This window comes from Lactuca saligna, chromosome 2 (assembly GCF_052625555.1).
Source record: "Lactuca saligna cultivar CGN05327 chromosome 2, ASM5262555v1, whole genome shotgun sequence".
Lineage (NCBI taxonomy): Eukaryota > Viridiplantae > Streptophyta > Magnoliopsida > Asterales > Asteraceae > Lactuca > Lactuca saligna.
Window position 1 is genome coordinate 66,662,208 of NC_136418.1, and position 72,089 is coordinate 66,734,296.

At 37.8% G+C, this 72,089-nt stretch overlaps 3 protein-coding genes across 4 annotated transcripts; 1 reads left to right on the forward strand and 2 right to left on the reverse strand.

Annotated features, from left to right (window-relative positions):
• Positions 1–2,482: 2,482 nt before the first annotated feature.
• On the reverse strand, positions 2,483–4,234 carry LOC145031056 (Ribosomal L18p/L5e family protein). The gene has a single exon (XM_078979515.1). It carries the CDS (start codon positions 3,736–3,738, stop codon positions 2,689–2,691), a length of 1,050 nt encoding a protein of 349 aa, XP_078835641.1. The 5' UTR covers positions 3,739–4,234; the 3' UTR covers positions 2,483–2,688.
• Positions 4,235–30,084: 25,850 nt separating this feature from the next.
• On the forward strand, positions 30,085–31,195 carry LOC145031058 (uncharacterized). The gene has a single exon (XM_078979518.1). It carries the CDS (start codon positions 30,265–30,267, stop codon positions 31,048–31,050), a length of 786 nt encoding a protein of 261 aa, XP_078835644.1. The 5' UTR covers positions 30,085–30,264; the 3' UTR covers positions 31,051–31,195.
• Positions 31,196–31,401: 206 nt separating this feature from the next.
• Positions 31,402–36,145, reverse strand: LOC145031057 (F-box protein At2g32560-like). 2 transcript variants are annotated; one of them, XM_078979517.1, is made up of 6 exons: positions 35,381–36,145; positions 34,449–34,960; positions 34,254–34,333; positions 33,974–34,152; positions 32,954–33,028; positions 31,402–31,716 (listed from the first exon to the last, which is right to left on the reverse strand). In XM_078979517.1, the coding sequence occupies exons 1-6, from the start codon at positions 35,448–35,450 to the stop codon at positions 31,529–31,531; spliced, it is 1,104 nt and encodes a 367-aa protein (XP_078835643.1). In that variant the 5' UTR covers positions 35,451–36,145; the 3' UTR covers positions 31,402–31,528. The 2 variants fall into 2 exon arrangements, with proteins under 2 accessions (XP_078835643.1, XP_078835642.1); XM_078979516.1 differs by having other exon boundaries at positions 34,449–36,144.
• Positions 36,146–72,089: the final 35,944 nt, after the last annotated feature.

A 72,089-nucleotide genomic window follows, 5' to 3' on the forward strand; every position in this document is an offset into this window, starting at 1 on the left:
CAAAAGCCATAAGGATGATTATATAGTGGCTAACCTCGGGAATTAGGGTTTCAAGAATCATTACATACGCCCCGTGTACTCCTCTGGAACCCCGATCAAGCCTTTGCATGAGTATGCTAAGCGCACCACTTGGTACCCCCTGCGTACACGCTTTACAACTTGTACGCTAAGCATATCTTGTGGTACACCCCGCGTACAACTCAAGAACTAAAATGGACAATTTAAATAACATAAGGGCAAAAGAGAAACTTATCAGGATTTAAGTGTTACAATTTCGGCTCTGGAGTTATCTTGTTCTTTAATTTCTTCAATGAATTCCTCCATTACTTCATCCTTCTCATCTCTAATCACGAAATTGGTTTCTTCAATATTTACTTCAGCAATTTCGTCTTCAACAACGAAATTAATTGCTTCCTCCTTGACTTCTTCTTCCACCTTGAGGCCGACAACATTAACTTGGTCATCTAGGGTTTGTGAAGTTCACGTACCAAAACCATGTCAACAGCCGAGGCTTCATACTCTTCCACTTCTTTTTCGATCACAGAAATCTTTGTCAATGTCTTTGCCCTTCTGTTCACATTAATAGTCTTAAAAGGTCATTGGCACATACTTCCCTCGGAGTTTTCGTTTCATAGATTCCCAAGAAGAAAGTTTCCCATTTTCCTCACGAGCTCTCTTTGCCTTCAACCCCTCATACCACAATTCAACTTCACCATGCAACCTTAGAATTGCATATTTGCAACTCCATTCATCGTCCACGCCTTTGAACTGAAAAATTCTTTCCATCTCTTTCTCCCAATCCAAGTATTTTTTATGTATTGCATCCTCCAACGAATTTAGGCAATTCGTTCATTTTCAACTTCTCAACAAACCTGTCTGCTCACGCCTAGGCTACCTTCGACTTGATTCTTCAGCTATATCCTTCATGGCTTCACGAAGAAACTTCAGATCATCCCAATCCATCTAGAATAATCCTTGGCAGGAACTTTTAGCTAGAACAACAATAGCATCAAATTTTTGCAAGAACTCAACAATACCTCGACAAGAACTTTTCGGCTCCCGATCGAACTTTACTTTGATACATGTAGCAATATTTTTTTTAAAAGAACAACAACTTCAACAACAACTGTAATCAACAAAAATCCGGTAAGAGGTTTTGAGCTTTGATACTACAACTTATGAGTATTTTGACCGCTCCAAGGGTCCACAACACGACTCGAATTCCCAACACAACAATTGATAAGAAATTTGGAGCTTCGGATCGAATTTGAAGCGAAATAACAATACAAACAAGAACAACGACAAGAAAAAAGAACAAATGATAAATGTGAAAAATAAGTTAGACCTATAACTTGAGATTTGGTGAAAACAAACCAAGAGATATTAGTTTGAGTTCGAGATCAGAATTAGGAGACGCGTAAAGACCAACTTTTGAATTGTAGCAACAACTCTGAAAAGATGAACACAAGTTCAAAGTTTTTATAAATTCGATAATTTGATCCCCTCTTACAAATGAACAACATGGTCTTTTATAGCCTTACAAAGATAACGGTAAAATAACTTAAAGACACTATTTAACTATGTCAGTTAATGGCTTATTAAGATGTTAATAAAAGACTTAATAAAATGTTATTAAATGTTGGTCTTGAAAAGTAACGTCTTCGAAGTAGTGGTATTGGTAAATGGTGTCTTGGAAGAAGTTGTCTTAGGAAATAGAAAATGCATCGCTTCAACTCCCAAGGCTTCCTAAAAAACGCCACGTGTAAAGTAACCTCGCATCCACCAAACCTCCTTCGCATCAAGGTCAATCGCAACCAAGTCATCATGCACGTCCATATGTCCCATTGGTATTGTGACAACCTTTGTATCCATTCACCCTCTCCCTCGCATCGAGCGACTAGCAAATGCGAACCGAACCTCACTGCTATAACCTGGATCGCAACGATCACCAAATACATATGATAGGTTGTGACCGCTCGCAATCAATCGCATTTGATCGTATCTAACCACCAATCACAATTGTTCGCATCTATCCAATACCCATTCGCATTCAAAGCCCTCCTCACATTCACATTCCAAAACATGGCATTGCGACTCATTGTGACGGTTCGCACCCGTTCGCAATTTAAGCTTATTTTAGGGCTGAAAACTTTACTTCTCATCGTGATCGACGTTATGACCTGATTGAGTTCAGATCAAAAATAGACATTTAGAGGACCGCCATCCAAATGAACATCAGCATGTTGTTTTGGTTAAAAAATATAAACATGTTTTTTTAGTTAAAAATAAAAGAATGTGTTTCAACGAATGGTGTTGTAGTTCTGACTGGTTTGGTTGCTCTACGAACATTATATGCAAGGAGAAAAATGCCAAAATACTTGAAGAGCATATGAAATCCAAAATATGAAAATTGTTGGATGAATACATATGAAATCAATTAAATAATCATACACACAAAATAGAGTTTTAATAGATAAACTCGTGAAAAAACAAAAAACAAAATAGTAAAAATGAGTTGAAAGAAAATTTCTTACATGGTTATGATTTTCCTCGTTAAATCCATTATGTACAAATAATTGACACTTTACTAAACATGGACAAGGGACAAGATAGTCATTTCATATCTGCCTCTATATCACCTCTCTCCTTAAGGATTCTATAAAAGAGAAAATCAAGGACTCCATATATCTAAAACTTATAATCTGCAGATTGAAATCCAGGTTTTCGAGCTTTCGTCTTCTTAACCTTCACCTTCACCCATACACCATTACTTATTAAAGACTGAAGTACACTTTGAAGCTTCCCTTCCAATTTGTCACCTTTTCTTGGTGTATAAATCACATTGTGAATATCATCAGCTAAAGCTCTTTGTGCTAATACTTTCCCAACAGCATCACAAGCAGCAACATTCTTAGTTGAATCCAGATCAAACTTCATGTCTTTAGAAATGGAATGAGCCACAACAACAACATTACTTGTTGCTCGATGAACAATGCATGCACGTACAGATGCTTTTGAGATGTAAATGTCCAAACAAAATGGCTCATGATAAGCTGCTGTTAACTGATTGAAAGTTGGAACCCTTTCCTTTTGCTTATGCTTATTTCCCATTAAAGATCCTTCCAGTTTATCCAATTTATGAAATTTGGAAAGTTGGTTTCCTTTCTTTTTGCTTTCTGTGATCTCATCTTGTCTGTTTGAAACATTTTCAAGTCTTGAAGAAGGGGTCTCTTTTGAAATTGAATCACCCTTCCTTTTAGAAGATTTCCTCCTGTGGAAATCAAAATTGTATTCTTCGTATTCTTTTGAAGATTTGTCAAGCTTATAAAACAGATTTCCACATATTCTCAAATCATCGATTTCATCAAAATCAGGGTCGTTTTGGTTTTGAGGTGCATGATTAACCATTTGAGCACGAGAGGAATTAGTTACCTGTGATGGGGAAGTAGCATCTTTCATGGCATCTGCGAAACCTGTTGAAATTTCCCAAGTCTCGTCATCTACGATGTCAAGTTTGTAATCGTGGGGTTGATCACAAACTTTTGAAAACAATGGTAAATGGTGAAGGTTGTGATTGTAATTTGAAGAACTGGATTCATTTTTCGAATCACGAGTTGCTTCAGTTCTATTATGGACAGAACGTAAGATACTTGAGGAAAGGCTGCGGTTTTTTGGATGAAAATGGTAATTCACTATTTCTCGAAAGATGATTGCCCTTCTAAGGAACATCCAGGTCATCTTGTTGGGTTGAACCAGTAGCAGTTGGCGGAGAATCTTCTAATGTTCAAACAAACGAAACATCAAACACCTGGTGTGCAAAACCAAAATGAGCAAACCTTCGTTTCAGTGGGTGGCAAGAGGCACGAAGAGAAGCTTAGAAAACGATTCAAAAGGAACGACCAAACACGCCAAAAGAAATCATCAAACACGGGTATCTAGAAAACTAAAGAAACAAGCAGAAAAATTGGAGAAATCGTAGTCACATCATGGGTCGAAACATAAGTTGAATAGAGGAAGAAGGAGACGCGTCTGGTGATCGATTGGAGGGAGAAGAAGAGGGATAAAGAACCTACGATCGATCTTGAGAGAAGGAGAAGCTGCGATTTTTTGAAATTTGATGGGTGTTAATAGATTTTGATAAGGGTTCGAGTTTTTTGCTGGGTCCGCTCTCGACTCTTGAGTGGCTTATTGGGGTAGCACTTTCTTTTGTGGGCTAGACTACAAATGCAGGCGACAACAATATCGCAAATATGGGGAAGGGAGGATTAAAAGAACCATGGTCGATCCCCACCAAAATATGGGGTAGTATAGCTAAAAAATTTTGAAGGATAACATGTTGGAAAAACACCGATTAATTTTTTATTTTGTTCATATTTAGATAATAATTTTTTTTGCATTGATCGAGATAATAAACTTATTGGGAATATTTAAATATGACCATTATGACCGGCTGTAGTAGGTTATATCTGGTCATAATGATCATACGAGAACACTTTCAACAAATTCGTTATCTAATTGTATATAAAAAGAATTACCCAAATATGAACAAAACGAAAAGGTAATTATCCTGATAAGTCAACTTGCATTTTTATTAAGGTAGTCGATCATAATGTTCGTAATATTAATAGATTCAATTAAATATGAAACATAGGGCTTCACCTTCAATTGATTATATAATTGTTGGAAGATCGAAACTTGGTGGTCAAGGACATGGAAGGGTTGTTGGTGGTCTTAAAACATCCTATGTGAATGTCGTTACGGGCAATAATGATAATAATGCAGCATCGAATGTGATGGGATCCAAGAAAAAATTATCTTAAAGGAAAAAGACGTGTTAAGATTACATGATTCTACCAAGATTTTGGTTGCTAAGGTTGGGGAGACTTCAACTTTACTTAATCTCTATCAAATTTGTTTGAATGAGGGATATGTGGAGCTTAAGATCAAGAATGTTTATGGCTTATTGGTTCCGAATGAATTTCAAAACTCGGAGGTGTGACAACCTGAAATTCCTTTCTTGTACAAGAGACCAATTGAATCCAAGTTAGACTCGTTTTGTTAGCTTTCAACCCTGTGTGGGGTCTATTGGAACGTTCTAAACGTAATACAAATGAGGTAGGAACCTAGAAACAGGATAATGCAATGCATATCAAGCAAAATCGGGCCAAGCACTCCAAAACATGGAGTGTGCGGCCACACACTTGAGTGTACGGCCACACACAGGTGTGTGCAGCCGCACACCCGTTTTCAGCCACACACTCACCTCTATATATAGGAAGGACCCCCTTCATTCATTCTTTCCTTCTTTGGCTGCACTCTACTTCTCTCTCTACTTTCTCTCTCTAAAAATCTCATTCAAAGAACACTCTAAGAGCCTCAAGAACGTGAATCACCCCATCAATCAGCTTGTTACTGGTAAAACATCTTAATCTAAGCTTAAAACTCATAGTGTTCTTAGTGTTCTTCACGTGTTCTTCATCCTTTGAAGGAGTGCGGCCGCACACCTTCGTATGGTGGCTACACACCTTCATATGGTGGCCGCACACCTTCATATGACTTAAGAACACCTCAAAAATCAACATTTGGGCACAAATTAGGAGTGTACGGCCGCACATTCCTGTGTACGGCCGCACACACTGTACGGCTGAACACTCATGTGTGCAACTGCACACACGCATTTGTTGTGCATTTTAACCATACACTCCCTTGTGTGGTCATATACCACTCATGTACAATCTTGTATGATTGTAACACTTCATAATAAGTGTTTACTAGTCCCCAAAGAGGTCCCAATATAATAAATAGTTATTTCAAAAACACTAATTATATATATATATATATATATATATATATATATATATATATATATATATATATATATATATATATATATATATATGTCATTATATGGTCAATAGGATCCGTTTGTGCTCAAGTCCGCAATTAACACTCAACCTCCTAAATCGATCCTACAGATGCATCACTCACTGCAGGTGAGTTCATACCCCTTAATCAACCTTTTAAATGTTTTTACACACTTTATGGGGGGAGGGGGGGGGGGGGAATACAAGTTGAACCAAACAAGTTATAGTATTAACCGTATGTGATTTATAACTTGTTATCAAAAGGATTTTCTATATTTTCAAATTTCCTTGCTAGTAAAGTTGTTTTAAATGTTTATCAAATTCATTTTCATGTTCAATTGTTCTAAAAACTATTTTCAACGCTTTCAAAATTATTTTATTTCCTACCCATATCTACATAAATATATTTATATAAGTAAGGATTGAAGGACTTAGAACTGATAACTCACCTTATTTCTTGTTCTTGTTTGATTGTGGACTTAGGGTATTAGGTTGTCTATTCGACTGTTGTTGAATTCTTAGTTATATATCATATATATTTGTGTTAGATATAAAAGTCTTCACTTCAGTTCAACACCTTTGCATACCAAAGGCATTCAACTAAACATCTATATTTAACTATAAAAGGTATAGTTAAGGATTACCACTCGTTACTATTGTTACTATGACACTCACTAAGATCAGTACGGTATGGTTTTATGCATGTTGAATACTATAAGAGGGGAACACCATACACTATAAAAAGAGAATACCAGATACTATACAAAAGAACACTCGATACACTACACCAAAAGTACATTATACTATAATACAAGAGAATATACTAAAACATAATGTGACACACTATTCCACGATACGGTACTTCACTATGCCATCACCGTGTAACCACAGTCTCCTGGAGGGAGAGTGGGCATTATGTGTATAGATCTATACAGGACAGACACTCCCACACCCTGACTGCTAGCTACAGTCCGAGTCGACTAGGCCCAGGGGTGACAAAATGTCACCACACTACGTGTGACCTGGAGGGTCGTCAGTTATTTGATCGTCAATCAACATGGTTACATACGAGTTCACATTCAGACCTTTAATTAACACATTAAGAATTAAAGGAAAAAAGACTCCCCAAGGTGTATTGTACATATAGTACCACATGGAGTTTGCATTTTTAATTCATTCATCCGGCAGTGAGATTGTTGGGGTAAACCATTATTATCCCATCTACTTTACATGAATGAGGTCTAAAACTATATTTTTATAAACTGATAATCTTTTTGGGAAAACTTTTACATTTTCAAATGATCAAACTTGCAATTAACCAAGTCTTAGTAGAAGACTACTTTTACTGGAAAATATAGGATTTTCTAGGGATCATACTATTTTCAAACCTTGATAACAATTATGGTATTACTTGGTTTAAACACTTCTATACAAGCAATGACACTAAATACTTATGAACTCACCAGCTTTATGCTGATACTCATTTTCAAAATAACTTGTATTCTCAGGTCATCAGTAGGCAGGTACAAATGAAGCTTTTGATAAGATGGAGTATATATCTACAAGACTCATCTTTTATTTTGATTATACTTTTGGTGTCTATCTGTACAGAACAAGTTTGTAGTACAAATATTATACTAATGAAATGGATGTTGTTGCTTGTCTTTACTATTATGCACTGTTATGATATTGTACATGACGTCCTCCACCCCAGAACGTATTTCGTCGTTCTCGGTTTTGGGGTGTGACAGATTGGTATGAGAGCATTGTTTATAGTGAATCAAGTATATCAACCCATAAAAGATATACAAACTGTAAACTCGTCGGGATTAAAACTCTCTGACCAAGAATGTATACTTTTGAATACTAAAATATTTAACTAAGTACATATATACATCAATAAATACAAAGGGTCAATATCATACTAGAACAGAACAAAAGTATTAAGATTGTTGGACATCACAATTAGGCTTAGAGATATATAGTCACATTTGGGTGGATGTAGCCTGATCAACTACATTTTCCTAGGAGTGACTAGCATGTGCCTAAGAGTGATTGTGATGATTGCAACAAGTCTAAAAACTTACCAACACTACCACAAGAACGTTAGAACGAGAATATTATAGGAGTATTCTACAATTCTGTGATTTACATATGTGAGAACTAAAAGGGTCGTTGCGTGTAGGACAATAGTTGCTAAGTGGATACCTTACAGTTACATGTGATTAAGACGCTATAGACTTAGAATCTATGATCTTTGCTTTATTTCATGTTCCTTGTTTGGTTGTGGATTTAGAGTTAGGATGACTTATTCGAAGGTTTATCATGTCTCGATTACATGTAATTAGTATGCATTATGCAAGTATTGGGTCAACTAACAACGATCATCTTATAAGTATCCTAGATTAGTACGCCTATTAACCATTCTTTCCCCATTCTCGCGTAGATAGCATGGCTGGTTTGCACCTTCCCGGCGATCCGTACTATCCGAACCAAGGCAATGGAGGATGGCTCGATGAGGAGTTAGAAGATGATCACCCGATTCCTTTGGATGGCCACCGTGCATAAGGCTTTTCGGATAGTTGTGACTCCGAACCAGAAGTCAACAACCTACCTCCTGTAGCTCCGGTCCCAAACCCTAACCCTCGTCAGGCCTTCCAAGGCCCTATGCCTGCATGGGTGGAATGCATAGAGACGTGGAGTGAAGAACAAAATCAACCCATGCCATTCAATGGAGACCGAAGCTTTTATGACACGAGTGAAGGAGGATCAACAGACAGAGTCTTGCCCATCCTATTCTGAAGAGTTTCCCGCAATGAAATCCAAGGCAGGACAGCCCTCCAGCGTATCGCAGAGGTTGATACAAATGGAGAACTTGACTCCCTTTGCACCAGTCGTCTAGAGCATGCTAGGGAGAGGTCCGCAGAAGACCACGAGGCCTTGCTTCGGGTATTAGCTGAGACTCGGGCTGAAGTCATAGAGCTCCGGGTTCGCCAGAGGGTCTACGAGCGACACCTCCTCGACATGGAACGTCAACTGGCCGACCTTAGGATTCGCCCGAGAAACATCCGCCATCGTCGTTAAAAGATGACTAGCACATCTTTTCTTTTGACTTAGGAATAGCTTTTAGTATCCGCGCTTGAATGAAACACTTGTCTATATAATATTCCTGTCCTTCAGTATGCTATGTAGTCCTCTAAACTGTCAATCATTTTCCCTGATATGGTTTGATGTAAGGCCTATTGTTAGTCCGTTTTTCCCGAACTTATTTACATCAGTAATATCGGTAGTAATGACAGCTATCTAATCTAATGGAAGAAGTCTATACTCTTATGATTCCCTACTCTGTATATGACTTTGTCTAACAATTTATCTATGGTGATTTAATCCATGAATCGCTCTCATCATACTCACAGTTGTTTCTCACTAATGTCATCATCTTTATAAACTTTTAGTATAAGATGCCTCCTCGCAAGCGTCCGAACAGAGGCAGACCTGCAACTCAAGCTCCACCTCCACCACCTCCTCCTCCACAGTTCGACCCGATGATGTTTCAGACAGCTGTAACCGCAGCAGTGATTGCAACCATGACCCAAATAAATTCTGGAGATGCAAGTGGAGTCGGAATGGACACCAACTCTAAACATGGTGAAATCCACGCACGTACTCAGGGGTGCACCTATAAAGATTTCATGAGCTACAAACCCACATTCTTCAATGGAACCGGAGGGATCATTGCACTGTCCCAATGGATCGAAAGAACTTAAGCCGTTTTCAAAATATGCTCATGCCCCGAGGAAAGTAAGATTAAGTTTGTTGCTTGCACCTTCACTGAAAGGGACCTAACATGGTGGAATGGCCATGTCAAATCACTCTCCTTGGTAACAGCCAATACCATGGGCTGGGACACACTGAAAGACCTTCTGACAAGGGAATACTGCCCTAGGGGCGAAGTTCAGAAACTCGAGGAGGAACTCTGGAACCTCAAAATGAAGGGTACCGACATAGTGGCTTATACCGCCCAATTCTGCGACCTTGTAACTCTATGTCCTAACCTGGTCCCTATTGAGAGCAAGAAAATCGAACGATACATCTGGGGTTTAGTGGCCCCGTATCGAGGGAACGTTTTAGCATCACACTCTACAACCTTTGACAGTGCCAAGGAATTGGCCCAGAGGTTGATTGATCATGAGGTTCCTTCTACTCCATCAACAACCACAACTGTTGCCACTGCACTAACCAAGACGTCAGACAACAAGAGGAAGCGGTGGGACCAAAAGAAGGGCAAGTCAACTCAATCCTCTTCCAAGAACCAGCAAACTGTTGCTATCCATGTTGTCACTACCCCTGCTGCCCCTGTGCCAGCCAAAAGTTATGCTGGGAACTTACACAAGTGCACCAAGTGCTCCTTCCATCACCACGACTCCTGCCACTACACTAACTACGACCGGAAGGGCCATACTGTCCGGTTTTGCAGATCTCAGCCCAAACCCATCAATCAAGTTCCCAGCACCGGAGTGAGCCAAGCCTGTTATGGTTGTGGCGAAACAGGACACTTCAAAAGAAACTGTCCAAAAGTTGGGAATGCGAGAGGAACAGGGAGACTACTTGCTATTGGTCACAGCGAAGCAGTAGCAGACCCCACAGTATTCACGGGTACGTTCCTTCTTGATAACTCGTATGCTTGTATCCTATTCGATAGTGGGGCAGAAAGAAGCTTCGTAAACCAAAACTTTAAACACTTACTTAAACAATCCCCGCAACCACTAAAAGAGACCTTCGTCGTAGAAATGGCTAACGGAAAGACAAAAAGTTCTAACGAGATCTACATAGGTTGTGCCCTCACGCTAGATAATCATTCATTCCCAATCGACCTCATACCAGTATCGATCAAGAGTTTCGATGTCATTGTGGGCATGGACTGGTTGAGTCTCCATCGTGTTGATATCTTGTGCTTCGACAAAGCCATCCGCCTAAACTTACCGAATAACGAAACCTTGCTTATCTACGAAGACAAACCCAGTACGAGCCTTCGTATCATCTCAAGTATCCAAGCCCAGAAGTACTTGCGTAAGGAATATCGTGCATTCCTTGCACACGTCGTCGATACGAGCCAGAAAAAAAAAGACCTAAAAGACTTCCCAATAGTACGCGACTTCCCGATGTTTTTCCCGAAGAGCTGCCAAGTTTACCTCCCCAACGTCAAGTTGAGTTCAAATTCGACTTAATCCCACGAGCTACCCCTTTAGCCAAATCGCCCTATTGTCTAGCGCCTGCTGAGATGCAAGAACTGTCCGGTCAACTTAACGATCTGCTTAGCAATGGCTTTATAAGACCAAGCTTCTCACCCTGGGGAGCACCGGTCTTGTTCGTAAAGAAGAAAGACGGATCGTTCTGTATGTGCATCGATTACAGAGAACTCAACAAGCTAACGGTCAAGAATCGTTACCCCCTTCCTTGTATATACGATTTATTTGACCAACTGCAAGGGGCGAGTTATTTCTCCAAGATTGATCTGAGGTCCGGGTATCTGTTAGAGTTTAAATGTTGTAATATGTCGAAGTGTTAGTTGTTACGAAGGGTCTTTAGTCTTCGTATGAAGATTCTTCAGAAGCAATGTTATTTTTACTAAGGCATTATAATGAATAGTCTTAATGTCTAGTCCTTAGTATTTTTGTTATGCTTTTGTACTCCTATAAATAGGGGTCTGTACTAAGTGAGTAGTAACTTTTCACTAAGACTTTACAGAATATTCTTTGTACTTTGTAAAATCATGAGCATAATATGAGCTGAACCAAGATTATATTTACTCTCGTGTTCATCGTTTTTCTTCTTTCTGAATTCTTACATGAATTGATCTTTAAACTCGATTACAAATCTCATCAATTGGTATCAGAGCAGGAATCCTTTCTGTGATTTGATTTTCATATGATCAAAAAGGTTTTTGAATCTACTGTTTGATTCAAAAAGTTTCCGTCCTTTTTGAATTGAAAAATTCTTTCTGATCTCAATCTAGGATTTGATTCTGCAAAAATATTTGTAAATCGAGTGTTCGTTGTGTGATTCTGAATTGAATTATACAATTTGATTTCAATTTTCTCAAAAGTTTTTGTATCATCTTGAAGTTTTTGTCCGTACAACAATGGCGTCATTCAATTTGAATTCGATGACATCATTTTCTCATTTGCTTGGATCATCCACAAAAATTCCAATGCTTATTCCAGAATACTATGATCAGTGGGCAGATAGGATGGAAGATTACTTTAATGGATTGGATGAAGAATTATGGAAATGCATCACATGAGAAATCAATCGACATGCACAAGTTCAACCAATCGGAATTTCTTCAAGTAGTTCAGAAGTTGATAATCAAACCGAACGTCTAAAACGATTGGAGAAGAAATGCATGAGGGAATTAAGAGGTGCGTTGCCTCCTGTTGTGTACAATTATTTCAGAACATGCAAAACAGCTAAAGAAATCTGGAACAATCTGAAAGACAAATTTCAAGGAAGTGAAAAGACGAAGATCACATCTGTGAAACAATGCCTGGTGGAACTCAAAGATTTCAGACAAAAAGAAAATGAGTCTATTGAAACATACTATTATAGGTTCAACGAGCTAATCTATCGTTGTAACCGTTATAGTATAATTAGATCACCAATGGAGTACAATTTGATATTTGTAATGGGACTTCGAAAGGAGTGTAGGAGTGTGAGTATGATGGTGAAAAATCAACAGAGCTTTGATACTTCGACTTTGAATGACTTGTACAATCAATTAATATCTCATGAAAATGAAGTTAATGAAATAGCTGAGGAAGCAAAAGCAAGTCTTGGTGGACCATTGGCACTAGTTTCAAAGGTCTCAGAAAGAGAGAATGAAAAATCGAAGTCTGATGAAGAAGAAGGTTTTCTAATGAATTCTGATGATGAGGCTGTTGCATTTTACTCAAACAATAGAGTAAAGAAATTTTTAAGAAACCTTTTAATCCAAAGAAGTCATCAGATTCGAAGGGTAGTTTTGAGAACAAAAACAAACTGGATGAAAAGAAGAAAGAAATGAAGACAGATTCGAAGAATGACATGGAGCAAATGAAGATGATGTTGAAAGGTGATACAGGGATTAATTGTCATTATTGCTATGGAGCAAATCATTTGGCAGCAGATTGCTTGTTGAGGAAGAAGGAAGAAAAGAAAAATAAAACAAAAGATGAAGCATACTACACTGAGAAACTGGAGGAAGTAAAGAAGAATACAAAGAATTTGTCATTGGTGGCTTATGGAGAAACTGAATCAGATGGCACATATCAAATATGGTCTTCGGGTTCAGATGATGAAGAGATGAAAAATCCAACTCATGGAGCTATGTATGCAAAGATGGAAGAGGATTCAGATGATGAACAGACTGACGAAGTGTGTGGGCAATGCTTCGTTTCGAAGTCTACTGACAGGTCGCCCATGACTACCAAGGTACGTAACATTCTTGAATCTTTTAACATTCCAGTTTCTGCATATAATTCTGAGTTAGTATCTTTTGATGAAACTGTTACTTACTTTGATTCAATCGTTGTGTCTGCTAGAAATGAAGCGAAAAAGTTAAGTGATCATTTACTAGAGACAAGAAAAATGTTGGATTCAAAAGTCACTAGAATTGATTACTTAGAATTGCAAGTTTCAAATATTATGGAGGATAGAGAAAAATTAGCAAAAGAAGTAAATTTGTTGTTAGCACAAAGAAATATTTTCTGTAATTCAGCAAAAAGATTGTATGGAAAATTAACTGAGTTACATCATTCGTGTGAGATAAGTAAGGAACAACATAGAAAATCACTACCATTTTTAGCTTATGATAGAGCTAAGGTTGATAGTATTTCATATGATTGTGAAAAAGAAATTTTTGATTTCAACAAAATTCCAGATGATAGGTTTAGATATGGTATTGCTAAAGTCGAAGATTATCTTGATGCTAATGATTTAGTAAAAATTGTAAATGAAACCTTATCTAAATCAGAACAACTTCGAATTTTGAAAAAGACTGAGAATTCTACATCTAATTGTGAAACTAATATTGCTGATATTGAAGATAATTATGATAATATTAGTGAAATTAGTGATTTAGAAGATGTAGATTGTTCTCAATTGTCTATCATAAATGTAGCAAATTCATTTAAAGGGAAAGACAAATGTGAAGATTTGTTAATTAAAATTGAAACTGATAAACCCTCAACTTCGAAAGTTTGTGATATGGAGTTTGTGGAAATACATGAAAGTCAAACTGATGATAGTGACAATGAGGAAGAAAATACAAATTCGAAGCCTATTCAAAGGTCGGAAGAAATTGAAATTCCTCGAGTGGTTGTTGATCAAGTCTATTTGAATACACAAGAATTTGAGAAAATTCTTAGTGAAAAAGGTGCTCATTATCTTGAATCGAATACTGTTGTTTATCCAATCTTCAAGTGCACTGATGATGTTGTTTTCCCAAATCAAGTCTTTGTAACAACAGGTAATGTTGAAAACATAATGCCTGAATTCAAAAAGATGATTGAGGAAGATAATATGCAAACATCAAATGAAGGATTCTTTTCAAATCAAAGTACAGTTGAAAACAATCTTACAAAGAATTCATATAAATTTCAACATCAAAAATCAAAAAGAGTATGGGTTGAAAAATCAAAAGTTGAAAATGTGTTTACAAAACATGAAGGTGTTAAAACATAAGTTAAAGCAATCAACAAAGTAATAAAATTGAATTCAAAGGAATTTAAAGCTCAAGTTGAAAATTATTCAAAAGAAAATAATATTTCGAAATGTCAAGCGAGAAAAACAATTTTTTAGCAAACTGTTGAGCCATCAAAAATGAGATCAACAAATTTTTCAAAAAGAAGAAAAGTTTTTAAAGAAAAATCAAAGTCTCAAATTTTTGAAAAGAAAAATGATTCGTTTTCAAATAATGAATCAAAAGTATCAAATGAAACAAAATCTACAATACCAAGAAATTTTTTTCAGAAAAAGGTTGCAACACAGAATTCAAAGTCACAAATTAAAACATCTTATCATGAATCATATCTTTCAAAACCAAAAGTTGATTATGTTCCAAATCCAGAAAACTGTTATAATCCTTTGAAGAAACAAGCTGACAAAGTCTCATATGCAAAGGGCATAACAACAAAGAGAAATATTGATCATTGGTTAGAAGGAAAAGGAAAAATATACCAATCAAGTAAGTTTTCGAAAGAACAGATACATGAAGCATATGAAAAATATGTCAATCCTTCAACGAATGGTAGTTCATCATCCAAAGAGTCACATATATCAATTAAAGCTTGGTAGCCGGTCATAAAAGCAAAAAGCAAAAAATCACAAACTCAAGAAGAGAAGGGTATAATTAGTGAAAATTTGAAAATAATAAAAACTCATATATCTGACCCTTCGAATGAAAATGTTAACTTTATTGACAGTTTCAAAACCAAAGTTTCTGATTGGGTTAATGGTTGTACTTTACAATTGAAACACAAACCTAATATGAATGGGCCCAATAAAGATTGGGTACCTAAATTTTTCCAATGATCGCAGGTACTTTGTGACGAGCAATATGATAACAAATGGTATATTGATAGCGGTTGCTCACGTCACATGACTGGGAAGAAGGAGAACTTGCGTGATTTTCGAAGTCTAGAAAATGGAGGAGTGGTTAAGTTTGGCAATAATCACAAATGCAAAGTCAAGGGTTATGGAAAGATAACAAATGGAAATTTCACTATCAATAGAGTTGCATTTGTTGAAGGTTTACAACACAATTTGATAAGTGTTTCACAACTTGTTGTGGGCACTGGAAATCAAGTTCTTTTTAATGAAGAAGGAAGTGTCATTTCGAATGTTAAAACAAAGGAAGTTTTACTTAAATAAAAAAGAAAAGGTGATATGTTTGCATTGGATATTGTTCCTATTGTAGGTAAACCTGCTGTGTGTTTACTTTCGAAGGCTGCTGCCGATGTTAGCTGGTTATGGCACAGGAGATTATCACATCTCAATTTTCGAAATATCGAGAAAACTTGTCGTATAAGATCTGGTAAGAGGTTTACCCATTCTTAAATATGATAATGACAGTTTGTGTGCAGCTTGTGAAGTAGGAAAACAACACAAACAAGGTCATCCTATCACAATAGATTCGAAGATTGTTGAACCCCTCGAACTCTTGCATATTGATTTATGTGGTCCTTCAACAGTTGCTACTCTTAACAAGAAAAGGTACATTTTGGTAATTGTAGGTGATTTTTCAAGATTTACGTGGGTTTATTTTCTCAGGTTAAAATCCGAAGTTCCACAAATAATGATTGATTTTATCAAGAAAATGGAAGTTTCATTGAAAAAGACAGTTCGAAAAATTAAAAGTGATCATGGAACTGAATTCAAAAATCATGTCTTTGATTCATTTCTGGTGGAAAAAGGAATTTCGCATAATTTTTCATCTCCTTATACACCACAACAAAATGGTGTAGTTGAGAGAAGAAATCGATCATTATGTGAAGCTGCAAGAACAATGTTGGCTTATTCGAATTTACCTCAATATCTTTGGGCTGAAGCTGTTTCAACTGCTTGTTTTACTCAAAATTGATCATTCATTCATAGACGGTTTGATGTTACTCCTTATGAAATTATCAATAATCGAAAACCTAATGTCAAATTTTTCCATGTTTTTGGATGCAGGTGTTTCATAATGAATCTTAAGGATAATATTTTGAAGTTTCAAACAAAAGCAGATGAAGGAATTTTCTTGGGATATTCACACAATTCATTTCCATAATTCTTCATCCAATCCATTCAAGTAATCTTCCATCCTATATGCCCACTGATCATAGTATTCTGGAATAAGCAGGGGATTTCTTGTGCAAGATATTGGAGTCTGATAGTCCAATATGTCTATCAGAAAGAAAAAATCAAAGTTCCGAAATACAAAGACAAAGCAGTTTTCCACATGTATGGTAGTCCGAAGAAGGTGCATGATGATCCGGCTATCTTTACCACAGTTGCTCGCATTCCGGATGCGATGCTCAAGAAGGTGGATCCCACGAATAATGTGTTGGTGTCATATTTGCAATCTATTGACACAACTGTTGTTACTGGGATGTTACAACAAGAAGAGAAGAAGAAGTCGAAGAAATCAAAGAAGACAGAGGGTGAGTCTTTGGAAAAAGGGGTGAAAGCATAACAAAAGAAGCAAGAGCTAATAGTTACATATAGAACTGTCGAAGAGGTGTCTCCTGTTTTAACTTCAGTGGCTGATACACCGGTTATCGAAGCCTCTCCATCAAAAGACACGATTCCTTCGAAGATGGGGGTTTTTCGAAGACTAAAAATCAAGAGCAAATCTCAGTTGGTGAAGAAAACACAGGTTACTCATCAAGGGGTTACTGTTCGAGAAATTCCAGCTCCGGTGTCTCCATCTTCTAAGAAAAGAAGGGCTGCAGATATGGCAAAATTTTTAAAGAAAACTCAACGTATAGAAGAAGTGGAACAAGTTCCTGAGACTCCTGAAGATGAAATTCCTAAAGAAGTAGAGATTCTTCAGTCTACTGAAATTTCGAAGCATGATGATATAAAGCTCATTGAACCAACATCTTTACCTCAGGTTACTTCCACAACTGATTCTCCAACATTCCAATCTATTATGGATCAACCTTTCACCACTATATTCTCAACACAATCAACCGATCCACCAAATTCATCATCACCTGTTGTTGAAACCATGGTTGTTGATGAAGAAACTGATAACGAAGGATTTGGAGGAACATTCGAAGCTCTTTCCTTTGATAAAGCTGAAGAAGATTTCCCTGACCATATGCTGATGACGATGAAGCAGTTCAAGATATTGAATTCAAAATTAAATTCTATCTTGCAATCTCAAGCAGATGTGGGAAGTGTAGGAATCACTATCATGGAAGTTGATTCCATAATGAAGGAAATGGAAAGCAGGATGATTTCGAAGGCATCAGGGTTAATACGTGATTCCGAAAGCCGCATTATTGAGAAAACTTATCAGAATGATATTTCTACAGAGAATAGAATCAATTATCTGCATGAGATCTGATTTTCTGAAGGAAGTGAAGGATTTGAAGACTGTTATGAAGGAGCGTCATGTGCTCTTCGTACAGGAAGTTAAGAAGGTTCGAGAAGACGTTAATATGCAAATTCGTGAACTTCGTGAAACAATGACGAAGGAGGTTCAGCATATTCAACAAGGGTATGAATCAGCACATCAGAAGATCGACATTATTTGTGATGCGGTTGTTAAGTGTGTTCAGATGTTCGAACAAGTCAATCCTCAGATGATCTCTCTTTCAGCCACAGAAGAACAACATTTTGGAGAGTTGGTGAAATTGCTGAAAGAACTCCAAGAAATATCTTCGAAAGTTTCTTCACCGATTATTTCTCAAGAATTTCTTTCTCAGAAATTCATTCATTTCGAAGCCATTCTACAAAAACACCTTGCTCCATTGCTTCGAAATTCAAGCCTTTTGCCAACCGTATCAGATGCCCCACCTGTTATCACAGGGGTGCAAGGGGGAGAAAAGGTTGGTCAAGCAAAGGCTGGGGAACATGAGAAGAAAACTGAAGATATGAAGGTGGTAGGAAAGGTTTATCCTTCGAAAGTTGTTGTTAAGCCAACAATTGTTTCAGCTGTTCCAGTTATTTCAACTGTGACTACAACTGTTCCAATTTCAAGACCTATTGCAAAAGGGATTGTAATTGTGAATCAAAGTGATGTCTCTTCGTCAAAGAATGTAGCTCCTTTGAATGATAAAGACAAGGGAAAAGGAGTTTTGATTGAGAAGTCTAACAAAGAGAAGAAAGCTGAGGTGGCAGCTGAAATTGAAAGAATGAGGCAAGTTCAAAGTATAATGCGACAAAGAGCTCTAGAAGGTTCAAATGTTGATAAGGGGGATCCTTCAAAAATGTACAATTACGAAACAATAGAATCCAGGGTGATGTTCGATCACATGTATTCTTTTGAAAAGATTCCGAAGAAGAGCTTTGTGGTGACAAATACTGATTTTGGTCAACTTGATTTTCCAATCAACGAAATGATGTTCATTATGCCACAGTTCAAGACTGAGACAAAGTCTATGGATACCGAAGAGGGAAAGAAGTGGAAGATACGTTTTCATGCAGTATTAACAAAGGCTCAAGAAGAAGTTTGGTTCTTGGAGAAAATTAAGAAGGTGATATCTAAAAAAAATGGATGTCATTTTCGAAGAGAAGTTTCAAAATGTAAAATATGCTGTGGCAAGGGCGAGTGGAAGGATACAAGAGTTTACTGTGGCGGACTTTCCATTGATGAACACTTATGATCTTATCAATGTTTCCCTGATACTTAAAGACAAGTCATTCTCTTTTCTCCAAGATACAGAACCAGATGTTTTCAGTCTTGGGTGTAGGCATATAAAAATATTCTTGGAGAATTATTTTGAGTGCTTAGCTCAAACTGATGTTGAACTTGCTACTGTTAAAGGCTTTGAAATAACTGCACCAATGGCTCCTACGAAGAAGCAGGTTGAGTTGAAAAAATACGAAGATGGTGAAATATGTTTAAAGCCATTGGGGATTGTCTTTGCAGGAAAGGATAAAGCTGGAAGAGCTAAAAGATTTTTGTTTCAAACTTCTGAAGTGGAGAGATATACAAATTCACAATATACGAACTTAATTGTTCGTATGAATCATTGCAAGAAGAAATCAGAAGGAGACAAGAAGGAGATAAAGAAAGTTATATCCTGGTATACGGAAATCCGAAGAGTGTTGATGTATGCCGTTCAATTACTAACTTCATGAAGACATCGACATTTATTCCAAAGGGGGAGATTGTTAGAGTTTAAATGTTGTAATATGTCGAAGTGTTAGTTGTTATGAAGGGTCTTTAGTCTTCGTATGAAGATTCTTTAGATGTAATGTTATTTTTACTAAGGCATTATAATGAATAGTCTTAATGTCTAGTCCTTAGTATTTTTGTTATGCTTTTGTACTCCTATAAATAGGGGTCTGTACTAAGTGAGTAGTAACTTTTCACTAAGACTTTACAGAATATTCTTTGTACTCTGTAAAATCATGAGCATAATATGAGCTGAACCAAGATTATATTTACTCTCGTGTTCATCGTTTTTCTTCTTTCTGAATTCTTACATGAATTGATCTTTAAACTCGATTACAAATCTCATCAGTATCACCAGTTACGAGTGCTAGAGGAGGATGTCCCAAAAACAGCCTTCCGAACTCGTTACGGACACTTCGAGTTCGTAGTGATGCCGTTCGGACTGACCAACGCGCCCGCAGTATTCATGGACTTAATGAATAGGGTGTGTCACCCTTACTTGGATTAGTTCGTCATCGTATTCATTGACGACATGCTCGTCTACTCTCGAAGTCAGGAGGAGCACAACAATCATCTACGACAAGTCCTAGAAACCCTACGATCGGAGAAACTATATGAGAAGTTCTCTAAGTGAAAATTTTGGATCCGAAAAGTCGAATTCTTAGGACACGTGGTTAGCAAAGAAGGAATCCACGTGGACCCATCCAAGATTAAAGCTATCAAGAACTGGTTAGCACCGAAGACGCCTACAGAAATTTCTAGGTCTCGCTGGCTATTACCGTAGATTCATACAGAACTTCTTGTGAATCGCGAAACCCCTTACAACATTGACTCAGAAAGGTGTGGCCTTCGATTGGGGAGAGAAACAAGAGAAGGCATTCCAAACCCTGAAACGGGCCTTATGCACCGCACCGATACTATCCCTCCCTGAAGGGACAGAAGATTCCGTAGTATATTATGATGCATCATATCAAGGGCTTGGTTGTGTTCTGATGCAACGAGGTAAAGTCATCGCCTATGCCTCAAGGAAGCTGAAGACACACGAGGTCAACTACACCACACACGACCTCGAACTAGGAGCGGTTGTGTTTGCCCTAAAGATCTGGAGACACTACCTGTACGATACGAAGAGCACGATATACACCGACCACAAAAGCCTGCAACACATATTCAACCAGAAGGAGCTCAATATGAGGCAAAGACGGTGGTTCGAGCTACTCAGTGACTACAAATGCGAAATTCGTTATCATCCGGGTAAAGCCAATGTAGTAGCAGACGCCCTAAGTCGAAAAGAATATTTTGGTCGAAGAGTCAAGTCACTAACAACGACTATCCATTCGCATCTATCCACACAGATTAAGGAGGCTCAGCTCGAAGCCTTGAAACCTAAAAATGTGGCGGGAGAATCCCTACGAGGAATGGATAAGAACTTGGAAGTCAAGGGTGACGGAGCCTTATATCTCATGAACCGAATCTGGACACCGCGACTCGGTGGCTTAAGAGACTTGGTCATGAAGGAAGCCCACAACACTCGATACTTCGTCCACCCAGGTTCAGATAAGATGTATATGGATCTTAAAAAGTTATACTGGTGGCCTAACATGAAAGCAGAGATCGCTACCTTCGTGAGTAAATGCCTTACTTGTGCGAAGGTCAAGGTCGAATACCAGAAACCATCAGGTCTACTACAACAACTGGAGATACCTGAATGGAAGTGGGAGCGGATCACCATGGATTTCATAACCAAGCTACCCAAGACAACGGGTGGGCATGATACCATATGGTTCATCGTCGATAGATTGACCAAGTCCGTGCACTTCCTGCCCATCAAAGAAACAGACAAGATGGAGATGCTCACAAGAACATATATTAGGGAGATTGTACGACTGCATGGTATTCCCATATCTATTAACTTCGATAGGGATAGCAGATTCACTTCGAGATTTTGGCGGTCGCTGTTAAACTCCTTGGGAACGAGGCTGGACATGAGTACAGCCTACCATCCGCAGACCGACGGACAAAGTGAGAGAACTATCCAAACCTTGGAAGATGTGTTGCGATCATGTGTGATTGACTATGGTAAGGCATGGGATACCCACTTGCCCCTTTTCGAGTTTTCCTACAACAATAGTTATCACACGAGCATTAAGGTTGCTCCATTCGAATCCCTCTACGGCCGAAAGTGCAGGTCCCCTCTGTGTTAGGCTGAAGTGGGTGACACTCAATTAGCTAGAGGACGAGCTCCTGAAAGCACTCTCACGGGTTTGGAAATCATTCGGGAAATGACAGAAAATATCATCCAGATTCGTGAACGATTGAAAGCTGCTAGAGACCGACAGAAAAGCTACGCAGACAAACAAAGAAAACCCTTGGAGTTCAAGGTGGGAGACCGAGTCCTTTTGAAAGTCTCACCCTGGAAGGGCTTGATACGATTTGTAAAGCGTGGAAAGCTGAATCCAAGATACATAGGGCCTTTCGAGATCCTCGCTAGAATCGGCCCGGTAGCTTACAAACTCAATCTACCTTGCGAGCTCAACAATATACATCCTACCTTTCATGTTTCGAACCTAAAAAAGTACCTATCCGATGAGACTCTTGTAATCCCACTCGACGAGATCGAGATCAATGAGAGCCTCAACTTCGTTGAAGAACCTGTGGAGATTATGGATCGAGAGGTCAAACGAACGAAACAAAGCCGCATCCCAATTGTGAAAGTTTGTTGGAACGCTAAACGAGGACCAGAGTTCACTTGGGAGCGTGAGGATCAAATGAAACTAAAATACCTTCATCTTTTTTCTTAGTTATTGAGTAATAACCAAGTTGTTTGAACTCTAATTAAGGTACAAAATTCCCTCTAACGGGGGGATGATGTGACAACCTGAAATTCCTTTCTTGTATAAGAGACCAATTGAATCCAAGTTAGACTCATTTTGTTAGCTTTCAACACTGTTTGGGGTCTATTGGAACGTTCTAAACGTAATACAAATGAGGTAGGAACCTAGAAACAGGATAACGCAAAGCATATCAAGCAAAATCGGGCCAAGCACTCTAAAACATGGAGTGTGCGGCCACACACTTGAGTGTACGGCTACACACAGGTGTGTGCGGCCGCACACCTGTTTTCAGAAACACACTCACCTCTCTATATAGGAAGGACCCCCCTCATTCATTCTTTTCCTTCTTTGGTTGCACTCTACTTCTTTATCTACTTTATCTCTCTAAAAATCTCGTTCAAAGAACACTCTAAGAGCCTCAAGAATGTGAATCACCCCATCAATCAGCATGTTACTGGTAAAACATCTTAATCTAAGCTTAAAACTCATAGTGTTCTTAGTGTTCTTCATGTGTTCTTCATCCTTTGAAGGAGTGCGGCCGCACACCTTCGTATGGTGGCCGCACACCTTCATATGACTTAAGAACACCTCACAAATCAACATTTGGACACAAATTAGGAGTGTACGGCCGCACACTCCTGTGTATGACCGCACACACACTGTACGGCCACACACTCATGTGTGCAACCGCACACACACATTTGTTGTGCATTTTAACCATACACTCCCTTGTGTGGTCATATACCACTCATGTATAATCTTGTATGAATGTAACACTTCATAATAAGTGTTTACTAGTCCCAAAGAGGTCCCAATATAATAAATAGTTATTCCAAAAACACTAATTAGACACACACACACACACGCATATATATATATATATATATAATATAATATAATATATGTCATTATATGGTTAATAGGATCCGTTTGTGCTCAAGTCCGCAATTAACACTCAACCTCCTAAATCGATCCTACAGACGCATCACTCACTATAGGTGAGTTCATACCCCTTAATCAACCTTTTAAATGTTTTTACATGCTTTATGGGGGAGGGGTGAATACAAGTTGAACCAAACAAGTTATAGTATTAATCGTATGTGATTTATAACTTGTTATCAAAAGGATTTTATATATTTTCAAATTTCCTTGCTAGTAAAGTTGTTTTAAATGTTTATCAAATTCATTTTCATGTTCAATTGTTCTAAAATCTATTTTCAATGCTTTCGAAATTATTTTATTTCCAAATCATATCTACACTAATATATTTATATAAGTAAGGATTGAAGGACTTAGAACTGATAACTCACCTTATTTCTTATTCTTGTTTGATTGTGGACTTAGGGTATTAGGTTGTTTGTTCGACTGTCGTTGAATTCTTAGTTATATATCATATATATTTGTGTTAGATATAAAAGTCTTCACTTCAGTTCAACACCTTTGCATACCAAAGGCATTTAACTAAACATCTATATTTAACTATAAAAGGTATAGTTAAGGATTACCACTCGTTACTATTGTTACTATGACACTCACTAAGATCAGTACGGTATGGTTTTATGCATGCTGAATACTATAAGAGGGGAACACCATACACTATAAAAAGAGAATACCAGATACTATACAAAAGAACACTCGATACACTACACCAAAAGTACATTATACTATAATACAAGAGAATATACTAAAACATAATGTGACACACTATTCCACGATACGGTACTTCACTGTGCCATCACCGTGTAACCACAGTCTCCTGGAGGGAGAGTGGGCATTATGTGTATATATCTATACAGGACAGACACTCCCACACCCTGACTGCTAGCTACAGTCCGAGTCGACTAGGCCCAGGGGTGACAAAATGTCACCACACTACGTGTGACCTGGAGGGTCGTCAGTTATTTGATCGTCAATCAACATGGTTACATACGAGTTCACATTCAGACCTTTAATTAACACATTAAGAATTAAAGGAAAAAAGACTCCCCAAGGTGTATTGTACATATAGTACCACATGGAGTTTTCATTTTTAATTCATTCATCCGGCAATGAGATTGCTGGGGTAAACCATTATTATCCCATTTACTTTACATGAATGAGGTCTAAAACTATATTTTTATAAACTGATAATCTTTTTGGGAAAACTTTTACCCTTTCAAAGGATCAAACTTGCAATTAACCAAGTCTTAGTAGAAGACTACTTTTACTGGAAAATATAGGATTTTCTAGGGATCATACTATTTTCAAACCTTGATAAAAATTATGGTATTACTTGGTTTAAACACTTCTATACAAGCAATGACACTAAATACTTATGAACTCACCAGCTTTATGTTGATACTCGTTTTCAAAATAACTTGTATTCTCAGGTCATCAGTAGGCAGGTACAGATGCAGCTTTTGAGAAGATGGAGTATATATCTACAAGACTCATCTTTTATTTTGTTTATACTTTTGGTGTCTATCTGTACAGAACACGTTTGTATTACAAATATTATACTAATGAAATGGATGTTGTTGCTTGTCTTTACTATTATGCATTGTTATGATACTGTACATGACGTCCTCCACCCTAGAACGTATTCCGCCATTCTTGGTTTTGGGGTGTGACAGGAGGCATGTTCTGCGTTTCAAAAGAATATCAGTTTAAAAGGTTTTGTTAAAGAAGGCAATCAAATAAGCAATAATTTTTGTGGTGGAGGAATGGATGGTGTGGTAGGAGGTTAAATCATTAACCCAGGGTTGGCCCTAGAGCACGGGCAAGCTGGGCGACCGCCTAGGGCCTGATCAAAATCGGGGCCGCCTACAAGTTACAATTGGTATACGTATATAAAGTTTGGCATAATATACAATATAATATGAAAATGAAACAAAGTTATTCGGAGTTGAGATTGTTATGCATATAAATTTGCATGGTGGAGTCCTCGTGTTCGATTCTTGCATTTGTCATCTTTTTTTAATACATTACACTTCAATTATTTATTTATTTTTCTATTTAATGTGCCTTTCCGATAGATGGCACTTCATTTTTCAAAAAGCAATCACGAATGTTTGATGAAGTCCCCTCGTTATCCATTACTTTACAATAGTTTCAAGAAGTGAGTAATTCATCATGAAATCTTGATTGTTTCATAAATATGTAAGAAAAAAACGAAAAATATGCCATCTTGTTTCTCTATTCACTTGTTCCTCTTTGTGTGGTGTTTTTTAATACATACATATCCATTATTGTTTGATCTGAGTTTGAGGTTTTAATTGATAAAATCTACAAGTACTTAATTCTGATTTAGATTAGTTTTTTTATTCCTACTTACCAATATAGATGGTCTTTGGTTCTTCTTACAAATCTTGTTCTCTTCAGGTCAAGATGCTATAAAAATGATCCTTATCGGCGGTTGATGGTTTATGAAAGTCCTCGAGAATTTTTGGCTTCTTACTCAAATTTATTGGTGTTGTTGCAGCATTTTAGTGCCTCATACAAAGCTCCTTCCTATAAAGCAGTAAAGCCGACTTTGGTGGTTTTTTATTTTTGGTTCGGCTCTGGATCATTCAGCCATGTTGTGTGTTACCCAGAGTTGTTGTGTATATAGTTAAAGAAATTATGGATCTCTATTTGCGTTTGCAATGTTAATTCATGGAGTCTTACGTATTTTACCTACCATTGACCATTTTACCCCTGATGTTGTTTAAACGCGTTCTAGGCCTAATACAATGTTGTTGATGTGTTGAAATGTTAAGTTGCATGCATAAAATTCATTTCATAGTGTTCAAGCTGTTGCCCTAATTATTTTTGGTTGGCATCTTTACCATTTTGCCCTTAGGGGTAGTTTTATTTTATAATTCTTCTTGATGTCGTAAGAGTGGGTGCACTTGACTCAATGGTTTTCTGAACTTTAGACATTTTATGTCTTTCATCTAAATCAGTAAAAAAAAAAAAAAGAATGTAGCAAAAATTTGTTGTAATTAACTTGCATATCTTTTGTGTTTTTTTTGAGATATTCTTTTTAAATGGTTTACAATAATCATTTATCCAAGTCCAACATCTTTGCATACAAATCTTTTCAATTTATGGTTTTTGTATATATATATATATATGCCTAGGTTATTGTGTTCTAACTATCTATTGTGTGCATGTAGGATTGATTCTGGGCCAATCATTTTAGTTATTTAAAAGAAATTAATGTATATTACATGTTGAAGATTTAATAAATATTAATTAAATATTCATACAAAGCTCCTTCCTATAAAGCAGTAAAGCCGACTTTGGTGGTTTTTTATTTTTGGTTCGGCTCTGGATCATTCAGCCATGTTGTGTGTTACCCAGAGTTGTTGTGTATATAGTTAAAGAAATTATGGATATCTAATTGCGTTTGCAATGTTAATTCATGGAGTCTTACGTATTTTACCTACCATTTACCATTTTACCCCTGATGTTGTTTAAACGCGTTCTGGGACTAATACAATGTTGTTGATGTGTCGAAATGTTAAGTTGCATGCATAAAATTCATTTCATAGTGTTCATGTTGTTGCCCTAATTATTTTTGGTTGGCATCTTTACCATTTTGCCCTTAGGGGTAGTTTTATTTTATAATTCTTCTTGATGTTGTAAGAGTGGGTGCACTTGACTCAATGGTTTTCTGAACTTTAGACATTTTATGTCTTTCATCTAAATCAGTAAAAAAAAGAATGTAGCTAAAATTTGTTGTAATTAAATTGCATATCTTTTGTGTTTTGTTTTTGAAATATTCTTTTTAAATGGTTTACAATAATCATTTATCCAAGTCCAACATCTTTGCATACAAATCTTTTCAATTTATATATATATATATATATATATATATATATATATATATATATATATATATATATATATATATATATATATATATATATATATATATGCCTAGGTTATTGTGTTCTAACTATCTATTGTGTACATGTAGGATTGATTCTGGGCCAATCATTTTAGTTATTTAAAAAAAATTAATGTATATTATATGTTGAAGATTTAATAAATATTAATTAAATATTCAGTATTTAATATACATTAATTATTTTCTTAAAATAACCAAAATAATTGGTTCAGAATCAATCATACATGCACACAATACATAATAAAAACATTTAAACATTTAATATATATATATATATATATATATATATATATATATATATATATATATATATATATATATATATATATATATATATATATATATATTTATATTTAAAGAGTCTTATTTTTTTTATTTTGCTTTGGGCCTCAAATTGATTTGGACCGACCTGCATTAACCTTGTTGGCATTGGATTGTGATTCTTTCCACTAATTGCTGTGGGATCATTTCATGTTTTTCGAAGATAATCAAGATATCATGGTTCCGACAGAATATGTGTTAGCACAAAAAAGAAATCCATTATCTTTGAGGTGGTTTAATTTTCGTGGAATTAGTGGAATATGATGTGTAGGTGCGTGAACTTTGTTTCACAAATGGTCCAGAATAAATTTATCCCCAAACCAGTCCTTACGGAACTGTTTTTTGCATGAATGGTAATTTTGAAGAAAACTTGGCAAACAAATTGCCTTATGACTAAGGCTATGTTTGGTGGACTAGCTGAAAAGCTAGTTCATGGTTGAAAAGTTAGCTGTTAAATAAAAAGCTAGGTGATAGCTGAAAAGCTAGCTGATAAAAAATAACATTTGGTAAAACTAGCTGAAAAGTTAGCTGAAATATATAAAATTACATAAAAGGACATGTAAGAATATGTGTTTCTATAATTAATTAAGGGGTGTATTTGGAAAATTTTAAAAAAGCTCCTAAAAAGCTAGTCTAAGTAGCTTTTCAAAACGCTAGCTTATAATCTACTTTCTGGCTTACCAAACACGACAACATAAAAAAGCTCGAAAAATAAGTTAGCTTATCAGCTAGCTGTGGCGCACCAAACACACCCTAAATGTCTGTTAGAAATGTATGTTAAACCATTTGTGAAATTTTCTGAAACTTCACATAAGGATCATTTATAAATTTTTCTGAAACTTCGCATAAAAGACAGTTTGTGAAAATTTTGTTTTCTTTTTGAAAAAAAAAATTATTAAATCTTATATTAATTATCATAAATCAAAAAAAAAATGCAAAAAACTAAAACATAGAAATATATATATATATATATATATATATATATATATATATATATATATATATATATATATATATATATATATATATATATATATATATATATAATCAGCATACAAATATATTTTATGCAATATATAAATATTTTTTGCTTTCTAAAATTTATAAAAAATATTTAAAAGACAATACGTTATTAAACATTTTCAAATTTTTTTTATCTAAATACTTGAAGATGAATGATGTTTTTATACTACAAACACCTTTAGATAAAAAAAAAATAGAAAAGAAAATAGTTAATTATGTATTACAGTTTACTTTGATAACTAAAATTATTTATATTTTAAATAAAAAATATTTATATGGTGATTAAAATTGGTAAGTTTTATTTTTTTTAATTTATATAAATATTAGAATTTTTTTTATGTTTTTTTATTTGATTTTGTGATGATTAATACAAGGTTTATTAAAAAAAACACAAATGGTCTTTATGTGATGTTTTAAAAAATTTCATAAATAGTACTTATGTGAAGTTTTAGAAAATTTCACAAATGGTTTTTATGAGGATTTAACATCTCTCTTTAGCGGATATTAATCATAAGGACTATTTGTACGTGAAGTTTTCTCCAAAATATCATTAATGCAAAAAAAAAAAAATATAGTTTTATAAAGACTACTTGAAAATAAGTTTAAAACCAAAATGACCATTTGTAAAATTTTGTATAAATATTGTAACATGTCCTAATAAAATTCATACCATATAACTCATAAAACATACTATTTTCAGCCGTTGTCGTACTTTCTAAATAATAGAGTATATACTGTAAGTCTTTATCATTTCTTGCATACACCAAATATACTTGGAAGTTCTATTACACAACTTAGTTCTTCATATTATTTTTCATTTGTTTAGATATTATTGTTATAATATTGTTTATTTTACTAATTCCGCACTTTACAATTATTGTTTGCGCTTAAATGATCTTAACGCAACATATAATACATAACTGTGGTCGTTGTCATTATTCATTAAGATGTGATTTCTCAAGGACAAACTTTTGGATACATGACCAAACAAAATCCTCCTTCAAATGATTCGACGTACAATCCATCCTCTCATTTCTATCACAAATCTTTATTTAACATCATAAAAATAAAATAAATACAATATTTTATTTTATTAAGTTTTTACTTTTTTTGTTCTTAGAAATTGCAATATCTATTCTTTATGAGCTTTTATCTCTAAATTTTCTTAACTATGTCGACATAGTAACTTAGAAAGTCGATATAATGAGTAAGACATGGTTGTCGTTTTGAATATGTATAAAAATGGTATTCAATTTTTTTTTTTAAACATTTAAAAAATGTTAGAAAAGAAAGTTACATACTACTTTTGTCCTAATTGCCCATAAAGTGGTCAAACACATTTGAATTTCTTCAACCTTAAACTCAGGATTCTCGTTGACACCCACTACCTCCTCAAATCCCCTTTTTCAGGCCACCGTTTCTCCCATTAATGGCGTTATAGCCTCATCACTCGCCACCACATTCTCCACAACTCAGTCAACAATGGACTCGCTATCCCTCCCTCCGTTCTATCTTAGCGCACCCACAACTCCCGGTGGTTGCAGCCCACAAAATCTCCGATTCTACAGCTCAAGATCAAGCCCCCTCCACCAGGTCGGTGATCGGAAAACCATCGACGACGAGTTTGATTTCGGTTCTAGTCGGAGATTAGATGATGGATGGTCACCATCGATTTCCGCCACGGCGTTTGCTGATGAACTTTTCTGCAACGGTAAAGTTTTGCCCTTAAAACTCCCTCCCCGCCTCCAGCGCTCAGTTCCCACGTCGCCGACGGCTGTTAGGTCACGCACCAGAAGCCCGTTTCCTCACCGGTGCAAATGGAACGACGATTTTGATCCTTTCATGATTGCGTTAGAAAAAGTTAGCGAAGAACCAGGTAGAAGGACGAGCGTTCATCGGCGATCTCGTTCATATTCACCGTTTAGGGCTCGTAACATTTCACGCACCATAGAATCGGACCAAAAGGAATTAACCATAAGCATGATCAAGAATCAAAGCCAAATGGATCGAATCATCGAACCTGTGAATCCATTGAAGAACACAAGTGAATCGACCACCTGTACGGAATCAAAGATGGGGAAAATGAAATCAATTTTGCTCAGGTATGCTTCTCGAAAGAAGGAAATCAACCAAAAAAGAGAAATCGTGACGATATGGAAAGTGAGTTACTTCAAGAACTGGAGGAAGAAAGAAGCGATGGAATCCAAAATGGGTATCAAATATAAGTTGCTTCAAACGATTAGCGACAGAATTGGAATTCGTCATTAATTCTATAAAAAATCGTGATTTCATTGTTTACTTAAAAAAGTATCTCGGTGGTCATTCACTGTTTAATTCAATATCAAATACAAAAGGGAATTAATTATACATGGAAGTATCTTTCACATTTGAATAACACCTTTATTTTAGTTAATTATAGTTTTGGTCCTCTTTTTTATATTCAAAAGAGAATCTTTTTGCATGTTTCCTCCTTATTTTACAATTTCATAACGTTTTTCGTCCTCACGTTTGATTTGTATGATTCTTCAAGAAACCGTGGGCGAAAGTCATTTTTCACTGTAAACATGTATAAGGACAATTATTACAAAAAAATTATTCTTTCTGGAAACAATGTAAAAATGATATAACACAGGGACTAAAACTGTAATTTAATCTCTAATTCTAAAACGTACGGGTATACGAAAAGTAACCTACAAGTAACTTCCTACTTGAGTGTTATACATTTATAAATGAGATTTTTCTATTATTATTCCAAGATTTCAGCAGGCCAAAATTGTTCCCACATTGAAATCTCATCTTTACGATTTAGTTTTCTGATTCCTCCATAAAACCCATCTGCCTCGTTTCCTTCCTCACGATGCTCTTTCCTGTGTATCATCGTATGTCTCCATCGTGATCCAGGAGCATATTGATTGAACTCCAACACCACAGTATCTAAACACATATAACTTTTTTCATCATCTAATCTAAAACAATAATATATTGGTTTAAAAAATTGACAAAATACATAAAAGCCCACTGTATTTCCCCCATTTTTATGGTTTCACTGCTATATTACAGTTTTGTCAATAAAAGTCACCCAAGTTTGATATTTTTTTCTACATATTGACGACTTTGACTTGTTATGACACGATTATAGCATATTAAAACAGTTGCAATAGAAAATTGTTAAATGTAGTGGCTTTACTGAAAATTTTGATACTAATGTTCCACTAAAGCCACTAAAATTGTCAAATTTTTATGATTATTATTGGCTAAAATAGTGTCTTTTATTTATTTTGGCCTAAAAATTCATTTGTTAAATTTATTTAAATTTGTGTTTTTTTGGTATCCTGATGAATTTTTTTTTACAGAGAAACAAGGAAAGCTTCGAGTCCAAGCAATTGAGTATACGAGGTTTTGGGCTTTTACATTTGTGTCTCACAACATGCTTTAATTTTTTTTTTTTTACACCCATATACTAAAAGGGGTCACGTGTAACAATTTTGTAGAAACTTTTTAATTGCACTAAAAAGAGGACGTTTTCGTACTTAAAACGTAAAAGTCAAAATTACGCAAATGCCCCAAGGCTCGACCCCACAAAATTAAACCAAAGAAAACAAAACCGACAACATAATTAAAACCACAAGTTGGATCATTGTAACTCAATCAAAAACTCGAGAAGAACATTAATGATTTTAATGAATGGCATACACCATGGACCATTCCACTTGACAAAACAAGCGCAATGTTTTAATAGATCATGACAAATTGATAAGTGTACAACATCTTTCTGGACCACTTTTTTAAGAGGGTGTGCATTGAAATATGACATATTCCTAATCATAGATTTTAATATAGGTATGGACCTTATAGAATAGTGAGGTTGTCGGGTGATAGGCATATAATCAAAGATGTCAATGTTCAAAAGGGAAATAATTGTCAACTATCACTTTTATGGGGTCTATTTAATAGTTGGACACGTTTAGTTGTTATCATATGAACAACATTAAGCCACACCATGGATCCCATATGATATTCATTATGAACGGCAAATTAGTTACGTGGTTGTTTACTTTCTTTATGTAATAATAAATAAATTATTCTTTTAGTAACCCCTGAACTGGTCCACACAGATAAATCCGAATCCGAATCCGCCCTGGTATTTTTATGTAAAGTAATAAAAACTTACCATTTTCATGGCAGTGGCAATAAGTTTGATTACCATCACATGCTTCTAAGTGGCCTACAACACCATACCACCAACCTACAAGAATAATAAATAATAAATAAAAAAAATTGAACATCTTTTGAGATCATATGTTTGTTGTTTACATTTTTAAAGAAAATTGATATCTCAAGAAAACAAGTGATCAATTTTGACACAACTTTGAATAGCTGGCTTTTCCCAAAATGAAGGAAACGTTATCTTTCATTAAAAAAATAAGAAAAGCAAAGTGGAGGTGAATTATTGGTTATATTCCAATAAAAGAACTTTAGAGCAAGACAAGGAAAAAAAAAAGAGTAAATTACACAAATGGTCCCTATGGTTTGGGGTAATTTGCGCGTTTGGTCCATAACTTATTTTTTTAACTCGGAAGATCCCTACTGATTGTTTTTATTACATGTTTGGTCCCTATTGTTTATTTTTGTTACGCGCTTCGTCCCTATCATACCTAAAAAGACTATTATTTAAATAAGAAAAAATGATGGGGTACGTAAAGTAAGGTGAGAAGGGTGAGATTATGGGTGTGTTTATTAAATAAATTAAAAAATAAAGGGAAAAATAGACTTTTTATGTAAGACAGGGACCAAGCGAATAATAAAAACAAACATTAGGGACCTTCCGAGTTAAAAAATAAATTAGGGACCAAACGCGCAAATTACCTTAAACCATAGGGACCATTCGTGTAATTTACTCAAAAAAAAAAAAAAAAGGATTCCAAATTAATCGCAGCCAACTACACAAACGAATGTGTCATGTTGTAAAGAGCATCTGCTTTTCTTTCTTTATAATATAAAAGATTTCACAAGGCATTGGAGAATGATATCATTCTTTACATGGAATAAATTACCGAGACATTTTTTATTATATCAAGAAATAGCAATGTACTTTGATTGATTTATTTATTATAAAATCTTATTTTATAAAATCATAGCAATGTCATGTATATACATCGCTTTAAATAATGAGGGAGAAGAAAGTACAAACCATAAGGAAACTGTTTATTCCTTCTCCATTGAATCTCAATGTGATCTTTTGGGCGTAAATCATTCAAACAATCTGAAATATGAAGATCATGAGGTGAATTATCAACAGGTGGGGCCCTCAGCCTATCCCATGTGACACCTGTCTCAATTGCAGCTGCCCTCCTCCCATGAGGTGGGTATCTGCAATATTTCCAATAAATAGCAATGTACTTTCATTATTTGATTTTTGAAGTACAATGTCTTAATGAGAAATAAAATTGGAAGAAGTAATTGAGCTCTACCTAGCCTGGAATGTATCTGTATGAGAATCATAACTAAGGTCAGCATCATAGCAAGATAGCATGAACCCAACATGCCCATTCTGTAAAACAATAATTATCAAACATGGTAATCGGAATCATATTCCATGGAATGAACAATTCCATGGAATCCATGATTCCATAGTACCGAACACTGCCAAAAGAATGAAATCATACCTCACGATTGAAGACCTGAGCAGGGAACCAGAACTTTCCAGTCTGAAGCGCACGATAGCAAGAAACTATGGAATCAATGGGAGGTTGAGAAGAAAGCTTCATTTTCTTGCTATCATTATAAGTAATAGAGCTAGATTTAAGTAAAATAACAGGCCAAAGTTTACACAAATAACCCATTAAACCTTTTCGATTTTCACCATCAAGAAAGTAATTCGATTGCTTTTTAGAAGCAATATGTAATTGCCATTCTTTGTAAGCCACGTCACCAATCACTCTACCCCATCTTTTCTTCATATGATCTTCCCAAAGGTGATCACTCAAACACATATCCCTTAAATAGCTACAAACACAAGCCATTTTACAAAGCCCATCGGGTTCAAGCTTTTCAAGTATGCATTCCAATGCCAAATTAGGCAAATCCAACACAGACATCTCATTCTCATTCTCATTGACCTCTGATGATGTCATATTCTCGGAGTTTCTTGTGGTGTTGTTCTTTTTGATACCCTTTGCTGAAAACATAAACAAGAGGGTCTTCTTCAAGAGTTTAACAGAGGGGAAAAGGGAAGACAAATCTTTCCAGAAATAGAAAGAGAGTAACCTCATCTCATATGCCCAAGAAGGGAGTGGTTTGATGGGAAGAGAGTATTTAAAAAAGAGGATGAATGAGAAGCAAGTAACGAAGATAAAAAGCATTTTAAAAAAGGGGGAAGATGTGGAGAACAAAGCACCAGTTTCTATTCTTCAAGAATTTCAAAAGCCCCCACCTTCCAAAATTAATGGGGTTTTCTTTCGTTTCTGTTCAGACGAAGCCCACCCAAAACCCAGCTTGTGGGCCTCGTCTTCTTCGATGAAAACTTAAACCAGAAAAAAGTTTCGAGATTGAGGATTTACAGAGCGAGATGAGAGAGAATGAAAGGGTCAAGACTTACCTCTTTCGCCAATCAAGAGAGAGAACGTCAGATCTAAGACGGGTTTTCTGACAGAAATATCAGTGGGCATGTGTATCAGATTAGATTCTGAAAGAGGATGAACGCATCCAATAAATCGTTGAGAAAGAAAACACAAAGTTTTGGATAGAAATCAAGTACAAAAGTTGTAAATTAGGAGAAACAGATCAGGGTAGTTGAGATTGTACCAAGAGTTAGGTGAACCCAACAACTAAAAATGAAAGGATAAATGTAAACAATGGTTTATTTCCAATACACAATAAACAATTTAATGGTATATTCCAAAAAGATAGCTTGAGATGATGATTGAAGAGTCGTGGTAAAGAAGAAGAAGAAGAAGAAAAGATGTATTATGATGGAGTTTTTTGATTGGTAGTTCACTGGATTCTTCTCATCAACAACTCATTTACACAATGTTCTTACGCACACCCACAAAAACATACTTCAAGAAAAAGAAAATGCGTTGGCTTTTGTCTTTCCCTTTTCCGTGTTTATCTTTTTGCTTTCTTTGGGGAATTTTGTCAAACGGGTTATGGGCGATAGTTGATGTAGCGAAGAAGGATGATAACTGATAAGAAAGGATTGTCTATCTTTACGTGTGTGTGCGGCTGCTTTGAAAGATTAACTTTTTTGAGTATGGGATTGTGTGGATATGATTTTGGGAGCTAATCCCTCTCTCCCTCTCTCTTTTTCTCTCTCTCGCTTCGCCATTTTATAGCAATAAGCAAGTGGAAAAGCCTACCGATACAATGGGGCAATGGGCGTAAAGTTGATATAGTTATTTTATTGGCTGATATAGTTGACGGTGATTTTGTTATTTTTTTAATATATGAATCCTTCTTACACTTTAAATATTATTTTATAAACCGCCGCCCATACGAAGAAAAGATAATGTTTTGTCATAATTTCCTTTTTAAGTTTCAATTATCTTATACATAATGATTTTAAAGGGTAATTGATTATGTATTTTGTATATATTATTTTTTTATTTTTAGAGAATTTCATATATATCATTCTTAAATTTCAAAATATCATATTTGTTCAGTTATATTTATCCTTCGTAAACCTTTAAAATATCATATTTGCTCAAATCTTTTTTAATAATGTTTTTTAATATTTTATAATCATTTTTTATACCTTAGAATTATTATAATAATTAAAAACTTTAACCATATTATCTTTACGTCTATATAATGGAATGTGAACTTCTAAATTGTTGGAATGTCCCATCTTGACAAACAAAAAGATTCATCTTAAACCCTCTCTATAGAATGTCTATTTTGATTTTTTAGTTTTTGTTGTTATTGATTATTATCATGTTGTAGATAGAGAATATTTTAAATATTATCATTTATATTTTGATATTTAAAAAATGCATATATGATATGTTGATATTTAAGAAGAGCATATATGATATTTTGATGTTTAAAAAGGACATATATGATATTTTAAAATTTTATGAAGGGTAAATATGATATTTAGAAATTTTATGAAGGGTAAATATGATATTTTAAAATTAAGTTGGGTAAATATGATTTTTTGATGTTTAAGAAGAGCATATATGATTTTTTTCTAAGCAATTGGTTAGTGGTTAGATGTTAAATCTGCCAGGTTAGTCAATTCGTCCATGTCTGGATTTGAACCCGAGGATTCGAGACCTCCTGTCTAAAAGGTTTTCACCTCTATCAAGTGAGCTAGTCTCACATTGACGATTCTTTTACATGATTTACTTAATTTTTTTTATATAGTTTACTATTAAACTATTTTCTACCATATTTTCTAGTCGGCATCATCCATTTTCATCTTTATTGTTGATTGACACCATCCAGCTACAACAAGATACCTTACCTTCACCACCATTTGACACAACTATTAATCCCCACCGTAGCTAATATAGTGATAGAAGCATGGGAATGTTAGTTTAATTTACCTCTTAGTTTCATGCTTGTTTTGAATTGAAGTTTTGTTTTCTGTTTAAAAAAAAATCAACTATCCCTTACAACATAATTGATTCAAACGATCAATTAAATAAACAAATTGCATCGTAGAATGGAGGTGGTTACTAGCGATGCACAACTTAAGAAGAAAGGGGCGAGAGAGAAGTGTAGGCTTAGTTGGTTTTCGCAAAGTAGCTAATATAGTGATGGGAGGATGAGAATGTTAGTTTAATGGTTGTTGTTGAACAAATAATTTCCTAACCTCTATGAGATCGTCAAAAAATATTATTTCCTAAACAATAAATATAAATTTATTTTATAAATCATGTACAAAGTAATGATTAAATTAATCAAACCCTCAATCTTATTAGATCTTAGGTCAACTTAGAAACCCCTTCTACTCATCGTATTTGGTTTTATAATGCTATTGCACATGACTTTGATAGTCATGATGATATTACTGCGGAATATCTTTAATAAAATATTTTTATTTCCCATTTCTATCGATTAGCAATATTTAATCTGTGGACTTTCGAAAATCTCTTTCATGTAATCTCTACTTTATATTGAAAAATTACTAAATTAGTTTTGTATTAAATTTTTCCCACTTCAATTATACAATAAAAAAGTAAACAAAATATATATTACATATTCTTGATTAAAAAAGCTATATTAAATTTCAAAACTAGTCCATGTTGTTTACAAAAAATAACATTTTAAAGACAATTATAGAAAATGTCACGCCGCTAGTCCTTATGGTTTCAAGTTGTATGATCCTTCACACTGGTAAAATGTCTATTCTACCTTTTTCAGTTTCCTTTTTCAGTGTATATATATATATATATATATATATATATATATATATATATATATATATATATATATATATATATATATAGGGTATGAGAGATTAAAGAGGCCATATATATATATATATATACACACACACACACACACACACATATATATATATATATATATATATATATATATATATATATATATAGGGTATGAGAGATTAAAGAGGCCATACAAGTGTAAAACTAAAGCAGTAAACAATTAACCTCATAAGCCAAAAGATAGATTCATGTTCAACAAAATCAATTGCAACTTAAAACAAAAACATAGAAGGAATATATAAACATACCCTTGTAGTCCAACATAGAGCTCCTCTTCTAGATTGCACCCAAGGAAGAGATCAACAAAACTTGACATCACTAAAACCAACGAACACATTGAACGCCAAACCAGGATTTGGATTCGACGCAAATGCTCTGTGTGAAGAGTTAAACAAAATATGTTTGAGTTAATCAATTAAAGAAAGCACGTAAGAACACTGAGATCTAGATTTGTTTTCAGCTCACTATGCCCGAAAAGATACAAAGAGAATACGAGTACAAAAGTGTTATGCAAAAAGCTCTTATTCTATACTCTAAGTACTTACCTTATTTATAAGGTACTCACAGACCAAAAAAATACAATGACTAAACATGACATTAAGAAACATTCTTATGCCTTGTAAATATATTAGCATAAAGAAAGTCCTTAAATTTTCGCTATTTACAGACCCAATGACAAAGACACTACATTTCGACTCTCATAACAACTTTCGACCTAACATGCTCCTCCTTTGTGAGAATAATCGAATCTTCAAGGAAGTGTCTTCATAGCCTATAGCAAAACATTTCTTATCTCCAAGTGCCAAAGTAGGATTTTCTGAACCTCTACCTTGTCTTCATTATCTTTCTTTTGGCAATTGTTGATACGAAGCAAGACGCTCGAAAAATGAGAGTTCGTGTATCTCTCCAGATCATCAGTACGAAACAATAATTTCTTCTTTTCTCTTTTTGTTATTTTCTCTTTGAAAGACAACCCAAAGTAGTTGATGAATTATTTCTCCGTCTTCAATTTCATCAATGTTGATGTTTCCTCTCAGAAATAATTTTGGAACCTTTGATGATTTATTGATTGCCATGGCCAGATCAATATCTGTTTCTACCAAGTACAAATAGTAGCAATCAATAAAATCCTTGATATATGTCCATATCCAGTGATTAATGCATCACAATTTTCTTCATGGATTTGTGATTTGTGTACTTGACTCAAAAAAATTTTCATTGTGATGAGATTGTTGAGATTCATCAATAGAAAACATGCTACTGTAAACTCGAATTCCACATTGTTAGCTCGAACAACAGAATATCAAAAATTTTGTATCCATCCTTCAAATGGAATATTAGGGACTATTGATAAAACCTTCACGATTTTAACAAGTGACCACACCTCTTCTTTGCTTTTACCAAAAACTGCATGAAAACGAATCTTCAGTTTCTTGTAATCATCTTGGTCTTTAAAATTTTCATCAAATGTCCCAAAAGTTTAAACAAATTTAAACTTTTTAAAACAACCAATTTACTAAAAGAAGTGTTTACAAAACCATTGTTTCCAAAACATTGTTTAAAATCAGAGTCTCCCATGATCTAATCAATCAGGAAATCTGAGGATGTGCACGGTCACGCCTTGGCCTTGCCACAATCATTTGAAGTACCTAAAACAATAAACCGAAACTGTAAGCATGAAGCTTAGTGAGTTCTACCAAAGTACCAAAAAACAAACAAATAATATATACAACAAACATATCGGGTCCAATCAACAATCGGGTTGGAATACCCTAGGCCCAATCAACCATAGGCTTTAGTCATCATCGGGATGGAATACCCTAAGTTGGAATGCCAATATATACAACGAGTTTAGTCAACCATCGGGTAGGAGTACCCCAGGCCCAGTCAACCATAAGGTCTAGTCATCCTTAGGATGGAATACCCTAGGTTGGAATGACAATATACAACCAGTCTAGTCATCCTCGGGATGGAATACCCCCAGTCTGTTGGCTCATGCACAAAGCAGTAAATCCTCAACTACAACTCAAAATATGTGCACATATAATATATAAACATATAACCAGCCAACAAACTATCAGAAAAATATCCATTAAGTCCAAGTCTCTAATCTTCAGATCTAAATCAAAATGATGTTTAGATGGATAGAATTTCCAACTTTATCCATAACAAGATCACAAACTTCAAAGATCTAAACTATATGTACTTAAAGTTACCAAAAGCTCCTAACACCCAAAACTAGCTAGATCTAATAATATCATCATCAAGATTAAAATTTTATACCTCTATAAGAAAGATCAATGTGAATAAAGTCTGGATCTACAAGCTCCAATGCAACCAACACTTCATCCATGAGTTCCTTCTTCTCCAAGGCGCACCAAGAACACTCCAACGCACTTAAAAACACGTTCTTTTTTATCACACGGCTCAATCTAGGGTTAGGGTTTCAAGAGAGGGCATTGGAGAGGTGGAGGTTGAGAATGGAGTGGGTTTAGGGAAGTTAAGGATCTTAAATAGGGCTCAAACCATGAAAATAGGGTTTGGGCACTGATCGAGTATGCCCTGCGTACTCAATATACGCCCAACGTACTAGGGGTATCCTAGTACGCCCAACGTACATGTTGAGTATGCCTAGCGTACTTGGGATGCCCTGGTACGCTCTGCGTACGCGGGTGGCCCAAAATTGCCTAACTTCAAACGGTCGTAACGTTTTCGTGCCAACTCCGTTTTCGACGTTCTTTATATCCACAAGAAGGTATTGAATATTATCTAAAGATCTTAGACTAAAAACTTCTCAAATAAAAATCCATATTTCATGCAAGAACCCGGCCTATGACTTCTCCCTTTCTACCATTCGACCTAAAACACAATTCAAGGGTAAAATCTCTTAACTAACATTATCACCTTCCACAAGGACTAAAATTTGACTCCTTAAGACCCAAAGCCTTACACAATTAACTTTCTGCCCACGGACCAGAAATGGCAGGAAACAGGATGTTACAGTTCTCCCCTATTTCAACTAGATTTCGTCCTCGAAATCTGTCTCGGTTAAGATTTCTAAAATAACACCAACATATTCTATAAACTCCCTTTAACCATATCGATATCAAAGAATCTTATAAGTAAAACTCAAGAGATCACTTGGAAACCCCCAAGTGCCAGCAAATAACCTAATAACTTGAAAAATGCTCAGACACAACAATTTTCTTTCTCTCCCTAACTGCATGACCTAACTGTCAGAGAAAACCACACAAACCAGTGACTCTTAGTACTATAATCACAAAACTTCCTTGTCACTATACTTCCTGAAACCGGGAACCCATCGGTATGTTCTCAGAAACCTTACCCTAAGACTGATGATCATCCATTCGTCGAGCCTACCCCTAGTCCCTAACTGGGGACACCACCAAAACTTGCTGAAAAGATACTCAAAACATTCTGATCGCGAATTCCGACCAAAAACTTTAAATATACTCTTGACTTCCTGAAAAATCATCACCAACCCGCTGCACCCATAGGCATAAGAATGGCCAATCCAAGAATTCACACATTGCATCGAAGTCCCTCATCAGCTTAGGTGTACCTCCACCTAACAAATCACTCGAGATTTTAGAACCAACTCCTCATACTGGAAATCAACTCCTAATAGACAACTCACAAGAAGATGGAGTCCACCATAGAAACCATTCATTAAGCGACCCCCGGTGCACAAATAATATATCATTCTAGATAACTTTTCCTGACCACATGATCCAAACCAGCGGGTCACCGAGTCTCCCGACTCCCAAGAACAACGTACTGCATCCGTAACAACGTAATTTTTCAAAACAATTTTTCATTTCTTAAAAACATAATTTCATCCAAATCAAACCATAAAAATCCAATGTATCATAATCATAATACAAAACATGTTAAATCCCAAGATCAAATAAATCCAAATCTGCCTGCGTGTGTGTCTGTACGAGTCATGCCGGCGCCTTCCCTCGGTCCTCACTAGTACCTGAAACACATAACACAAAAACTATAAGCATAAATGCTTAGTGAGTTCCCCAATATACCACTTACACACATATGCCCTTGAGGGCTGTGAACTTCCGGTCCATGTGTCTCAGGGGACTTCCGTCCCGACCCGGGAAACCTTCCGATCCCACCCGTGTCGACCTTCCGGTCCATAACTCCCCGACCTTCCGGTCTACATAATAATGCCTTCCGGCCCATAACATAATGCCTTCCGGCCCAAATCAAGCATAACATACATATCGCATACAAACACAGGCAACTTAACATATAGTGCATATATCTTATAGCATACCAGACCTTCCGGTTACACATAAGTACCCTTCCATGTATAGTATAGTGAGAAGACTCACCTCGTATGATGTCGAAGTCTCACGTGCTTGATATTTCTGAATCTCGTAACTTCGACCTAGCCTCGCCTAATCACTTCAAATAATTATTCTAAATCATTAACGGATCTCAAGGCTATACTATATCCCTTCTAAGATTCTACAGAAGGGTAAAAGACCAATTTACCCTTCCCTGACCCAAAAGTACACATGTTGACTAAAACCCTAAAAGTCAATAGCAAGCAATACGTGGGGCGTACCAGCTCCTGTATGCGGGGCGTACCCTTGCCTTCCAGAAATGGGGTAGGCAACCCCTTACGCGGCGCGTACTGGGATTACGCCCATCGTAATGCCCGGTTTCTTTGTTCAGCCCATTTAGGTCTTAAACAGTTAAGACTTGCATCCGAACTTCAGATCTGAGCCCTCTTATATGTCTTAAACCATAAAGTTGGAACCTTTAAGCCTTTGCATGGCTGTAAATGTCACTTTGTGCTCAAAACACCTTTCCTCTTTCCATAATGAGACTATAAATCATGCATGCCACAAGATCCACATCCAAGACTTGATTTTTATGACTTCTCAACACATTTTACACTAGAAAAGGCCAGATCTAAGCTTATGGAGACTCTTTGCATATAAAGTCTCCAACTTTGAACCAAAAACCCTAAAAATGGTCCAACAAGCAAAACTTATGAAGAACAAGGAAAACTTTGAGCTTTTTACCTCAGGACGGATCTCCAACCACTGTAGAACTCGGATCTACACTTGTTCTTGAACTTCTAGCTCCAACAATGGCTCCCTCTTCTCCTTCTTCACCTTGAAAAGACAACTTCAAGCTCAAAAACTCACACACAAGCTAAAGCACAAATCTCAGCTCTCCAAGGGTTCTCTCAAGGGTGTATGGTGGCTAGGGAAAGGGACTACATGTTCCTTTTATAGTGCAAGGCCGGTGTAACCTTGGGTACGCCTAGTGTACCCGGATGAACATGCGTATAAATTAAGCGCATGAGTACGCGCGGTGTACGCCCCATTACACCCAGCATACTCGCCAAATCATCTTTTCAACTTCAAGGGACTAAAATGCCAACTCTCCAAAATAAAAGGGCCATAAAGCTAACCTGGAATTTGGGCTGTTATAATTCTCCCCCGCTAGAACCAGACTTCGCCCTCGAAGTCTTATACCGAGAACAATTCTGGATGTTGCTCCTGCATTTCTGACTCTGATTCCCACATCAGCTCGGACCCCTTCCGATGCTGCCATTGAACCTGCACCAATAGTATCTCCTTGTTCCTTAGAACCTTGATCTTCCGATCCCGAATCGTAATTGGTTTCTCATCATAATTTAGGCTTGCATCCACCTAGATATCCTCTAATGGTACCACTGCTGACTCATCGACAATACACTTCCTCAGCTGCGACACATGGAAGGTATCATGAATCTAGTCCAACTCCATAGGTAGCTCCAAGTGATACGCTACCTTAACCACCCTCGCGATCACTCTAAACGGCCCAATATACCGGGGTCCCAGCTTGCCCCTCTTCCTGAATCGGATCACTCCTTTCCAAGGAGATACCTTCAGGAGCACGAAATCACCAACCTGAAATTCGAGTTTGGATCGTCGCCTATCCGCGTAACTCTTCTGGCGACTCTGAGCAGTCAATAACCTCTGCCGGACCTGCTGTATCTGCTCTGTCGTCTGAAACACTATCTCTGTACTATCCATCACACGCTGCCCTACCTCGCCCCAACAAATGGGAGTACGACACCTCCTTCCATACAACAACTCAAAAGGTGGCATACCAATGCTCAAGTGATGGCTGTTGTTATAGGAAAACTCAACCAAGGGAAAATACGTGTCCCAACTTCCACCGAAATCCAATACACATGCCTGAAGCATGTCCTTGAGCGTCTGGATTGTCTGCTCGCTCTGCCTGTCGGTCTATGGGTGGTATGCGGTACTGAAATGCAGCCTCGTTCCCAACTCCTTGTGAAACTTCTTCCAAAATCAGGAAGTAAAACACACATCTCGGTCTGAAACAATAGAGATCGGAACTCCATGCCGCGATACCACCTCCCTCACGTATAACTCTGCTAACTTTTCAGCAGAAGAGCTCTTACTGATAGCAAGAAAGTGAGCGCTCTTTGTCAACCGGTCCACAATCACCCAAATCGCATCGACACCCCTAACAGTCCTTGACAATTTGGTGATAAAATTGTGACAACCCGAAATTTATTTCCGTCATTTTTAACCCCTTTTCCGTTAATAAGCCTCGTTTTATTTAACTATCCGTTAACTTTTGGACTGGCTAATTAATTTGGGACTTTTATAAATTACTTAGTAAGGGTTGAAACAAATTAGAAACACCCTCGGTAATCCTTTGAAAAGTTTTAGTTTCAACCAAATCAAAATACGACCACTAAATCGGGTGCGACCAAAAGCCCCGTTTAACGGCAATATCGGGTAGATTTCCACTGAGCCTCAACTCAAGCCCCTATATTAAGGAGAGTAAACTTCATTTCCACCCTTTTTACTCTCTCTCTACACACACTCTCTCTCTCTACAACTTATTTTCGAGCCAAAATCATCCGTTTCGAGCCCCAAACGAGTAAGCAATCTACCCTAACTTGTTATATAGCTTAGCTAGCATGCAAATTCGTGTTTAAAACATAAAATAGGGGTAAATTCATGTGTTTACAGCCCAAGAACACTCTTGGACCATGAACACCATTAAATGGGGTTTTTAAGCCCCAAAACCCCTCTAAACTACCCCTAAGGCTTAGATATGGCCAAATGACTTATGGAAACGGACTTAGAACACATTGAACTTAAGTTTTGGGGAGTAAACTTGAGTTCATTGCCCAAGAAATTGCTTGGGCCATAAACTCCCCTTCATGGGGAATAAACTCAAAATCAAGTGTTAGAAATGCACTCAAACACCTCCTGTGGCCTTGGAAAAATGTCTAGAAGCAATCCCATAGATGTAAAAGCTTTAAACATTAAAGAAACCAAGGAAATAGGAGTTTACAGTCGTAAACCCCCCTAGGAAAGGTCCATAGGATGTAAACTCCTAAAAGGTGCCCAAATGATGCCCTAAACTCCCCATTTGTCTTGGAAAATTGCTTAGGATTTTATTCCCTATCATTTAAGCCCTTAAAACACCAAAAGAATATGTACATAGGAGCTTACGACCGTAAAATCCTTGTTTAGGGCCGTAAACTCCTTAATTGGTCCATTTGATGCCTTAAATCCATTCATACACTTTATATTTGGACCTAGCAAAATTCCACAAGTGATATAAGACATTTTGGCATCCTAGAACACCCTCACCATGAGTTTACGGCCGTAAACTCATGGGGATTTAGTCCCAGGGCCATGAAATCTATAAAGAGTTTACTCTTGAAGAGTAAACTCCCTATCTAAGCCATACACACCCTTAAATGTTACCCGGGACACTCCAAGCACTTAACCAAAGTGTTTTTCCGCACTTTAGGATGCGTATACGTAATTAATTAGTATTATATTTACTAATAGTATGTAAACATATATTATCATATGTTAATAGGTCACTAAGTGTGTTCAGGTCTTTACTTGACACCGAGCACCCAACCGGCACCTTCATCGGAACCACTTCCATCAGGTGAGTCCATACCCATGAATTAACCTTTTAAATGTTTTTACATGCTTTTAGGGGGGAATACAAGTTAAACATGCCAGTTATTATATCAATCACATGTGATTGATAATACGCATGCACAAGGATTCGTTACACTATTAACTGTTTTACCAAGTATGATACTGTAAATGGTTTTTTTCTAAAACATCTTTATTTGTTCAAAGCTTTTCTCAAATTGTCTCTAGCACTGTATGTTTTAATTCAAATTCAGTTACAACAGTATTCGAAACAAAGGTTTTCTTCACTTATATTGTTTTATCAGAAATTACATTCAAAACGTGTTAATGAAAGGTTTTCAAGGGATTTCCAAAGGTTTTTCAAACTTATTTTACAAAAGAATACCAAGTCATGATTTTATCAAGCATAAAGGTTTCCAAAGTTTTCATCAAAGTTTTCTTCCATGTTTTTATACTCCTACTTCATTAGATTCTACTGCCTTGTTATACTTCTACTTAGTTAATGCTCCTACTTAGTTAAATGCTACTACTTTGTTAACACTTTTACTTCGTGATACACTTCTACTTCACAATACACTTCTACTTCACGATACACTTCTACTTCACGATACGCTTATACTTCACGATACACTTCTACTTCACGATACACTTATACTTCACGATACGCTTATACTTTGTTAATGCTCCTACTTAGTTAAATGCTACTACTTTGTTAACACTTTTACTTCGTGATACACTTCTACTTCACAATACACTTCTACTTCACGATACACTTCTACTTCACGATACACTTCTACTTCACGATACGCTTATACTTCACGATACACTTCTACTTCACGATACACTTATACTTCACGATACGCTTATACTTCACGATACACTTATACTTCACGATACGCTTATACTTCACGATACGCTTCTACTTCACGATACGCCCGTACTCGTTAACACTTATACTTTGTGAAACACTTCTACTTTGTTAAACACTAAACTTCGTTAAATGCTTCTACTTAGTTAAATGTATGCCTGTGCTTGTATAAGTTATATAAATAATGTTTAAAGGACTTAGGAAGGCTAGTTCGCCCTATTTCCTTTTCTTCGTTGAGATGTGGTCTGGTGGGATCGGATGTCCGTTCGAAGGTCGTTTGATCATTACTTATATATTATGTATACAAGCATAGACATATAGGTTTACATCGGTCAGTTCAGTTATGAGTCTCTATCATTAGTCCAGTATTTTACATCAGATCTCACTATACGAGATGCATCTTCAGGACACGGCCTTCTCCGTTGTTTAGTTGGTAACCAGAGTCTCTTGTAGGGAGAGCGGACATTGTGTGTATAGATCTATACGGGATTGACACCCCCGCACCCTAACTGCTAGCTACAGTCCACAACCTACCAAGCCAAGGGGTGACAAATGTCATACTTACACCGACGCTTGCAGGGCGTTAAGTTCTCTAGTGTCTATCAGTATGGTTATGAGTATCTTGGGGTTACCTTATAATTCATGGCTTTAAGGTAACGGGAATTAACATTGTATTCACTGTTTTAGACCTTGCTAGACGTATCATTCCTTTGATACTGTCTGGGGTCTGTATTCACTATTTTTAGACCTTCTAGATGTATCATTCATTCGATATTGGCTGGGGTCTGTGTCTCCTTTAGTTAGACTGAGCCAGGCGTGTCGTTTATTCGATACTCTCCTGGAGTCTATGATTTCTTTGCTTTAGTCAGCAGTACCTTCTGCTGAGGCATATAATATTTTTCCTTAGTACTTATACTAGTAATATTTTCCTATTTTCTTTAAAATCAAACACCATATTTTGGTAATGACAGTATTTCAGGGAAAATTACTCTTTAAAAACATAACACTGTCGGGTCTTGGTAGAAGACTACTTTTAATTAAGAAAATATAGGATTTTCTGGAAAGGACTCCAATACACTGTTGATTCTAAACTACTACATTTTATAAAGTTATTTGAATAAAATGACAGTAAACACTTATGAACTCACCAACATTTGTAAAAATGCTGATACTCGCTTTCAAATAACGTGTATTCTCAGGTCAGCGATAGACAGGTACATCTGAGGCGCTTTTTGTGAAGACCGTTAGTACCAAGCTGCATCTACATTATTACTTGTATTACTTTGAAGTTTCTATGTAATGCAAACCATGTAAAACTATTACTATTAATGCAATGGTTGTTGTACTTTGATTACTATATTGCATATGTTGTGATACTTGACATGACGTCATCCACCCCAGAACGTTTCCGCCGTTCCGGTTTTGGGGTGTGACAAAAATCCATGGTGATCTGTTCCCACTTCCACTCGGGAATCTCTAACGGTTGCAACTTACCATGCGGACGTTGGTGCTCGACCTTAACCTTGCGACAGGTCAAGCACCTCTCCACGAACCATGCAACATCCCTCTTCATACAGGGCCATCAATACTCCTTCTTCAGGTCCAAATACATCTTAGTGGCCCCGTGGTGGATTGAGAACTTCGATTTATGCACCTCCTCCATCAAGATGGTACGCGTTCCGCCCACAAACGGTACCCAAACCCGACCCTGGAAGGTCATAAGTCCTCGACTATCGGTAACAAACTCCAATACCTGCCCGATCACTCGCTCTCTCTTGCGGTTCTCCGGTCTCACAACCTCCGAATGGGCCCCTCGAATGGCATCCCATACTGGAGTCATTACTGTCAATCTCATGCAAATATCTCGAATCGGGGTGCCCTCCGCCCTACGGCTCAGGGCATCGGCTACCACATTAGCCTTGCCCGGGTGGTACAAGATCTCACAATCATAATCCTTTACTACATCCAACCATCTCCTCTGGTGCATATTCAGATTGGGCTGATCCATCAAATACTTCAAGCTCTTGTGGTCCGTGTATATTGTACACCGAACCCCATACAAATAGTAACACCAAATCTTGAGGGCGAACACTACCGCTCCCAATTCCAGATCATGAGTGGGATACCTCGACTCATGAGGCTTAAGCTGCCTCGATGCATACGCTATCACATGCCCCCTCTGCATAAGCACCGCTCTCAATCCGGATATCGATGCATCACAATATACCACAGAATCCTCCATCCCTTCCAGAAGAGATAACACCGGGGCTTCTCATAATTTCTGGCGATGTGTCTCGAACGAGGTCTACTGCTCTGGACCCCAAAGAAAATGCAACACCCTTCTGGGTCAACTTGGTGAGTGGAACGATGATCTTGGAGTAATCCCTGATAAATCTTCGATAGTAGCTTGCCAACCCTAAGAAACTCCTGATCTCAGAAGGTGACCTCGACACTTCCCAACTCATCACCGCCTCAATCTTGGCCGGATCGACCAATATCCCCTGCTAGTTAGCGAGATGCCCTAGGAACTAGACCTTCCATAACCAAAAATCACACTTGGAGAATTTGGCGTAAAGCCTATCCGATCTCATAACTTCGAGGATTTCCCTCAAATGCTCCTCATGCTGCTCTCTAGATTTTGAATATACCAATATATCATCAATGAAAACAATCATTGATCGATCCAACATCGGTCTGCACACTCTGTTCATGAGATCCATGAACGCGGCTGGTGCATTGGTGAGCCCAAAAGGCATCACCACGAACTTGTAATGCCTATAACGAGTTATGAACGCTGTCTTCTGGATATCTTCATCCCGAACCCCCATCTGATGATAACCCGACCTCAAGTCTATCTTGGAGAACCAAGATGCTCCCTGCAACTAATCGAACAAATCGTCGATCCTCGGTAACGGATAACGGTTCTTGACCGTCAGCTTGTTCAACTCCTGGTAATCAATACACATCCGGTGTGAACCATCCTTCTTCTTGACAAAAAGGATCGACGCTCCCCAAGGTGAGCTACTCGGTCCAATAAACCCCTTTCCCAACAGCTCCTGAAGCTGCAAGGATAACTCATGCATCTCGGATGGCGCAAGGCGATAGGGTTCCTTGGCAATAGGTGCTGCCCCGGGCACCAAGTCGATACGAAACTCCACCTACCTCTCGGGAGGCACACCCGACAACTCCTCGGGGAAAACATCAGGGAACTCCCACACAATTGGGACCTCATTAGTTGAACTTGGCCTCCCAACGGCCACTCGTGTGTCCATCACATAAGCCACAAATCCCATACAACCCTGCTGACTCTGCCTCGCCCTAGCAGCTGAACAAAATGCTGACTCAGGACGGGTACCCTCACCGTACACCGTAAGTATTCCCTTACTAGGGTCTCGTATCATCACCAACTGACGCTCTCAATCTATAACAGCTCTAAATCGGCTCAACCAATCCATGCCCACTAAAGCACACGCATCCCGCATCGCAATCAGGACAAGATCTATCGGGAACTCCACACCGAAAATCTCAAGGATACATCCTCGAATCACATCCGTGGCATACACTGCTCGCTCGTTAGCTATAGAAACTCGCAGAGGTCGACTCATGGCCTCTCGAAAAATACTGATATGACGACTGAAGGTTAACGACACAAAAGACCGACTCGCTCCCCAGTTAAATAACACTAAGGCAGGCACATAATTCACAAGAAAAGTACCTACGTATAACATAATATAAGAATAATATATCAGACTTAAATAAGTAGAGAGAAGAATACATACCGGCCACAACGTCGGGTGCTGCGCGGACCTCCTCCGTTGTCAACTGGAAAGCTCTCCCACGAGCCTTCGGAGCCTCAGCCTTTACCGATCGAACCTCGGTAACCCTAGCAGTAGGTGCAGATCCCTACGCTGTCCCCTAATGCAACTGTGGACACTCGACCTTCCGATGGCCAGTCTGGTTGCAATGAAATCAAACCATAAATCCCTTGGGGAAATCCTTGGTGATATGCCCCTCCTTGCCACATTTGTAGAAAGCACCCGATCGACATGCTCACTCATGACCCTTACTGCACTTCCTGCAAGTTCGACCCTTCTGGCCTCCAGTCCTCGAATCAGCGGGCTCGGCCCGCTTGGCTGCCGGCTGAGACTGAGCCGGTCGCCGATCCATCCTTTGAGACTCGGCCTCCTCCCTGGCTTGAGTCTCCAGCTCGATCTCCTGCTTCCGGGCATTTGCATGAAGCTCAGCAAATGTACGGTACGTCGAGTTCGACACGAACTCTCGAATGTCCCTCCTCAAAATGTCCAAATATCGGCTCATCCGTGCCTGCTCCGTCGACACCTACTCATTGCAGAACATCGCCCTTTCATGAAACTTCCAGGTAACCACAATAACCGAATCATTACCCTGCTTGAGGGTCTAGAACTCATGAACCAACCTTGCCCTCTCCACCAGGGGAACATACTTGTCCCTGAACATGGTGGTGAACCTCTCCCAGGTCACCTCAAAAATCTCTACCAGAGTGAAGCTCGCCGTCACGAACTTCCACCAATCCTTAGCTCCCAAGCGAAGCTGGTTCAAAGCGAACCGCACCCTCAAGTGTTCTGGACAAGAAAACATATAGAAACATCCCTCAATGTCATAGATCCACCTCATCGCTGCTATCGGGTCCTGCGTCCCATCAAACTTTGGTGGCTTCGTGTTGGTGAACTCCCGAAAAAACAACGAGTCACCTCCCTGAGGTCTGGTAGCAGCAATAGCTACGGTAGCTGCAGCAGCTGCAACCTTAGTCACCGCTGCATACCGCTCATCAAAGGTCTCAATCAGTGTTGTCTTGATGTCCCCAAACATTTCAGTTGTACGGGCCCTATACTACTGACTACACCGCATCAACATTCACCCCAAGTCCTCCTTTTTGGATCCCGGATCACAAGTACTCTATTCTCGCTATGTATTGACTACCTACTCGCTCTCAAGGCATCTCATAGCAGCAGGATTCTCCTAGGCTAAGGCATCACAAATCAGGCCACTCTAGTCCTAATATGAATACCTAGCCCACTCTAGCATGCATAACATAACATAGCATATCTCATAACACATATTGTAAGGGTATTTTAGGGATTCACCGTTCGGGCGCTGTCTGACCGTACACACTGCTCTGCTCCGTTTGTTTCAAAACTCTTTGCTCTTTTAGAAAATTTAGTTTTTATTGTTGAAAATTTCTCAAATCCTCAGTTTGAGTTCAGATACGCACAAAGGTGCATTCGAGTCCCTCAAACCAGGTCTCTGATACCAACTTGTAACAACGTAATTTTTCAAAACAATTTTTCATTTCTTAAAAACATAATTTCATCCAAATCAAACCATAAAAATCCAATGTATCATAATCATAATACAAAACATGTCAAATTCCAAGATCAAATAAATCCAGATCCGCCTGCATGTGTGTCTGTACGAGTCATGCCGACGCCTTCCCTCGGTCCTCACTAGTACCTGAAACACATAACACAACAACTGTAAGCATAAATGCTTAGTGAGTTCCCTAATATACCACTTACACACATACGCCCTTCAGGGCCATGACCTTCTAGTCCATGTGTCTCAGGGGACTTCCGTCCCGACCCGGGAAACCTTCCGGTCCCACCCGTGTCGACCTTCCGGTCCATAACTCCCCAACCTTCTGGTCTACATCATAATGCCTTCCGACCCATAACATAATGCCTTCCGGCCCTAATCAAGCATAACATACATATCGCATACAAAACAGGCAACTTAACATATAGTGCATATATCTTATAGCATACCAGACCTTCTGGTCACACATAGGTACCCTTCCAGGTACAATATTGTGACAACCCGAAATTTCTATTCTGAACAAACCATTTGAAGCCATTAGAGGTAGAACAGTTACAGTGAAAACTCGGATTTCGAGTATAAGTTTGGCAGTTTTCAGGATTTTACACTTAAGGAGATATTAGGAGAGTGGATGCACTAGGGTTTTGTGCAACACTGTTATTCCAATACTCTAGGATATTAGAGTTCATTCCGAGAATAGAAATATTTTTTGCCAAAAATCCCAGGACTATATATAGAAAACTGAACCAAATAGTTCATTAGTTGAATTCCAATTAGAGAAAAGCCAAAATTCTCTCTCACGGATCTTCGGGTTTTTATCCCAAATTGTGAGTACTTCGATGTAGTTATGTTATATAGCTTAGATTGTGTTTAGAAACATCAATTTCATAGCAAAACAACTAGACTCGGGAGTTTACCGCCCAAGAACGTTCTTGGGGAGTAAACTCCATTTTAAGGTCCTAAAGGGTTCCAATGACCCTCAAAGCTTTAGAACTCGAACTAGAAGCCTTCATTTCATATTTAGGACACCAAAAGCAATTAAAACCAATGGTGAAAGTGAGTTCACGGACAAGGAGCTTCTTGGGCCGTGAACTACATGCTTAAGTGCCAAAATGCTTTGAAACACTTCCTAAGGCTTAGGCTTAATTGAGGATAAGTACCCTAAAGTGTTTATAGCCTAGCAAACATAAGGAATCACAAGGAAAAAGGAGTTTACGGCCAAGACAAACTCTTGGGCCGTAAACACCTATAAAGGGGTCAAATGACACCCTAACTCCTTCCTTAAGCCAAGAGACCAATTTGGGCATGTACCTAAATGAGTTTTGGACTAGTTATCACACTTAAAACACCAAGAGTAAGGGAGTTTACGGCCCAAAAGGTTCTAGGGTCGTGAACTCCATAAAATGGTGCCAAATGGTGCCATAAACTCTTCTAAAGCCAAGTACAAAAGCCTAGTTTAGTTCCTAGTTAATTTAGAGACTTGAAAACACCATAACCACCCTTCCAAGGGAGTTTACGGCCGTAAACTCCAAGGGAATATGGTCTCAAGGCCGTAAACTCCTTAAAGGAGTTAATATGACACCCAAACACTTGATTTAGCCTTGAAACAATTCACCACATGAGTTGTACAATTGTTAGACTTCAATTAGAGGCTTTGTTGAGAGTTTACGGTTAGGAGTTTACTCCCCTGGGGCGTAAACTCCAAAACATATGGTAATTAGACCTTAAACTCCCATTTGGGGCATTGCACTCCTTTGTTGCAACCCATTAGCCTCCTAGCACTTGACCATAAGTGTTTTCCTAAAGTTTAAATGTTTATACTTGTATAATTAGTGTTTTAATCACTAATTATTTATATACATATGTATTCATATGTAATTAGGATCATTGTGTGTGTCTAAAGTTTTCACCTGACACCAAGCACTTGTCCGATCCTTCCTTACGATAACAGTCCGTTCAAGTCCAGTCACTTACTGCAGGTGAGTTCATACCCCTTAACTAATGCTTTAAACTATTTTTAAATGTTTTATGGGGGGGGGGGGGGGGAGGGGATACAAGTAGAATCATGCTAGTTATTATATCAATCACATGTGATTAATAAGTAGATTTATGCTAGTTATTACATCAATCACATGTGATTAATATACAACATTTAAATGATTTGGCTACACATTAGCCGTTTTACCAAACAGTTTCCTTCAGATGATTTTTATAAACATTTTATATGTTTTAAACTCCTTATTAATCTGTACAGTTTACTCTGTATGTCATATTTCAAACTTATTTACAATTTTGTTCAAACAAATGTTTCCTTATACTTAAACTGTTTTATCAAACATATGCCTTCAAATTGTTTTATAGATTGACATCAAGTCGATCTTTTCTTGAGATAATAACTATGTTTCAAATGTTTTACAAAATTTATTTATGCTTTTATATTATAAATTGCATTCCTTTATATGTATAGTTATATAAGAAATGTTTAAAAGACTTAGGAAGGCTATCCACCCTATTTCCTTTTCGCGCTTGAGATGTGGTCTGGTGGGTTATCGGGTACTCGTCCGAAGGTCATTTAAATATTAGTTATATATCATGTGTACATATATAGTCATAAAAGGCCCTTCCAGTTCATCCCATGCCCTTGGGTGGCAAGGGTATACATCCATGTTCATACCTACCAGTTGGATTACTACTAAACTACCATATGGGTAGTTTAGGAAGATACTAGAACTATTACTAGAACACAATATCATACTATGAGTCAGTTCATTCATGAGTCAATACTTACTACTATGAGAACATATACAACAATACTAGAGAGGAACATATATACAACTATACAAAGGAAGAACATATACAACTATACTAGAGAAGAACATATACAACGATACTAGAACGAGTACATTACTATACATGCTAGATAGAGGGAGAACACACATTACAGCTAGCACATGTAGAACATTACACTACACTACTATACTAATACATGATCACACTTACATAAGTACAAGTACATGATCACACTTACATGAGTACGCTTACATAAACTTAGAACAGACGTCACTAGGTGCTATAGCACGGAGCCAGTTCAGGATCTAACTATACTGATGAATCACAACGCAACTGTGATAGTTATATCAAGTATACATGATCATAGTAATGTGGATGCTTACGGCTTGCATACATGTAGCGGTTGTGGGGAGGTCCCAAAATCCCTTTGATAAGGGAGCGTATAGTCTGGGATCTAGACATCACATTATACCTTATCCCTCAAATAAGGCAGTTGAGTACCGATTTAGTTATTTATATCAAATACTACAGTACTTGGAAGTATTGCCCTAGATTTAAGGTAATAGGTACGGTTGTAGTTTGACACTACACCATAGTACTATTTCTTTTCCCATTACATTCACTTCGTGAATTTTCACACGACGCACGGTAATGTAGAAACTATATTTTGATTAATGATAGTCAGATTTGGGAAAATACCTCTCTTACGTGAGCCATACACGCAGACACTAGATGCCTTGGTAGAAGGATACGATTAGTAGGAAACATAGGGCTTCCTAGGATCATACAAAACATATTTATACTTACAGTTCATATACATTCTCAATACTTACAATTCATATACATACAAATACTTACATACAAATTAAGACACTAAAATACCGTGACAACCTGAAATATCCGTTCTATACAAACAATATCACTTCAATAGAAGTTATAACAGTCATAGTCGATTTTCATACTTTTCGTATAAGTTGGAGTAATTTAGGGTTTACACTTCAGTAAACATCAGGAGAGTGGATGCACCACGGTTTTGTGCAACACTGTTATTCCGACACTCGGTTATATTAGAAATCAATTCCGGAATAAAAATATTTTCTGCCAAAATATTTGAGGACTATAAATAGATTTCTGAACTAAGTTCATTCATTATTCACATTTCCAACTAGAGAAAAGCCATTTTCTCTCTCACGGATCTTCGGGTTTTCGTCCTAAATCGTGAGTACACTTATCTAGTTGTTATTTAATGCTTGTTATATGCTTAATAACATAGATTACATGTCAAATATGTGAGATTTGGGAGTTTACTGCCCAAGAACGTTCTTGGGGAGTAAACTCCAAAACGAAGCCTAAAGGCTATCTAGTCCCATTTCCTTATTAGGTAACTAACTTAGGATGATATGTATGCATACTTGAGACTAGAAAACAATAAAAAACACATAGTTTTAGGAGTTCATGGCCCAAGAAAGTCTTAGGCCGTAAACTCCAAATTCAAGGGATATAACATGCCCTAATCACTCCTAAGGCTTTAGACTTTAATACCCATTTAATCCTAGCTAATCTATGGACTTTTAAACATCAAGAACACCCCTTAAAGGTAGTTTACGGGCAAGGAACAACTCTTGGGCCGTAAACACCAAGTAAGGGCACCAAAGTGTGCCTAGGGTCCCCTTTAGCCTTAAACAAAAGCCTAGAAGTTATCCTACTTGTGCAAGGGACTTGAAAGAATTAAAACACCCATCCCTTGAGAGTTTACGGTTGTAAACTCCAAAAGAAATGGTCTTTTGGCATTAAACTCCTCAAAGGAGTATTTTAAGGCCCTAAACTACCCAAAGGATTAAACCACCAAGCAAGACTTATTCTAGAGATCAATTAACACTTCAAAACACCAAAAACCACCAAGATTAGAGTTCACGGCCGTAAACTCAAGGGTTTACGACCGTAAAATCATTGTATGGAGTTTATTGAGTAGTAAACACTTATACAAGGTCCTTGGAAGCTTTAAACTCCTTTAGCCTTGTCCCATAACAACCTAGAAGCAACCCTTAGGACCTATAACACTTATACAAAGTGTTTACATGTTCCTGAGTGTCCCAACTTATTTTATTAAGTTATTATTTGGCTAATTAGTTATATATATGCTCATTATATGATAACTAGGCTCGTGCGTGTGAACAAGTCTCCGTTTGCCACCTAGCACGATATCCGATACTTCAATCCAATCCACTCACCACAAGTGAGTTCATACCCCTTTAATTAACCTTTGAAATGCTTTTAAATATTTTAAATACTTTATGGAGGGGAATACAAGTTAAATACTTATAGTTATTACATCAATCACATGTGATTACATTAATCACATGCGATTAATAAGTAGAAAACCAATGATTTTATCACTGTTCAAACTGTTTATCAAACTGTTTTACTTCAAAATGTTTTACAAACTCTTTTACTTATCAAATGCTTTTATTAAACTTTGTTTTACTTCTTATAAATTGCATGCCCATATATATATATATATATATATATATATATATATATATATATATATATATATATATATATATATATATATATATATATATATAAGAAATGTTTAAAGGGCTTAGGAAGGCCATCCACCCTATTTCCTTTTCGCGCTTGAGATGTGGTCTGGTGGGATTTCGGGTAGTTGTCCGAAGGTCGTTTCAATATTAATTATATATCAAATATACATGTATAGACATAAAAGTACTTCCATATTCATACTTATCAGTACATCATCAGTAAGTTACCATCGGGGTAACATACGATCATACTACTACAATTTCTAGATAAATGAGTCACTTCATTCATGAGTTAATACTTATTACTACGAGTACTTATACATCTATACTAGAAAGAGAACATATACAAATATACTAGACAGAGAACATATACAACTATACTAGAGGAAGAACATATACAACTATACTAGAACAGTTCATTACATATACAAGAATACGTTAACAATTGTGATCCACTGTATCGGAGCATGCCTTAATTGTCATGGCCCGAGTTGTAGCCAAAATTCTCTTGGAGGGAGAGCGTGAGTTTGCGTATAGATCTATACTGGATTGACTATCCTACACCTTGCTGCTAGCTACAGCCGGACCTGCAGGTCTGCGGGTGCCAAACGTCATTCCGTTATTACGACCATTCGTATGTCGTTGTTACCAATCGATAGTATGGTGCAATTTATCACATGATACCTTAATATAAATCCGGTTTAAGGTAGTTAGTACAGCAGTAGTTCCTATAATACAACACTACAGTACTACAATAATTTACCCATTACATACTTTTAGTGATTGTTTCACTTAAACTTTAATGTACAAACTATATTTTGTCAAATGATAGTTACTCTTGGGAAATTACACACTTTTACAACAAACGAGCATACAAAACAGTTAAGCCTTGGTAGAAGGCTACTTTAATAGAAAATATAGGTTTTTCTGAGAGATTCAAACTTGTACAAACAATTACAAACACTTACTTACATTTTACAAACTTACACTTGATACATGCTCAAACATTTTTGGATGACAAATACCAACACTAAAATACTTATGAACTCACCAGCTTAATGCTGATAAACTCTTTCAAAATAACTTGTATTCTCAGGTCATCAGTAGACAGGTACCGATGCCAGCTTTTGAGAAGATGGAGCGCATCCAAGACTCATCTTATTATTTTGATTTACATCATTTTTGGTTTCTATAACTGTACAGAACATGCTTGTATTAAAATTATATATTTAATGCAATGGATGATGTTGTTTTCTTATTTACATTTACTGTGTTGTGATACTTTACATGACGTCCTCCGCCCCAGAACGTGTCCGCCGTTCTTGGTTTTGGGGTGTGACAGATTGGTATCAGAGCATTGTTTATAGTGAATCAAGTATATCAACCCATAAAAGATATACTAAACTATAAACCCATTTGGGATTAAAACACTCTGACCAAGAGTCTATACTTTAAATATTAAAAATATTTAATTAAGTATACTAGTCTGCATTCATACTAAAACCAGTGTCACAACGACAAGAACAAAAGTATTACGATTGTTAAATATCACAGGTAAGCTCAAGGATGTATGGTCAGTCCTGGGAATGGCATAGCCTGATCAACTATGCTGGTCCGAGGAGTGATTAGCATATTCCCTAGAATGGTTGTGATATGTTAACAAGTTTAAAAACTTACCAACAAAACCACAAGAAGATCAGTCGAACTTAAACTTAAAATACTATAGGTGTATTTTGTACTACTAGCTACATATATACTATATCCTTATACCTCTCTTCTCGCGTAGATTTAAATGGCTGGATTCCATCACGGCGACCCGTACTTTCCAAATGAAGGCAACGTAGGATGGCTCGAAGCAGAGTCTGATTTTGAGCACCAAATTCCGTTAGATGATCATCAAGCTGAAGGCTTCTCGGATGGATCAGACTCTGAGCCCGAAGTCAACAACCTACCTCCAGTAGGTCAATCCCCGAACAACAACCATCGACCAGATTTTCCAGGTCCCACTCCCTTGTGGGTATATAACTTGAATCGCTGGAGTGACGAACAGGGTCAACCCTTAACATACATAGGGGACCGAAGCTTTTACAATGTCAACGAAGGTGGTTCTGCTGACCGAGCTCTGCCCGTCATTATCCGCAGAATAGCTCGTAATGTTGAGCAGGGTCGAGCAGCCATCGACCGGGTCGTGGAGATTGATGCCAACTCGGGTGTCAACACAGTCCGCATTTGCCGTCTCGAAGAAGACATGGAACGGACCCGGAGAACCAATGAAACCCTACAGCAACATCTGGTTGCCTCTCAAGAAGAAGTCATGGAACTTCGAGCTCGTCAAAGGGATCATGAACGACACCTTCAAGAGGTGATCCGTCAAATGAGAAACCTCAGGGTTCTCCCGAGGAATACTCATTGCCGTTAGATGATGTCTAGTACATCTTTATCTTTTGGGTTAAGGATTAGCCTTTAACATCTGTGTTCCAAGTAGCACTTGTCTGTAAAATATTCCTAACTTTCAGTACTCTAATTAGGAATCTAAGATCTATCAAACTTTTCCGTCTGGTATGATGTAAGACCTATTGTTAGGTCGATTTTCCTTGAACTTATTACATCGGTAATACTAGTACTATTGACATCTATCTGATCTATGGGAAAAATCTTTACACACTTGTTTTCCTACAAATCTTCCTTGTTATGATCTCAAACACTCATTCAATTGTTGGGCTATGGTTAGTTAGTCCATGTGTCACTCTCACCTTACTTACAAATTGGTTCTTACCACTTTGCTCATCTTTATAAACTTATAGCTGAAAGATGCCTCCTAGCAAATCTCCTCGGAATAACCCTACACCTCCACCGCCTCCTCCACCTCCGGTCATCGATACAGCAGCCCTAAATGCTGTCGTAGCTGCAGCAGTGGCAACTGCCATGGTACAGTATCACTCTACTGATGCTAGCAGAGGTGGAACCCCTGTTAACTCTATTCCGGTTGAAACTCCTGTGCGCTCGAGAGAGTGCTCTTACAAGGGTTTCACCAACTGCAAGCCGAAGTCCTTTCATGGGACCGACGGAGTCATTGCCCTCTCGCAATGGTTCGAGAAGACTGAATCAGTCTTCGAAATTTGTTCATGCCCTGCTGCGAGCAAAGTCAAATATGCCGCATGCACATTTGAAGGAAAGGCCCTGACGTGGTGGAACGACCACGTTAAAGCTCTAACCCTCGTCGTATCCAACGACATGGGCTGGGAAACGATGAACGACCTCATGATTGAGGAATACTGCCCGAGGAGCAAAATCTAGAAATTAGAGCAGGAACTTTGGAGCCTGACCATGAAAGGCACCAACATTGTCGCTTATACCGCCAGATTCAGCGAACTGGTGGCCCTTTGCCCCAATATGGTTCCCACTAAAGGGAAAAGATCGAAAGGTACATATGGGGGCTAGTGCCTCTGTATCAGGGGAATGTCCTATCATCAAACCCTGCTACCTTCGACAGTGCCAAGCGACTGGCACAACGACTCATTGACTATGGAGTCAAAACCCCTGCAACCACAACAACCCTAGCTATCCCGGAACCCTCCAAACCCGCTGACACCAAGCGGAAGTTCTGGGATGACAAGAAGAAGCAGCGACCTGCCAAAACGCAGCAAATTATGGTAGTGCATGCCGCGGTAACCCCTGCTGCTGCTACTGCTCCGATGAAGCAGTATGCTGGATGTTTGCCTACGTGCAACAAATGCAACTTCCACCACAACGACCCCTACCGTGAAATACAATGCTCTAACTGCAATAGGAAAGGACACACCATCTGTTTCTGTAAGTTCTCGGCACAACCGATCACCCAAGTCCCCAGCTTTGGCGCGAGCCCGACCTGCTATGGATGTGGCGAAGTAGGCCACTTTAAGAGGGACTGCCCCAAAGCGAAGAATGCTGGAGGAGCAGGGAGGGTACTAGCTATAGGCCACGGGGAAGCAGTTGCTGACCCGATAGTGGTGACTGGTACGTTCCTCCTCGATAACTCCTATGCATGCATTCTATTCGATAGTGGAGCGGAGCGAAGCTTCGTGAACCATAAATTTGCTCGCGTGCTTAAACAACAACCACACGCACTTAAAGAACAATTCACAGTAGAAATGGCAAATGGAAAAACAGAAAACACCAGTAGCATATACTTAGGATGTATCCTAACTCTGGATAACCATTCATTTCCAATCGACCTTATGCCGGTCTCAATAAAAAGCTTCGACGTTATTATCAGCATGGATTGGTTAAGTCTTCATCACGCCGACATCATGTGCTTCGACAAAGCAATCCGTCTAAACCTCCGGTCTAACGAAACTCTTATCGTCTACAGTGACAAATCTGGTGCGAGTCTTCGCATTATATCAAGTATTCGAGCACAGAAATATCTGCGCAAAGAATACCACGCATTCCTTGCTCACATCGTCGACATGAGCCTCGAAACGAAAGAACTAAAGAACATCCCAGTAGTGTGCGACTTCCTCGACATTTTTCCAGAAGAACTACCTGGATTACCTTCGCAATGACAGGTCGAGTTCAGAATTGACTTAGTCCCAGGAGCTACCCCAGTAGCCAAGTCGCCCTACCGATTAGCACCAGCAGAGATGCAGGAATTATCTGGTCAACTTAACGAACTGCTCAGCAAGGGCTTCATAAGACCAAGCTTCTCACCTTGGGGAGCACCAGTCTTGTTCGTTAAGAAGAAAGATGGATCATTCCATATGTGTATCGACTATAGAGAACTCAACAAACTGACGGTCAAGAATCGTTACCCTCTACCTCGCATAGACGATCTATTTGACCAACTGCAAGGGGCGAGATACTTCTCCAAAATTGATCTGAGATCCGGATATCACCAGTTACGAGTACTAGAGGAGGATGTTCCAAAGACAGCCTTCCGAACTCATTACGGAGACTACGAGTTCGTGGTGATGCCATTCGGATTGACCAATGCGCCCGCAGTTTTCATGGACCTGATATGTCGACCTTACTTGGATCAGTTCGTCATCGTCTTCATTGACGACATCCTGATCTACTCCCGAAGTAAGGAAGAGCATAGCGATCACCTGCGACAAGTTTTAGGAACTTTACGAACGGAGAAACTCTATGCGAAGTTCTCGAAATGTGAATTTTGGATCCGAAGAGTCGAATTCTTAGGACACGTGGTAAGCGAAGAGGGAATCCACGTGGACCCATCCAAAATTAAAGCCATTGAGAACTGGTCAGCACCGAAGATGCCTACTGAAATTCATCAATTTCTAGGCCTCGCTGGCTACTACCGCAGATTCATACAGAACTTCTCCCGAATAGCGAAACCTCTTACAACCCTGACCCAGAAAGGCGTGGCCTTTGACTAGGAAGAGAAACAAGAGAGAGCGTTCCAAACGCTCAAACGAGCCTTGTGCACCGCACCAATACTATCTCTCCCCGAAGGGATAGAAGACTTCGTAGTCTATTGCGATGCATCGAACCAAGGGCTCGTGTGTGTTTTGATGCAGCGAGGTAAGGTAATCGCCTACGCCTCGAGACATTTGAAGACACACGAAGTTAACTACACGACCCACGATCTTGAACTGGGAGCAGTGGTGTTTGCTCTGAAGATCTGGAGACATTACTTGTATGGAACGAAAAGCACTATCTTTACCGACCACAAGAGTTACAACACATATTCGATCAGAAGGAGCTCAACTTGAGACAACGACGGTGGATCGAGCTACTCAGTGACTACGAATGCGATATTCGTTATCATCTGAGTAAAGCCAACGTAGTAGCAGACGCCCTAAGTCGGAAGGAATATTCTGGTCGTAAAGTCAAGTCATTGTCAATAACCATCCATTCATACTTGTCTAAGCAAATTCAGGTAGCCCAACTTGAAGCCATGAAACCTGAAAATGTTATGAGTGAATCCCGTAGAGGAATGGACAAGAATTTAGAAGCCAAGAGTGACGGAGCCTTTTATTTCATGAACCGGATCTGGACACCAAAGCACGGTGGTTTTCGAGACTTGGTCATGACCGAGGCGCACAACACTCGTTATTCCGTCCAACCAGGTTCAGATAAGATGTATCTGGATCTTAACAAGCTATACTGGTGGCCTAATATGAAAGCAGAGATTGCTACCTTCGTAAGTAAATGCCTTACTTGCGCAAAGGTTAAGGTCGAGTACCAGAAGCCCTCCGGTTTACTGCAACAACCAGAGATTCCAGAATGGAAGTGGGAGCGGATCACTATGGATTTCATAACCAAGTTGCCCAAGAAAACGGGTGGACTTGATACCATATGGGTCATCGTCGATAGATTGACCAAGTCTGCACACTTCCTACCTATCAAAGAAACCAACAAGATGGAGAAACTTACGAGAACATACATTAGGGAAATCGTACAACTACATGGTGTGCCTATATCCATTATCTCCAATAGAGATAGTAGGTTCACCTCAAGATTCTGGCAATCACTACAACATTCCCTGGGAACAAGGCTAGACATGAGCACAACCTACCATCCACAGACCGACGGACAAAGTGAGAGAACAATTCAGACTTTAGAAGATATGTTGCGTGCTTGTGTAATTGACTTTGGAAAAGCGTGGGATGCCCATTTACCCCTCGTCGAATTTTCCTACAACAACAGTTATCACACGAGCATAAAGGCAACACCATTTGAAGCCCTCTACGGCCGAAAGTGCAGATCCCCTCTGTGCTGGGCTGAAGTGGGTGATACCCAATTATCCAGGGGACAAGCTTCTGACAGTACTGTCACCGGTCCGGAGATCATTCGGGAAACGACAGAGAAAATCGTTCAGATCCGTGAACGATTGAAAACCTCTAGAGACCGACAGAAGAACTACGCTGATAAGCGAAGAAAACCTTTGGAATTTCAGGTGGGAGACCGAGTCCTTCTCAAAGTCTCACCCTGGAAGGGCTTGATACGCTTCGGTAAGCGTGGGAAGCTTAATCCGAGGTACATAGGGCCTTTTGAGATTCTCGCAAGAGTCGGCCCCGTAGCTTACAAACTCGACCTACCTGACACACTTCGCAATGTACATTCTACATTCCACGTATCTAACTTGAAAAAGTGTCTGTCCGACGAGACTCTCGTAATCCCAGTCGACGAGATCGAGATCAACGAGAGCCTCAACTTCGTGGAAGAACCTGTAGAGATCATGGACCGTGAAGTCAAGTAGACAAAACAAAGTCGTATCTCGATTGCGAAGGTTCGCTGGAACGCCAAGTGAGGACCGGAATTCACTTGGGAACGCGAGGATCAGATGAAACTGAAATACCCTCATCTTTTCGCTTAGGTATTTGTAACTTCTTATTTACTTAAATTCTAATTTCGGGATGAAATTCCTTCTAACGGGGGGATGATGTGGCAACCAGAAATTTCCATTCTATACAAACAGTATCATTTCAATAGAAGTTATAACAGTCATAGTCGATTTTCAGACTTTTCGTATAAGTTGGAGTAATTTAGGGTTTACACTTAAGTAAACATCAGGAGAGTGGATGCACCACGGTTTTGTGCAACACTGTTATTCCAACACTCGGTTATATTAGAAATCAATTCCGGAATAAAAATATTTTCTGCCAAAATATTTCAGGACTATAAATAGATTTCTAAACTTAATTCATTCATTATTCACATATCCAACTAGAGAAAAGCCATTTTCTCTCTCACGGATCTTCGGGTTTTTGTCCCAAATCGTGAGTACACTTCTCTAGTTGTTATTTAATGCTTGTTATATGCTTAATAACATAGATTACATGTCAAATATATGAGATTCAGGACTTTACCGCCCAAGAACGTTCTTGGGGAGTAAACTCCAAAACAAAGCCTAAAGGCTATCTAGTCCCATTTCCTTGTTAGGTAACTAACTTAGGATGATATGTATGCATAATTGAGACTAGAAAACAATAAAAAACACACAGTTTTAGGAGTTCACGGCCCAAGAAAGTCTTAGGTCGTAAACTCCAAATTCAAGGGACATAACATGCCCTAATCACTCCTAAGGCTTTAGACTTTAATACCCATTTAATCGTAGCTAATCTATGGACTTTTAAACATCAAGAACACCCCTTAAAGGGAGTTTACGGCCAAGGAACAACTCTTGGGCTGTAAACACCAAGTAAGGGCACCAAAGTGTGCCTAGGGTCCCCTTTAGCCTTAAACAAAAGCCTAGAAGTTATCCTACTTGTGCAAGGGACTTGAGAGAATTAAAACACCCATCCCTTGAGAGTTTACGGTTGTAAACTCCAAAAGAAATGGTCTTTTGGCAGTAAACTCCTCAAAGGAGTATTTTAAGGCCCTAAACTACCCAAATGATTAAACCACCAAGCAAGACTTATTCTAGAGATCAATTAACACTTCAAAACACCAAAAACCACCAAGATTAGAGTTCACGGCCGTAAACTCAAGGGTTTATGACCGTAAACTCCTTGTGTGGAGTTTATTGAGTAGTAAACACTTATACAAGGTCCTTGGAAGCTTTAAACCCCTTTTGCCTTGTCCCATAACAACCTAGAAGCAACCCTTAGGACCTATAACACTTATACAAAGTGTTTACATGTTACTGAGTGTCCCAACTTATTTTATTAAGTTATTATTTGGCTAATTAGTTATATATATGCTCATTATATGATAACTAGGCTTGTGCGTGTGAACAAGTCTCCGTTTGCCACCCAGCACGGTATCCGATACTTCAATCCAATCCACTCACCACAAGTGAGTTCATACCCCTTTAATTAACCTTTGAAATGCTTTTAAATGTTTTAAATACTTTATGGGGGGTGCGGGAATACAAGTTAAATACTTATAGTTATTACATCAATCACATATGATTACATTAATCACATGCGATTAATAACTAGAAAACCATTGATTTTATCACTGTTCAAACTGTTTATCAAACTGTTTTTTTCTTCAAAATGTTTTACAAACTCTTTTACTTATCAAATGCTTTTATTAAAATTTGTTTTACTTCTTATAAATTGCATTCCCATATATGTATAGATATATAAGAAATGTTTAAAGGGCTTAGGAAGGCCATCCACTCTATTTCCTTTTTGCGCTTGAGATGTGGTCTGGTGGGATTTCGGGTAGTCGTCCGAAGGTCGTTTCAATATTAATTATATATCAAATATACATGTATAGACATAAAAGTACTTCTATATTCATACTTATCAGTACATCATCAGTAAGTTACCATCGGGGTAACATAGGATCATACTACTACAATTTCTAGATAAATGAGTTAGTTCATTCATGAGTTAATACTTATTACTCCGAGTACTTATACATCTATACTAGAAAGAGAACATATACAACTATACTAGACAGAGAACATATACAACTATAATAGAGGAAGAACATATACAACTATACTAGAACAGTTCATTACATATACAAGAATACATTAACAATTGTGATCCACTGTATCGGAGCATGCTCTAATTGTCATGGCCCGAGTTGTAGCCAGAATTATCTTGGAGGGAGAGCGTGAGTTTGCGTATAGATCTATACTGGATTGGCTATCCTACACCTTGCTGCTAGCTACAGCCGGACCTGTAGGTCTGCGGGTGCCAAACGTCATTCCGTTATTACGACCATTCGTATGTCGTTGTTACCAATCGATAGTATGGTGCAATTTATCACATGATACCTTAATATAAATCCGGTTTAAGGTAGTTAGTACAGCAGTAGTTCCTATAATACAACACTACAGTACTACAATAATTTACCCATTACATACTTTTAGTGATTGTTTCACTTAAACTTTAATGTACAAACTATATTTTGTCAAATGATAGTTACTCTTGGGAAATTACACACTTTTACAACAAACGAGCATACAAAACAGTTAAGCCTTGGTAGAAGGCTACTTTAATAGAAAATATAGGTTTTTCTGAGAGATTCAAACTTGTACAAACAATTACAAACACTTACTTACATTTTACAAACTTACACTTGATACATGCTCAAACATTTTTGGATGACAAATACCAACACTAAAATACTTATGAACTCACCAGCTTAATGCTGATAAACTCTTTCAAAATAACTTGTATTCTCAGGTCATCAGTAGACAGGTACCGATGCCAGCTTTTGAGAAGATGGAGCGCATCCAAGACTCATCTTATTATTTTGATTTACATCATTTTTGGTGTCTATAACTGTACAGAACACGCTTGTATTAAAATTATATATTTAATGCAATGGATGATGTTGTTTGCTTATTTACATTTACTGTGTTGTGATACTTTACATGAAGTCCTCCGCCCCAGAACGTTTCCGCCATTCTTGGTTTTGGGGTGTGACATTATGATCTCACCAGCTTCAAAGCTGATACTCGCTTTCAAAATTACTTGTATCCTCAGGTCATCATAGACAGGTACCGATGCAAGGAGAAAGGAAGATGGAGTTTATTCAAGACTTATCTTCCATTTTGATTTATGCTTTAGTGCTTATCAAAATTTGACAGAATACATTTGTATAATAATTATATTATTAATGTAATGGATGATGTTGTTGCTTGTTTACTACTTTATATTGTTGTGATATTATACATGACGTCCTCCGCCCCAGAACGTTTCTGCCATTCTTGGTTTTGGGGTGTGACAGATTGGTACCAGAGCATTGTTTATAGTGAATTAAGTATATCAACCCATAAAAGATATACTAACTATAAATACATAAGGGATTAAAAATATTCTGACCAAGAGTTTATACTTTAAATAATAAAATATTTAAGTAAGTATACGTGCTGCATTCATACTAAAATCAGTGTCACTAGGACAATACAAAAGAATTACGATTGTTGGGCAACGCAAGTGGGCTTAGAGACATATGGTCAAAACTGGGAAGATATAGCCTGATCACCTATATTATCCGAGAGTTGACTAGCATGTGCCTAAGTTTAATTGTGTGGTTGCAACAATGCTAAAATCTTACCAACCCTACCACAATGAGAACAATAGAACATAACATTAAAATTTAAATACTATAGGAGTATTTGGTGTTACTATCATTACGTTATACTTGAGAACTAAAACGGGATCTTCATTACTAAGTTGATAGTTGCTAAGTGGATACACTAAGGCTACATGTAATTAGGATGTTATAGACTTAGAATCTATGAAAATTTTGCCTTACCCATATTCTGTGTGAATACGGAGTTAAGGTCACTTATTTGAAGGTCTATCCTGTTTAGATTACACATAGCTGGTATGCACTTCACAAATAGCGATGTAACTAATGAAGGTTTTCTAAATAATTATCTAGATAGTTCGTCTAATAATTATTTTCTTACCCCTAAATTCTCGCATAGAAAACATAGCTGGACTCCATCCCCTCGGCAACCAGTATCTTCCAAATGAAGTCATAGCTGGTTGGTTTGGAGAAGAACCAGAGAATGATCATCCTTTTCCCCTTGAATGATCACCATGATGAAGACCTTTCGTATGATGCTAACTTCGAACCAGAGGTTGAGAACCTACCCCGTGCAGCTCCCGTTCCAATTCGTAACCCTCGTCCGACTTTTCATGGCCCGACCCTGAGTGAGTGGAATGCTTGGAAACACTGAGCCAAGGACAAGATCAGCCCATGCCATTTAATGGCGACCGAAACTTTTACGACTTGAACAATGGGGGCTCAACAGATAGAGTCTTGCCAATCTTGGTCCGTAGAGTGGCCCGAAATGAGATTCAAGGCAGGACAGCCCTACATCAGATTACCAAAGTTGTCGCCAATGCGAGAATGCATACCCTCCGCACCATTCGTCTAGAAGATACTCATGAGAGATCAGAGAGAAACCATGAAACCCTACAGCAAGCACTAGCTGAATCACGAGTCGAAGTCATAGAGCTCCGAGTACGCCAGAGGGTGTACGAAAGACGCCTACTTGACATGGAACGTCAACTGGCTGAACTGAGAGTTCACCATAGGGATAACCGTCGCCAGTAGCAGACGCTTTACTTTATTTTCCTTATAAAAAGGAATCGTGTTTTTCTGTCTATGCCCGATATGGCGTTTTCTATGAAATTATCTTGTACCATCAGTACTTTAGTTCGGTCTTTATGTTGTCAAGAACTATCTTCTCTGGATATGATGTAAGACCTTTACAAGGTCATTTTCCCGAATCGTTACATCAAGATTATCAAAGATATTGACAGCCGGCTAACTTTTGTGTCATTCTTCATTCAAGTACTCATATCATACTTTCATTTGGGGTCTATGTGAAACATGCTTTAGTTAAGTCATTGGACTATAGTGATTTATCTCTAGAGACATTTCCAAGTCTCTTTCAGTGGTTGGATCTTGTTACCCATCAACCCACGATACCTCGGCTCGAACGTCAAACGTCTTGAGACCATTCTACGAACTTACTTCTACTCGTTACCAGGACTACATCATAGGGATGTAGGTCAAACCTTCACGATCATACTTCCAAATGGTACTAGGACTGCATCATAGGGATGTAGGTCAAACTTTCAAGAACATACTCTTACTCTTTTCTTGAGCAATCTAAGTACATCTATGGTCAACCTGAATCGCTCACAAAACCCTTATCTTTCGTATTACAGAATCATGTCGTCATCAGGAAACAATCAGCCGAGCAACGAAACCCCCATCCCCCATATCGACACCGCTACATTGCAAGCTGTAGTAGCAGCTGCTATGACAACTTTCCTTACACACATCAACTCAGGCAACACCAACAAGACCAAAAAAGGAGTCGAGAGTTTAGATGGTAGTACCAAACCGGGAAACCAACAAACAGTAACAGTCACTGGCTCGCAAAGCCGAAAGATAGAGAACAAGAAACGAAAGCGTCAAGCCCAGAAAGAACGCAAGAAATCCCATAGGCTGGCTATGCAACAGCAGCAAGTGGAATTCCCTGCCATTCGCGTACCGAGCAGGCCATACGAAGGAAAACTCCCAAAGTGTGATAAGTGTAGTTTCCATCATCATGGGGCTTTCCATGAGATGCAATGTTGCAATTTCCTAAACATAGGGCACCATGCTCGTGGCTGTGGAGCACCGGCACGACCCATCACTCAAGTCCCTTTCATCGGGACTAACCCTACACACAAGATAAGTTATAACGCTGAACGATTTAAGAAACAATTTTCAAAGTGGAGTAACGAGGAAGGCACTCGTGTCCAAATAACACTGGCTAAGCACTGCAATCCCGTCACCAAAGCTAGTACTAGCCAGTCATGCCACCAATGCGGGGAGATAGGGCACTTCAAGAAGGATTGCCCCATAGCAAAGAACTCTGATGCAGATGGGAGAATTCTCAGGATCACAGCTGCAGGAGAGCCTACTCCGAAACCCCTCGTTATGTAATTTAGGAGTGTGGTTGTAACAGACTTAATAACTATCCAGAACTAATGCAACTAGAGTCTTACCTTTTGCGAGATCCTACCTGTATAGGGATATTCGTGCTGCTTATACTTGTCTTTTGTAGTATACCTTATTCGCAACAATAGTCTTGTGGTAAATCTAAAGTACTGTAACTCTGTTCATGGTTGCACGGTTGTGTTTTGTCTGTAAAACGTCTTATGTTCAAATCTAATGTCGTTATGTGTCAGTATGATTCCGAAATTATCATGAGACTCGATTCAATTTGATCCTTACAAAAATAGCTTCATACGTACATCTCTTTCTTCTAGATCGCTTGTCCAGCGAAGTCGTAATATCAGAACGCCGAAGTACTCATTCATGGAGTACCTCATAGTTCTTTTCTTTTCCGAAGAAACCCTCAAAGTACCACTCGTGCAGTACGTCAAATTCAATCCAAGGATTCATACGATTAATCTATCATTGAGGAATGTATGCACAAGAGTGATATATAATCAAGGTTCTACAGGTTTAGAATTGATGATTCCACTTTAACTTCTTTTTCCCCGTTGGGATGTGAGCTTAAAGAAGAATCAGTTATTCGACCACCTTTTCAATCTTAATTATATACGACTCATATACACGAAATTGTGATTGTGAAACCAGGTATGAATCCTAATATGAACTTCAGGACGGAGAACTGCCTAAGCCTACGAGTAATCACATCGTCATGTGAGCAAACTTAGAACCCAGTACGACCCTTGTAAACAGATCGCCCTATAGTCTAAACACCTACGGAGATATCAGAACAGTACAAACAACTTAACGAACTGCACAACAATAGAATACGAAGACTAGACTTCTCACCCTGGAGAACCTCCAGTCTTATTCTCCCAGAGATCAACGGATTGCATCGTATGTGCCTCGAATATCGAGGACTCCGTCAAGATTTTCAGTAGAAATT

Bases quoted from the DNA above. Each gene is read 5' to 3' on its own strand.
- LOC145031056 (XM_078979515.1), bottom strand. From the start codon at position 3,738: ATGACCTGGATGTTCCTTAGAAGGGCAATCATCTTTCGAGAAATAGTG.
- LOC145031058 (XM_078979518.1), top strand. From the start codon at position 30,265: ATGGACTCGCTATCCCTCCCTCCGTTCTATCTTAGCGCACCCACAACT.
- LOC145031057 (XM_078979516.1), bottom strand. From the start codon at position 35,144: ATGCTTTTTATCTTCGTTACTTGCTTCTCATTCATCCTCTTTTTTAAA. The intron at 33,029-33,973 runs GTTTGTACTTTC...TTATTCTTGTAG, and splicing joins GAATAAACAGTTTCCTTATG to GTTGGTGGTATGGTGTTGTA. The intron at 31,717-32,953 runs GTAAGTTTTTAT...ATATGTGTTTAG, and splicing joins TTGCCACTGCCATGAAAATG to ATACTGTGGTGTTGGAGTTC.